Source organism: Platalea leucorodia (genome assembly GCF_965183815.1).
Source record: "Platalea leucorodia genome assembly, contig: HAP1_HAP1_SCAFFOLD_150, whole genome shotgun sequence".
Classification (NCBI taxonomy): domain Eukaryota; kingdom Metazoa; phylum Chordata; class Aves; order Pelecaniformes; family Threskiornithidae; genus Platalea; species Platalea leucorodia.
This window is the reverse complement of record NW_028121394.1, coordinates 8764-79376: the sequence shown is the minus strand read 5'-3', so window position 1 is coordinate 79376 and position 70613 is coordinate 8764. Positions and strand designations below refer to the sequence as shown.

Genomic DNA, 70613 nt, shown 5'->3' with positions numbered 1-70613 from the left:
GTTAAAGGTGAAGTCAAACCACGTAGACTAAAAAGTTAATTTTTTTTTTTTTTTTTTAATCGGAAAGGACTAAAGCTAAAAAACGTGTCTAAAACACAGCCCTGAAGGTAGCTGTCAGGACAGCGACGACAAAACAACAGCTCTGTCGGGCCCCCAGCACAAGTCACAGCTACCGACTGTGGCCGAATCCCGTTATCGCGTCCCACCCCGTGCCCACCACCCCCACCCACCTTCTTGGGTCTGGGCGTTGGAGATCTGCAGGTCACAGTTGGCCGCCTTCAGCTTCTCGCGGCCCATGATCTGGCGCTTCAGGTCGCACAGGGAGATGTGGAGCCCATTGAAGGTGACTGTATCGTAGTTCAGCTTGGAAAAGAACTTATAGTGGATGCACGACATGGTCGGTGCCTGCTCCGCGACGATGTCTACCGCAGCAGACGGCGTCGCAGCCTCCGCGCCAGGACAGGGCCTGCGGCAGCTCGGGGAAGGGCCCACGGAGGGGGCCAGGCAAGCAGCACGGGCTGGGCTCAAGGCCGCTCAGAGGCCACAGCGCTCCACCACGGCCAGGCCCCCTGGCCTCAGGCAGACTCGGCTGATGGAGGCCGAGTGGTGGACTCCATCCCGGCGGTGCTGCAAGGCCCCGGCCCTCGCCCCTGCAACGCCCCTGCCCACAGCCCTCAGCGATGGAGCTGGGCTGCGGCGGCGGCTCCCGCCCGCTCCTCCTCGCAGTCCAAGCGGGCGAGTGGACGACGGGGAGAGGCCCCCACGGCCCCGGCTCAGCCTCCGCTCCCTCTCTGCACGCAGCGCACCTCGGCCCAACCGCTCACTATGGCAACTCGGGTGCCCCTGCCCCAGCATTCCGCCGAGGGGTTTCCCGGCCAACAACCGCAGGGGCTGCCGTCAGCGTGTCACCGCGCACACATAATGGCGCACGCACAACGGCACACCGCACCCACGGCCCCGCGCCTCACGTGGCCGCTGGTGTCCCTGCTGTCCTCCCGGCCTGTCGCCGCCCGCTGTCCTGCCCCGCTTTGGGCCTGCGGTGTCCCCCTGTCACCCCCTGGGCCTTCACCACCCAGCGTCACCTCCCGCCAGCCCCTGGCCTGTGGTGCCTCTCCCAACAGCCCTGGGCCTGCGGTGTCCTGTCGCCCCCTGGGCCTGCGGTGTCCCTCCTGTCACCCCCAGGCTGTCACCACCCGCTGTCCCCTCCTGTCAGCAGCCAGCCAGGGCAAGACAGCTGGGGGGAGATGCAGCGGCCTTTGCCGGCTGGCGCTCGGCTGCCCGCGCCGCAGGGCCAGCGAAGGGAGGGGACATCTCAGGGTGTCGGAGGGTATTTGGGTGCATTTATGGGAAGTTCAGTCAAAGAAGCCCACGACCATTTCTATTTCTTGCCATCAACCAAGGTACTTCCCCACTGTGGCACGTCCACGGTTGCCTGACCTCTGGGGAGGAGGACTAAAAAGCAAAGAAGGAACCATGAGCGATAGGAGCTGCCCCAGGACAATATTTCTTGCTTTCTCAGTCCTCGCCGCTGCTGCTGCAACAGCCCTAGCGCATGACATCATGCCTTGCCTTACCAGGTCTCGTTCTGCTGACTAATATGCTACAGCTTGCAGACGGTTCTGGCCCAACTGGCTATTCCTTTCTCTTCACGTAAATATAATATAAAAGACCTGTTATAGTCTGGTGGGGCTAACGAGGGAGCTTCCACGACGGCTTGGTTTAGATCTCTAAATGCCTTTTGGGTTTCTGGAGTCAGGAAACCCTTTTGATTTCAGTGCTGTCCTCTATAGCCAAGGGATGCTTAGTTTTGCTACTTGTGTCTCTTTGTTTTTCCTGTCACCAGTGATTTGGAAGCCTAGGCTTTAATATGGTAGCCTTGCTTATAAGCCTGGGGTGGAATATAGATTATACGCATTCATTCCATAATTGGGCCATCGCCACACTCCAAACGACAGCAGCAGAGGCAAATAAGCCCGACTGTTGGATAGGCACTAAAAGCCTATCCTCTACCACAAATCTACTCTCCTGGGTACCCGTCCCATTGAATTCTCAGTGGTACAAGGACAGGCCCCTACGTTACGAATTTTCACTGAAGAAAGGAAGCACAGCACCCTTCCGCCAAGAAGGGTTTGTCACCGGTCTGAAAGGAGACCCCTGGGTATGCTTGGAGAGCAAACCTATGGACAAGCTTACTCACTCTGTAGGGGCTGGGAACTGGGAATGCCAATAAGCCGTAAAATTCATAGAATGGAGGGACATGGACAATTCAGATCTTATGACCATACGGACAAAAAGGGGAGGCTTATGCCTGGAATGTTCCATAGATCTGTTCCTAGGCCTAAAGGGAATTGGTATCACTCCACAAATCCTTCCAAAACCTTGTTGTATACCACATCCACCGAGCATGGGAGGCAGATTCTCCAGAAGCCCTTACATAAAACCTATTGCAATAAGCCATCACGCTGCAGATTTCTTCCTGCATGGAGCTTATCAGGCCCTGCAGACTCCAAGACAATGTGGATATTCGCAGATAGATTAACTCGCTATTCTGCAGGAAGCCATAACCAGATTGAAGATAATCAATCACCATCGAGCTCCTGGGGGATATCAAGAACACTTGTCAGGCAGCAGCTGCATCCTCTTGCGCAGGCTTTGAACTAGCCCTGGCGAAAAAGCTGACCAGCAGACTGGGGTACGTAAGAAAAAGCTCCTATGTAAAGATGGCTTCGAAGGATGCGCAAGAGAGCTTGACTGGCAGTGACCTCGCCTATACAAGTGGGTCTACTGTTAGAAGAAACCAGACAGAAACCAGCTGAAAGCAGCAAAGTTGCAACAAAATAGTGCAAACTCAGCTAATAAATGTGCATTAAGCGAGCTTGCACGGGGTTTGTGCGTACAAATCCTCAAAAGTGAATGGTAACAGGCGATCTCACGGCCAAAGCCAACAGGTTTTTTAGACTGTAAAAAAGCACATGTGAGTAGCCTTAAGATTGCGTATAAGGAATCAAGAATTGTACCACGGGGTCCTTCTCAGGCCCCCAGCCAAGAGGCACCTTTATGGCCGGCAATAAAAAGGGGTTTCAGCTAGAGTGCACCTCTGCTGCCTTCTTTCCTGTACCCACGCGAGAACTAGAAGAGAAGTGCAAGCAAATCCATTTCAGTAAAAGTTCAGGCCAACATTTAAACAGCCCAAACTCTCAGTACTTACACTGACCCTTACTTAGAGATTTATTTTATCTTCCTTTGGTATGGAACTAAGCACGCTCCCTCCTACCCACAGTCCTTCCTCCCAGCCTCACAGCTCTCCTACATAAGAAACGTAAAGCTACATAAGCGACAAAAGACAAAAAACCTGCTTTGGTGAACACCAAAACACCCATGACTTGCTCAAACTCTTCATCGCCCCACCTGAGAGTCAAGGGACAGGATCTCCTAAAGGCTCTTTCGCAGGCACTGCCCTGAAACCCCCTCGCTGCTTCTCTGCTAGTGCACAGCGATCAGGAAGAGTTTCATTTTTAAGTCTCTGTAGACAATTTCTGAAATTAGACAAGTAATTGTTAACGAGGATAAGCCCTTTGCCTTGCATCCGGCAACCAACGCGGATGCGGACCCAGCAGCACAGACCACTGCCACGCACAAGCCACCACCCCACGCCCAGGGAAAGCACGACCCGTCAGAGGTGGTACCCGATCCCGCTCCTCACATCAGGTCTCTGTATGAGCAGGTTAGTTCTTTTAGTCAGACACAGAAATCACAAGTGATTTCTTCTGCTGCTGCTGCTGAAGCAGACTTTTAAGTAGATATTGCCAAAGAATGCACAAACAGCCACAAAAAGTTAAAGCAGGTACTTTCATCCCAGGTCTGACAAGAAATTGCCCCCGCCCCCCCAATCCAAAATGGTCAAGAAATCTATCTGAAATACAGATTCACGTCCACTATCATGGATGATGAACCTCGTCCTAAGCACACGTTGTGCCTTCAGACAGGAGCTAAGGACTGCATGAAGTCACCGCCACGAGCAGATGTTCAAACCCGATGCCTCCAGAACACGCAGGCAAACACCCACCATTTTTTTCAGCAATGTTTCAAGTCACGCGATACTCAGTCCATGACTTCACAAAATGTCACTAAACTTAACGATAGCAGCCTCTCTGCAGGTTTCTTACTCAAAGGCAAAAACCAAAAACCCACATACCCTCGGGGAAACCCTTGTCCTTCCGTGTGGCTGGTGCCTTCCCATGGGTCATTTTTTCTTGCAGGTTGAATTTAGAGCTTCAGTAGTATTTTTTTAAAAGCAAAATCAACAAGCAAACAAACAAAAAAACCGCTGGGCGATATTTTCCCTTCCAGCTGGGCTCTTCTCCCCCAGCCCTGGCCACCCTGCAAGGTGATGATTGTCACCAATATGAGGGCGCAGGACTGGGCCCAGGTCAGGGCTGTTGCAGGCAGCACGTGTCTTGCGGCTCCCGGGAATGCAGGTCCTGGGGAGTGCGCAAGAAATGGGGCAGCTGCCCATCACTCCTATTTTTGCTCTCTCCCCATGGCTCTCTCTCTGGCTCCCGCTCCCCCTTTTTTAATTTCTCCCTGTCTGTCTTTAGCCCGTCACCATTTTTTCCTCTCTCTTACTCCCTGTCTGTCTCGTCTAATTCCTCCCTCTCTCTCCTATAGCCTGCTGCTATTTTTTCCTTTCTCTACATCTCTCTCTCCCACTCCCTCTCCCTCTCTTCTTTCTGTCACCGGCTCCTGCTTCCCGCCCTTAATTGTTCCTCCCTGTCCTGCAGCCTGTGCCCTCTTTCCTGACTGCATCCCCTGCTCCACTGCCTCTGCTTCTCTCTGGCCTCCGTCCCGCTCCCCATCCCCTTTTGTTCTTCCTCCCTCTCCACCCTGGAGGCCATCGCTGTTCTCTCCTCCTCCGCCTCCTTCTCCCCATCCGCCTCCCTCTGTGTCTCGTCCCTCTGGATTGTTTCCCGCCCTCCCCTCGCTCTGTGTCCCGCTCTCCGTCCCTGCCTCTCCCTTTCCCCCTCCCCTTCCTTTCCCCTCTCACCCTTTCCCCTCGCTCCCTCTCTCCCACTCCCTCTCCCATTTCTCTCTCACTCCGCTCTCCTGCTGCCTTTCCTGTCTCTCTGCCCCCCTCACCCTGCCTCTGTCTCTCTGTCCCTCTGTCCTCCTCACCCTGCCCTGCTGCTTCTCTCCCTGGCCCTCTGTCCTGCTGCTTAGCGCTACTTTTCCTCCTGCACCCCACTCTCCCCTTCCCCTCCACCTCTTTCCCGCTCTATCCCTGGGCCAGCTCCTCACCAGGATTCTTCCTTCCTCCACTCCCTGCCCAGCTCCCCCCGTTCTCGTCCCTCTGCCCGTCTCCCGTCCCTCTCCTGCCGCCCCACCGCCCTGTCCCACCCCTCTCTCCTGCTCTGTCCCTCTCTCCTCCTCCTCCTCCCTCCTCCACCGGGGCTCCGGGGCCTGGGCCTGGGCCAGCGCAGCCCCGGGGAGGCGGCCATGGGGCTGCGGGGGGGTGAGGCCCAGCCGGGGCGGGGGACGGTGGCCGCGCAGGGTCAGGCAGCAGGAGGGGGCGCCCCGCGGCATGCCGGGAGCTGTAGTGCTGGGCACGGGGCTGCCGGGCGGCCATGTTGGTTCCCGGGGCATGCCGGGAGCTGTAGTGCTGGGCACGGGGCTGCCGGGCGGCCATGTTGGTTCCCGGGGCATGCCGGGAGCTGTAGTGCTGGGCACGGGGCTGCCGGGCGGCCATGTCGCTCTTGCGAGGCGCCGACTCTGCTCCGGCTGCGGCCCAGCTGAGGTGAGGGCCGGGCCCTCTCGCACTGGCTCTGCCTCTGGCTCTCTGGCCTTGCTCTCCTGGCGACGTGGGCGACAAGGGGCAGGTGGACGCTTACTGGCCTTGGAGAGGAGCCGGTGCAGCTGGAGCTGAAGAGACCAGAAGAAGGTGAAGCAGCTGGAGGATGAAAGGAAGGGGATGCAGCCAGCTGCTGCCTCCAGCTGCAGCCAAGAGACAGCCAGCCTCTGCGGGTGACGAGGGACCCCTCTGAGCAGGCCTCAGCAGACCAGATTGCCCACGGGCACCGCAGGGCCTGTGGAAGTAAGGAAAATTGCAGCATGGCCCTGTAGTGTGTGCGTGTGCGTGTGCGTGTGCATGGCTGTGTACCTGGGAAGCCTCATGTTGTAAGAGCTGTAAGACACCCCGGTGTTCTCTTCCCTGGAGGACAGTCAAGTACCTGGAGCTAGAGAAGAGGAAGGGAGGCAAGGACAGACAGACAGAGAGAGAAGTGCCTGAACTCTCAAATTTGCCTGGCAGTGCAGAGAGCAGGAACTGCAGGGAGTCCTGGGCCCCTGGGGTCATGTCACCCCTCTTCTGCGTCCCAGGCCCTCCCTGCCCCCTCCCCTTCCCCTCGGTGTCATTTCTTTCGCTTCCCCCTGCCTCCCTTCATCTCTATTATTGTGCTCTGCTCCCTGTCCCCCCATCTCTTCAAGTCTCTCTTTCTCTGCCATCCTCCTTCTCCCTTTACTTTCCTTGTCGCCCCTCTTTCCTTCTCCCCGAGCCTCTTTCTTTCGGTCTCTCTCTGTCCTGCAGGCCATCGCGGTTTTTCCCTTCTCCATCTCTTTGTCTCGATCTGCATCCCTCTCTTTTGCCCCATCATCTCTCTGGCCTGTTCCCTGTCTTTCGTCTCTTTCTGCCTGTAGCTTCTGCTCCCTGTCCTTGTCTTCCCCTCTCCCTCATTCCTTCTGCTTCTCTTTCTTTCTCTCTCTCTCTTGCTCTCTCCTGTTCACTGTCACTGTGTTTTTGCAGTCTGGATCCCACTGTCCCTCTCCTTCTTCCTGTTCATCTCCTCTCTCTGTCCCTCTCTGCTGCTCCCTGACCATCTCTCCCCACCACCCCCACCTCTCTGCAGGGCTCCTGATAACCTCCCTCTCTTTCTCCACCCCTCTGTGCTGCTCACCAGCCCTGGTTTTCTCTTTCTCTTTGCCATTATTCTTGTCTGTCGCTCTGTCCTGCTCCCTGTCCCGTCATTTCTCACTACATCCCTCTGGCCTGCTCCCTGCCCCTGTCCCTGCCCCTGTTCTTTTCTACTTCCTCTCCGTCTTGCTGCCCACCCTAGGCTTTTTTTGCAATCTCTCTCCTGCCCCCAGCCCTTCTTTTTCTTTCTCTCTCCTGCTCCCTCTCCCTCTTTCTGCCTCCCTTCCTCTCTCCCTGCTGCTTCTTTCTCCATCTCTGTCCACATCCCCGTCCCTTTTTTCCTCTTGCTGTCCTTCTCTCCTTTTCCTCTTGCTGCCTTTCTCTCTCTGTCCCGTTCCCTGTCCCCTCCTTTCTCACTGTATCCCCCTGTCCAGCTGGCTGCCCCTTCTGTCCACTTTCTCTCGCTCTGTTTTTTTCTCTCTCCATCTCTCTGTCCTGCTGCCCATCACAGGTGGTTTTTGCCTCCAGTGCTGCCCTGCCCCCTCTTCCTTTTCTCTTTCTCCGTCACTCTCTCCTGCTCCCTGTGTCTTTTTTTAAATTCTTCTCAGTCCTGCAGCCCGTCACTATTTTGTTCTTCTTCCATCCCTTTGTCCTGATCCCTGCCCCCATCCTTGTCTCTCCTTCCCTTTGTTCTGCTGCCCATCTCTTTTCCCTCCGTGCTCCCTCTCTCTGTCCTGCTCCCTGCCCCTCTCATTCCCTCTCTGTTTCTCTGCCCTGCTCCCTGTCTCTCCCCCACCCTCTTTTTCTTTCCTGTTCCCTCTTCACTTTCTCCGCTCTGTCACTCTGTCCTGCTCCCTGTCGCTGTTATTTCTCACTCATCTTTCTCCTGCAGTCCAATGCTGGTTTTTTGGTCTTCATCTCTCTGTCCTGCTGCCCAACCCAGGCTTTTTTACCTCCATCTGTGCCCTGCTCTCTCTGTCTTATTTTTGCCTGTCTTTCCCTTTGTCCTGCCTCCCTCACCCTTTTTTCTCTCTCTGTATCGCCCTGTCCTTCTCCCTCTCCTTGTGTTTCTCTGACAATCCGTGTCCTGCTCCCTTTCCTTGTCTTTCTCTCTCTGTCCCACGTCCTTCTTCCCGTCTTTCTGTTCTCTCTATCCCTTTGTTCCTGCTGCTTCTTTCTCCACTTCTGTCACACTCCCTGACCTTTTTCTCCTCTCGCTGTCCCTCTGTCCTGCTTCCTATCCCCGTTTTTTCTGTCTTTAGTTCTCTGTCCCGCTGCCTGTCCCACTCTTTCTTGCTATCCACCCCTGTCCAGCTGGCTCTCCCTTTTATTTGTCCTCTCTTCCTCTTTCCTGCTTCTCAGCTCTCTTTTCCTCTTCTTCTAGCTCATTGCTGGTTTTTTTCCCGTTCTCGGTCTCTTCATCCAGATCTTACCCTCTCTTTATTTCTCAGTCTCTTTCTTCTGTTCCCTGTCCTCCTCCTTCTCCCTCCATCTCTGCATCCTGCTCCCTGTCTTTCTTCATCCCCCCTTCTTTCTTCTCCTCCCTCCCGCCCGTCCCTCTGCCCTGCTCCTCAAGGCTACTTTTTCTTCCTCCATGTCTCACCAGGGCTCCCCATCCCGATCTGTCTTCATTTCTCCACCTCTTTAGCATTTTCCCTGGGAGTTTCTTCCTCTCTCGGCTCCTCTGTCTTCTGTCTTGTTTGATTGGTCTCTTTCTAGTCCTCTGTCCTTCTCCCCATCAGCTTAAACTGAATGCTCAGGGGCGCCTGTGCTCTGCTGTTTCCTTTAGCATTGCCCTAGGGAAGATCGGTGGGTTTAGGGCTAGGGGTCATTTAGGAGCTGGTCTCCTTACGGAGACGGCAGAGCTGGGTTCTTCTCAGCGGCTGCTCTCTGCATCTTGTGGAAAGAGCAGGCTGTGGGCCTCATTTTGAAGGAAGGTTTCTTGTTCTGTGCTTATTGCTCCTCGGGAGGCTGCCCAAGAGCGGTGTTGGGGTCTGGAGGGACAGATGGGACCTGCTGTGGTTCCTCAGAAATGTGAACTGAACCTGTCCTAATGTACTCGGATGAGAGCAGACTGACTTCATAGGGTTTTCTTCCCAGCTCCAGTTCCAGCCCACGTGCTCAGCACTAGTGACCAAGAGACCATGTGCTCTCTTCCAGACGGCCGTGGCTGCGGATTAGCTGAGAACATCACTTACTTGGGTAACGGAGCGGTGGCCTGTGATAAGGGATATGCACTCGCATGATGGTGCTTTCATGAATGTCTTCTGATCTTGCCACTCCAAAGCCCTTCCTTTTCGTGGAGATTTTAGGAAGGCATTTCTTATTCTGGGGTTCAGACTGGAGTTGGACTTTATGTTGAACAGCCGATACAATGGACTGCATAAAAGGCGAATAAGAACCCCGCGCTTTTGTTGTTGTTTTCAAACACTGCCTGAACTTTGGTAAGCCAGAGTGGCTGAAAGTCTGTTTGTTGAGAGTAACGTATTCCCATAGCGTGCCCATCTCTGTGTGGTGAAGGTTTCCTACCTGCAGTGGGATTTTGCTGGGCTATGAGGCTGTATTGGAGCAGCAGAGGTAAGAAGTAGTGTCTTTAAAGGTAATGAAGCTGTAGCAAAACTCGTGGGAAAAGCTAGTTTCTTGCTAGAACGCTGCCTGACAAAAATAGGAGCAAGTTAAGGCACTTGAAATTGGCTTTTTTATGCAGTCTTCGTACGGAGCTTTTGATCTTGATTGGTTTCTGGGAAGCAAGTGCTGAGTGCCTGTGCACTCCCATAAGCCGTGTGGCCTCCCAAAATGGGTCCACCCTTCTCCACTCCTGCTCCTTCCACACTCGTGTAGAAGAGGGAAATGCAGCAGTGTGCAGGTTCAGTAATTCCCTGGCAACGGGTGCGCGCTGGGGAGGCCTGGCGGAGGGCATGGCCCGACGGGGCTGTGAGGTTACAGAGCAGCAGCGTGGTGCGAGCGTGGGGGGCCGTGGTTCTCCCCTGCATCCTCCTCCTCCTCCTGGTGGCCCTGCAAGCCCAGGACACCCAGGCTGCTCACAGACGAGCGCAGGGAGCAGGTAGGCGGGCGGGGGCAGCACCCAGCCCCGAGCAGCGTGTCATGGCATCCACCGCACCTCAGCGGGGCGGCAGCGGGGCCAGGGCTGGGGCTGGCTGCAGGAGAGCAGCTGGGCTGGGCTGGGCTGGGTGAGCCAGGCAGGCACCATGGTGCGGGCAGGGGGCAGACGCCCTGCGGGGAGGCGTAGAGGGGCTGCAGCTGCTTCGGGGGCATTTTCTGGGTGAGCAGGGGAGCTCAGAGCGGCGACATGGGGTAGGAAGCCCGGCGCTGAGTCCCCGTGGGGCTCTCCCTGCTGCCTGGCCCCATGCCACACTGCCCTGCCCCGGAGCAGCCTGCCCCCAGTGTGCACGTCGGGCCGGGGGTGGTGAGCGAGCAGCGCCGCAGGAGCCAGGCAGCAGCCCACGGCAGCATTTCTCCCCAGGCTGGTTGCAGCCGTGCCCAGGGCCATGACTCTGCTGCTGCCCAGCTGGATCCTGGCTTCCAGCCTCAGGGAGGTCCCGGAGCGGCACGCTCAGGAGGTGTCCGCTCGGGAAAACAGGAGCGTTCCTGCTCTCGCCCTGCTTCCCTTGAATGAACTGCAGGTCCCCAGCCCGCAGGAACACGCAGGGGTAGCGCTGGTGCAGCCTTTCCCGGGCTCTTGTCCACAAGCAGCACAGACAATCGCTTTTTCCTCCAGTTTCCTCCTTCCTCTGTGTGCGTGGAAACTCCTCTGCTCTGTGCTTGATTCCAGGGGATGGCATTGGCAGTGCTCATCGAGCTTCTCAGCTGGGTCCTGGTTATGAGCCTTGGGGGGGTGGCAGAGGTAAGTTGCCCATGTCTGTCTGCTTGAGGGAACACTTCTGTTTGGATAGGTTATTCATGGGCAGCTTTACCTAAGATCCTCTTGAGGCCTTCCAGGAGCTGTTTGTGCCTCGGGGGCGTTGCACAGATGAGTCCTGAATATTTATTTCCCTGAAGAGCTGCTAGGTCTCGGCAAACAAGTCACCCGTGTTCCTTTTCAGCTGTGGAACCTACACCTCTGTCTGTGTCCCGTGTCATTACCTCACCCCCTTCCAGTCCCTGCAGGTGACTAAGGAAGCAGTAGATCACAACATGCAATGGAAACTCTCCTCACCTGTGTTCGATTACCTGTTTGGTTCCTGCAGTCCATGTTGATCACGACCCTCGGTGGAATCCTGTTCCTGGGCCTGGGGGGAATCCCAGAGGTAAGGATTCAGTCTTCCTTTGTTATTGGCGTTTTGTGTTTGTTAATCGTTGGTTTGTTATTTGTTAATATCTTGTCGTGATAGTTCAGCCTCCCAGTGGCCAGCAGGCTCTTCTCTACAAGAATTGTGAATGATCGTTTTTTCCTGTGGTGCTACCTGCTCCCACTTTTGCGTGGGCTTCCTTTTGTGTGTGTGAGAGGTCTCCTGGTAAGAGGGCCCTGAGAGGCCCTATGTTTGTCCGTCTGGTCCTTGCGGGGTGTCGCACGTGGCCTGGAGACAGTAGTTTGAAAGCCGCCGGGCCCCAGCCAAGAGGTCACCAGGCCCCTCTGCAGCTTTGGGAATCGCAGCCTGCGCCTGTGTCCCATGTTGTTGCCTGGCTCCCTTCCGGCCACTGCACGTCACCAAGGAAGAGGCAGATCACAACGTGCAACGGAAACATTTTTCATCTCAGCTTGATTACAGCTGTCCCTGTAGGCAGCGGCTACTTGAATTCCCGACTTGAGCCTGTCCGTGAGCCTCAGGGCGATCCCACAGGTGAGGCCCTTGAACGAATGAGCGTTTACATTTTAATTTTCTGTTCATGTGAAAATTAGCTTACTGCTTTCTTGGCTGCTGCTTGGGCATGCAGAAGAGCAGAGAGGGAATGGGTGCGGCTCAGTGATGTACCCCGGGGCGCTCTGCCTTGCAAAGCTGTCTTTGCCAGCTGCTCCGCCCCTGCACTGGTTCCAGTGCCCGCTGCAAAGCCAGCAGGCGCCTTGGGGTTGAGTTGAGAGCTGGCGTGAGCTCCAGGGAGTCCTTTCTCCCGACAGCTCCATGCCTGGTTAGTGGCCACTGCAGGCACCCAGGAAATGTTTGCAAGATGCTCCCGAGTGGAAGGGAGAGAGGATTGCTCTCGAGTAGCCCTGTGTTTGAATTGCATTCACTGTCATTCCGATCTGAAGAAGTATATTGAAATATTTCAGGGGCGCTGCTCTGTCCTGTGCTCGTTTCCAGACGTGGCTGCAGGCAGTGGTTATCCAGCTTCCCGGCTGGGTGCCAGGGCTGACCCGCAGGCAGGTCGCGTGGGTACGTCGTGGCTTTTTACTGCCTTTGAGAGCTGCCAGCTGGAAGTCCAAAGTCAGCCAGGCGCCTCTGCAGGTGTGAGAATACAGAGCTGCGCGTGTGTGCCGTGTCATTCCGTGATCCCCTTGTATGTTCTGCTATTCAGTTATGACGGTACAGATCAGGGCATGTGATGGTAACTTCTCGTGGGTGTTTGGTTGTAGACATGGCCACAGGATGGGCTTTTCCAGCTCCTCGGATGGATCCAGGGCTGGATCCCAGCTGGCATCCCAAGGGTGAGTAGTCCGTCTTTATTGATTTTACCGAGTAAGCACTCCTTTTCAATAGTTTATTAATGTGAAATTGGCCTTCATACTTTCTGTTAACATCCTCAAAGAGGAAAGCCTAAAGCTCAAATAGGGAAGTATTCCCAAAAGATACCGGAAGGTGCAAAGGAAATCCTGAAAGACTTGGAGCAAGCAGCACCTGGTTGGTGTATTTCCCTCTGACCTTATGACTTGGGCAGCTGAGGTTTTAGATTCGTGTATGGACGTGCTGTAGCCTGCACAGCAGGAAGGGATCAATCAGAGCCTCACCGCAGTGACACTCGATTTCACGCCTTGCGTGGGGTGGTGAGCCACAGAGATGGTCCAGCACAGCATCTGCTACCAGCTGTGGTTCAAGCTGAGTCCCAGGGGCAGCTGCTGCCCCCGTTGTACCATTACTGGTCAGAGCTGCTTTGTGCAGACGCTGGTATGCAGATGTCAGGAACCGGCGTGTGCTGAATTTGTGTTCAAGGCAGGCATGATGTCCCAAGAGATCTTGGCTGCCCTTTCCTCATGTTGGAAGTCAGGTGCAGATGCTGATTCTGCTTGTGATTGACTTTCAGCCTGCAGACTGATAGTGGTGGTAGGACGAGCGTGAGTGGTGGTGGTGCTCCTGGAGCGCATGCGGGACTTGCGGAGGAGCGCATTGCTCATGAGCCGTGAGAGGGCCAGCACCCTGGCAGTCGCTGGAGGGGAGAGGGCCCTTGGGCAGCGGGGAGGATGGGTAGGCAGATTTGGGTGGCTGGGACCGTGTCGCGAATCCTGATTTAGGATCCTGCCAACTACGCCAGTTTGTCGCAAAAGAGTGATTTAGATCGCTTAAGGAATCACCATCAAAGGTAATAGCAAAAGTGGTTTTCATATGATGTTGTAAAACTTTGACTTAACAAAGTTCGATGGCGAGGTTCACTCTATTAATTACTGCATGGAAGAATCCTACAAAGGAAAACTGAGTTACACTCGAGTTAGACTGATTCACAGAGAGACCGGGGACACAAAAGGGTAAGGAGGACCCTCCTGTAGAGTCACGAGGTTCAGAGTGGACCCCCTTGCTTTCTAAACTCCTTCCTCAGAGAGGAGACTAGGTGCAGATGGGTCCAAACCTAGTCTCAGACTTGGTCAACAGTTTGTGTCTAAAGGATTGTACATGCCAAGTTTATGTAATGTTTGATTAGCATCAATTCAGCCTGCAATTAAAGTTACCAAGACAAAATCAAAGTTACCGTACTACAAGGTTATGCACGATATCAGTCACTTACCAAAGATCTGTCGTTGGTAAAAGTGGTTGAGTCCCCACCCCTGGAGGTATTTAAAAGACGGGTAGACGTGGTGCTCGAGGGCATGGTTTAGTGGTGGACTTGGCAGTGACAGGTTAATGGTTGGACTCGATGATCAGATTGAAACGAGAGGAGTTCACAGCCTGGCCATGGCTCAGGCCTTTCCCTCTTCCAGAGCCTGCCCCAAACCACGGGCAGTCTGGTCAAGGGGCTGAGCACACCCATCACGGACGGGCAGGATTTGCCTGGGCTGCAGGCCGCATCGATCCCCTTGCCAGGATCGGAGCAGCCCAGGCTTCACAGCCTGGTCCAGCCCCGTTGCTCTCCTTGAGGTCTGCAGACTCTTGGTGACACCTCGGGGTCAGGGGTGGGTTGGAGCTGGACACCCAGCTCGAAGCTGGACCCCTAACTTGAAGGCACCCTTGAGTGGTTCATTCGGTTAATTCAGTCTTGGCTGGTTTAGCTCTCCGTTTCTGGTTGCATTTCAGAAAACTTGGCTGGGGTTTTCCTCTTGGAAGGAAGGTGTTTTGCATACAAATATGTAAATACCTTCCAATTCTTTTCCCCTTTGCTGGCTTACCTCTCGGCAGCGCCTCCCCACATGGCATCCGTTCAGAAGACTGAAAGTCCTACCGCTCTTTGCAAAATTAAACCCGTGGACGTTATTTTTCATACATGTCAGCTACCAGCAAGCTTTTACTGGTGGCTTTTTTCTGTCACTAGGCTTTGCTCTGCTGATGTTCAGCTATCACTGAAAAGCTCATCACACCGGGTAGTTTACTGAAAACATTTTATTGTAATCAAGAAGTGACATAACAAGGCTGCAATGTATTCTGCAAATCATTCTGCTGCTATTTTATAACTGATACCAGCTGCTTCTGCCAGGCAATTAAAAGAAAATTCAACTGTGAAAATTTTCAGGACAGAAAACTCCAGCCAGACTAATTAACGGTGGTTAAAAATAAGAGGCCCCAGCAACGCCTTTCATGTTGCGTGGTCACAACTCACAATTCTGTACAAAATGTTCGCTTTTTAAAGCTCCGATGTAAAAATCAAACAATCCAGCGGCAATTTTTTAAGTGCAACGCAGGGTCTTTCATGGCATCATTTGCAATGCTTGAACTCGTTCACATTTTAACAAAGTTTAATACAGATGACTTGGGATTTAAGTCTTTTTTCATTATCTGTCATTCTATGTAGGGACAGATTTCACTTTTTGGTCATCTTGCTCCTTGTCTTTGCTCTTCTTCCATTTGTTCTTCTTGTGCTTGTGTTTGTGGCTCTTTTCCAATTCCGTTTCATTTCCAATGTGTTTCTTCTGCTTCTTCTGTTTCTTCTGCTTCTTGTCCTTCTTCTTCTTTTTTTTCTTGTTCTTTTTCTTGCTGTCTTGCCTCTCTCCTGAGCTGGCACTGCTCCTGTGGCCTCCAGTCTGACTCTCAGAAGGGCTTTGGCTACGGCTGCGCCTAACACTGGGACTGCTTTGCCTTTGACTTCGCCTTGCTTCAGGCCGGTCACCTGCAGCAGGTGCTGCTGTATCCTCTTTCACCTTATCAACAGCCTTTTCCTTTGGGTCGTCATGAGTTTTCCCTGCCGCTTCCTCACCTTTTGCAGATACCTTACTCTCACTTTCATTGCAGTCTGGTACAAATGCAGCCTCATCAGTGTCTCGCGTTCGATCAGAAGAGAGCGGCGAGGAGCTGCTTACCTGAGGCTTAGGCTGGGCAACACTTTTATTGTTTTGTCCAGTCACGTTCTCTTTCTCATGTTTTACATCTGGCGATTCCTCTCTCCAAGGTGCCTTATTACCACCTGGCTCTTTCTCTTCATTGCTCTTTACTTCTGGTACGTGCTTCTCTTTCTCTTCTCCTGCGTTTATATCTAGAGGTTTGGGTTCCTCCAATGTGCGCTTGGAATCGTGAGCAGCTTTGTGATCAGACTGCTGCTGCTCAGGCGGAGGGCTGCAGCTGCCCCTGTTGGCGTCTCCAGTGCACTTTTCGGACAGCTCTGCTCGTTCGTCTCTCGGCTTACTCTCCTGGACTGACGTAGATTCTCTGTTTTGAGAAGGGGACTCTCTTCCCCTTGCTAATTCACTCTTTTCATCTCTACGCTTGGAACTCGAATAATCTCTGTTGCCATCACGGTCAGAATTTTTGTCTTGCTTAGGAGTAAAGTCTTTAGCAGCCGATCCATGGCCAGTATCAGGCTTCTCTGAAAATCTGCGGTCTTTGGAAGATTGGGAAATACTTTGTCCATCTCCTTGCTCGGTTGCACGTTCTGAGGGGTCGTCTTCTTGCTGAACACTGCTCTTTCTCTTCTCAGAGGTGTCTTTGTCTGACAAAGAATGATCCCGGTCTTTGGTTTTTCCTTTTTCATTTGACATTGAACTTTTTGAACTTTTTGCGTCATGCTGGGAGCTTTCATAACTCACCTCTTTTGTAGTTTTCTGTCTTTCCTTCAAAGGCTCCATCTCTTTCTCACTCTGTTTTACAGGGTTTGGTGGCTTAGCACTCGCATTTTGTATAACATTAGCAGGTTTTCCTACGGTTGCGGGCACCTGGGTAGATTGAATGTCTTCCTCTTCAGACTCAAAGTCATCCTTCTCCCACTTTGACTGAGGGACCTGGATCATAATAAGGATGTCTTTCTCAGGGGCTGTGATATCATTATTATACTCCTCCATGGTCTTAATGACAGTTTGTTTTGTGTCTGGCTTTTCTTCAGTCTTTCTAATGGGGCTTCCTCCAGTAGAACTAGTGCTAAGAGGGAAAAAGCTGACATTAATCGTGGGTGAGATATACGCACCGCCATCTTTTGTAACAGTTTAGAAAACGGCTTGTGTTTCCATTCTAAATCTTGCGTATTTTTTCAAAAGATGTTCAATTAAGGGAACAGACGAGAGAAAGGATGAGTCCACTAGCTAAGACTACGAGCAATCAATTAATTTAGTACCTTCCTACTCTACATTTAATTAACAAAGACACGAGATTATCAGATTGGGGACTGTCTGACCTGGTAATTCCTTCATGTCCTGCTTCTACCAATGGTAGATAAATTAGCTATACATTCTTGTTTCGACATCTAAGCAAGCAATGAGGGAGAGGTATACACAACCACAGTTTTATTCCCATGTCCCAGTGTTCTTCTTCAGAAAAAATGTACGTTTTAAAAACTGTTTAGAATATCAAGACACTATCTTAAGTCTCCAGTGACGTCTTAAATGGTTTGAGTTTGCGCTGTCCTGCTTCTTTAGATGCTGAAATGTACGTAATAACAGCTTCACACTAGATTCACTCTTTCAAAGAAGTTGGCACTGAGCTGGAAGCAGTGTAGCTGTGTCAACACGGCACTGTGCTCAAAGCTCAAATCAGTACAAGATATTGGCAACCAAGCTGCTATTTCTGCAAGGTATCGTTTCATCTCACCCTGACAAAAGTAGATCATTACAGCACCTTGCAATTTTTCAAAGGCAACATATTGCATGGTAGAGACATGTCTGTTATCCTTGCCTTTAGCAGTAAGCTGGATCTGAAGGAAGACCTCGAGGGGACTCCTCAGAGAGTCAACATATAATGAATAAGAAGGGGGGAAAAAAGTCCCAGAAGTAAGGGTGAAAGACGTCATCAATGAATTAACCTTATGAGCTGTCTGGGCAGTACAGACTGCTTGTTTTCTTTCACAAAATTTGATTCTGACCCAAGTACAGCTTAGCAGGAAAGATCACAGATTATTCACTCATTTAGCACAGATTTAGCTGTTCCTTTCATTAGTCACCATACAGACTTTTACATTTGTTTGCAGGGGGGAGGGAGGAAAGAAAGAATAGGAAAAGAAAAGATGAGGTACCTGGTGCAATGTACCAGAGTTGCACTAGATCCATCAGCTGCCGTTCCTTTGCTTCTTACTTTTCCCTTTGCTTTTTCTTGCTTAACTTTGCTGCTGTTCGGCTCAGCTTTCTCACCAGGTTCTTCTGCAGGTAGCACATTTTCTCCACTCACAACCTTTTTGCCAGTTTCTTGGTTCAGTTTAATCTTTTTGGCGGGGTTGTTAAGAAAAGCAGGTTTATCCTCTTCTGGAGTTTGCTCTCCTTTTTCACCATCAGGCTCAGTCTTCCCCTTTGGTGGTCTTTTCAAGTCAGCAGCTTCTGGTTTAGAGGCCTTTAGGGAAGTCGCTTCATGTTCTTCAGCAACCTTTTCATCTACTTTTCGTTTTCTTTGTTCAGGTTTTACATCAGAGGAGTTGCTTTTTTCAGCAGGTGTTTTTGACTTGCCCTCTTTGTTGGAGGGCTTCTCCGACTTGGTTTCTTTTCGATGGTCTTTCTTTGCCGTTTCCTCGTTGGCTGCTCTGGTTTCTGGGTGATCTTTTGTAACTTTGGGGTGAGCTTTCCGTGGGGAACCAAGAGCCTTCTCAGCCTTTTGAGAGGAAGAGGTTTTAACACTGTCTGTCTTTGGCAACTCCTCCTTCACTTTTTTCACAGCAGGTTCCATTCGAGGAGATTCTTCACAATTGGTGTCCACCTCCTCTTGGGAAGCTTTAGCTGGTTTTATTATGCTGTCGTTCTTAGGCAGAACAGCCGCTTCTGCTTTCCGCTTTGTCTTGTCAATTTTTGCTTTTGGCTTCTCCTCTTTTTTCGCCTTTGCAGATACTGGTTTGAAAGCAAGAGAATCTGCTTCCATAGGCTCATCTCTCACAGGGGTGGCATCGTCTCTTCTTGGGAGCATGAACAGAAAGTCCTTTTTAACATCTGCTGCTGGAACTGGCTCTTTGGCTTTCCTCGCACCTTCTAACAACTCAGCTTTGGGAAAGCCTTCATTCTCATCCCCTTTTCTTCTCTTCTGGGGGTTTTTATCTTTATTTCCTTTGCCATCCCCCAGTGGATGTTCCCCCTCCTTCTCTTTGCATTTTGTAGCATCTCGGATGTCATGGCGCTCTCTTCCAGAAGGTTTTTCAGGGTAATTTCCAGCTGCATTACGATTTCTGTGGCTCTGCCCACCAGGATAATCCTCCCTACGTCCCCAAGCCTGTGGCAAATTCTCTCGTCTGGTCCCAGGCGGACCAAACCTATCTGGAGAAAAGTTGCCCCTGTTTACTGGAGGTGGAGGTTGAGGGCCAACAGCAAAGCTCTTGTGAAACTTTTCATACCATTCTCTAGAGTTCCTTTCCCATTCTCTGTATCTTTCCTTTTCAAATGGATCTCTCAAGTCAACAGATCTGCCATAGCAAGCTTTCATATCATGTGGAGGAACTTCTCTGTATCTGTTAAAATACTCCCTTCCTCCTTCCCCTCGAGGTACGGTCCGTGTAGTGGGAGAGTGGCCTCTAAACACTGGAGACCTTGATCGTGAACGGTATCTTCTTAGCCTTGAATGGTGATAACCCCGTGACCTTGACCTAGAACGATATTTATGACTCTTCCTTTTGCCTCTTCTTGAATACCGTGGGGATCGTGAGCAGGAACGAGAATGGGAACGACTAAAGGATCGAGAGTAGGAGCGAGAGCGGGAAGAACCTGATCTTGACTTGGAGTAGGTGCATGAACTTCTCGAGTAAGATGAAGCACTATAGGGAGACTTGGACCTTAAAAAAAACACAAAACACAAAAAAAGTGAAGTTAACTCAAAACAGTCGCTCTCCCCAGTTTTTTTTCCTCCCAAATTTGGTTTGGGTTTCTTTTCCTCTCCACAGGCTAATGCCAAAGCTTCTTTCAGCTGCTGACATACTGCTACTGCAAACTGAAGAACTTGATCGTATGTAAAAGTTTCTGCTTACGAGACAGAACAGCTGCTGCATTGTTAGTGTACCAACATACAGGAAGGGGAAGCCTATTTCCACCCACTTCTATGACATTAACTACCACAGCTATTGATTGATCTAAGGCGGGGTATACTGGCCTCTACTGGTACATGAACGCACACATTTTTCACTACTCAACAACTACCTGCAGTGCAAATCATTTTTGTTGCAGTAAGATGCAAAAAGTGCAAGTCTTAATGGCTAGAGTGCAGTATCAAACACCAAGAAAACACGATTTAGCCTGAAGACGGCAAAGCTCCATTTTAAAATGCCAGCTTAGTCTCTTCATCTTCACTACTGGTTTGGCAATTTGTACAGGATGCAAAAGACTTGTACTGCAATCTTACACCCAGGACTATTTACTCCTGTCGCTGCTGATCCCTTGACTCATCCAATCCATCTGACGATGGAGAGGTGGAGGCGAACTCCTCCTGATTCTTCTAGACAACCCGCTTCTCCATTACGGACGTGTAAAGCAGTTACCTGGAAAACAAACGCCTACGCTCCTTTTGAATCTTTTTATATTCCATCAGTTCTTTACCAAAATCCTTTGTAAGCTCATCACATTTGGACTTTTTCTTCTCCCTGTTAAAAGAAGTTTGACCTTTCTTACAAGGATAGTTTGACCTTTCTTACAAAAAGACATCAAGAAACCCTGGCCGATAGGAGAAAATGTCTACTGCATGCAAATGCAAAAGGTGAACATCCTAGTTAAGCAAAGCCAGTTTAGAATGCCTAGAAGTTTCAGGGAAAGCTTTAGAATGACATTTGTCTGGGTTTACTTTTGCATGGAGCCAAATACTTACTCCTCTTTAGGTCTCTGTTGTTCTCTGTAAAACTCCTCCCTAGGTAAAGGAGGTGCTTGTGTCGTTGGGATGGTATTTGAAGGAGCCGTTGGTCCTGCTGCTGGTACCCAAGCTGGCGACCTGTTGGCAGGAGCGGGGGGATATCCTGGAGGGGGGGCAGTGCACCCAGCAGCTGGAGGCTGACCAGGGGGAAACTGAGGAGGCAACTGGGGCGGTGGTACCCGCGGTGGGAGAGGAAGGGCATGGGGTGGTGGAGGATGCAAGGGAGGTGGAGGCACAGGCACAAAGATGGCGATTGATGGTGGCAGTGCTGGGGCCTGAGTCCTTTGGGTACGTTCGCTAGGCGGGCGTCCTCGATTTGAACTTCTAAAGAAACCCAAAAACATGTGTCACTGTTTGTTACACTCTGCCCCCATTTTAAAGAGGAAGGCGAAGGAAGCGGGAGCACGGTGGCGAGCACTTCTTGTTCTCAACTTAAGCATTTCTCTCCCTGCTGTCTGTTCATTTGAGACTGCCCTCATTTCTTGATCCTCAGACTCGCCTTCCACATCCCCAGCCCCAGCGGTTCCCTCAGTCTTCTCTCCTTATACTCAGCTTTGCGCCTGTGGATGGAGGCTGCCCGTGCTTAAAAGAGACTCCCATCTCCCCTGGGCCAAGTGCCCACCGCTCCTCTGCCACTCCTTGATATGGTCAATACTTCACACTTCTGATCTTCAAAGCACTGCACAAATATTAACTCATCTTCTCTCAAACTTCTTTTAACTTCTTCCACATAAGCCTCCTATGTTGTTGCCTCATGAGGATGTGTTTGGCCTGCTTTTGTCCCCAAATTGTTATTTTCTCGCTTACTGAATTTGAGATTTTAGACAATCTGTGGGATGGATCCTGGGGTTTGTTTTTATTTATCTTTAGCATAGTATGAACACAATGCCCCCTTACAATCTATCTATAACAAATATGTACCAAAAGGAAGGACTAACTTGACACTGCAATAATAGAGAAAACAGACTCCTCTCTCTCTCTCCAACTGAGAGAAAGCAGCTTGGCTATTTGAGAGGACTGAATTGAAGACATTCAAAATTTTTATAAAATAACACAACACAGCGTTGACTATCCAATGCTTTGCTCACTCAGTATCAACTAAGTTGGTAAAAAAGAACGTTGGAGGCTGATTTCTATGGGGAAATCAATTTCTCCAGCCCTATTCAGCCAGTGATCAGAAGGGTGGCTTTCCACCTCACCCTTTAATGATATTTCAATTTTATATGTAATTATGGTTTCCAGCCAATTCAAATGAAGCCATTTAAAAACGAATTACCACTTGTATTCTCCACAACTATCTGTGCACACTTATTTCATTCTAAATCAGCTTTAAGCTACTAAATTATTATTTGCTGTATAAGCTACGTGTTATGGTCTCGTTTAACGGGTTACAAGTAGGAATATATTGAATTTCTGTAGCATACTTACAGCTCCCAGCCTGGTCTGCCAGCTGCTGAGCAAACTGCGCTGGCTCTCCTGGGATGACCTTTTGGCGTGGAGAGAGGAAAAAGAAAAAAATCCCATTCAGTTGATCTGAAGATAAGTTTTGAAAAGAACTTCTCAAGTTATAGTTGCTTACCAGTTGTGTGTATTGAGTGTCCTTGGGGGCCCAGAAGACTTGGTAACGCTGGTTGTCTTACTACAGGAACCCGACAGCCCTTGTGAATAAACGCAAACAGTTGGAAAAGAAGCTCTGCTAAAATACAAGCAGCACTGCATATGTTGAAATAAAATTTACCTTCTCTTCCACCAAACTGCCGATTGACTGAAAGGAAGATTTAGAAAGCCCAGCAGCACTCACCAGCGCAGCAGGAGGTAGAACAGTACCGGCATCACTACAAAAGAACCCAAATTTTTATTATTCAAACAGTGTTTTGAAGTGCTACTTGAAATACAAAGTCCCAAGTGAGAAAAGGCTGACTATAGTAAATGGGGAAAAAAATGAAAAAATAATCTTCTCCAGATGTACAAATGGGAAGTTGGCCGATTCCAAATGAAGCACTGACGAGAAGTCTGTTTGGACTAGTGGCATTTAAGGAGAAATAGAACAGAATAGACTAGACTATTTCAGTTGGAAGGGACCCACAACGATCATCTGCTCTGACCGCCTGACCAATTCAGGGCTGACCAAGTTAAAGCATGGGATTAAGGGCATTGTCCAAATCCCTCTCCAACACTGACAGGCTTGGGGCATCGACCACCTCTCCAGGAAGCCCGTTCCAGGGTTTGAACAACCTCTCGGTAAAGAAATGCTTCCTCATGTCCAGTCTAAGCCTCCCCTGGCGCAGCTTGGAACCATTCCCACACGTCCTATCACTGCATCCCACCGAGAAGAGATCAGCACCTCCCTCTCCACGTCCCCTCCGCAGGAAGCTGCAGAGAGCAATGAGGTGGCCCCTCCGCCTCCTCTTCTCCAAACTGGACAAAGGCAGAGTCCTCAGCCGCTCCTCAGAGGACATTCCTCCCAGCCCTTTCACCAGCTCTGTTGCCCTCCTCTCGACGCACTCAAGGACCTTCACCTCCTTCTTCAGTTGTGGGGCCCAGAACTGCACACCGTGTTCAAGGGGAGGCCGCAGCAACGCTGAATACAGCAGGATAATGACCTCTTTTCACTGGCTGCTTCCCCTGCCTTTGATGCATCCCAGGATGCAGTTTGCCCTCTTGGCTGCCAGGGCTCACCGGAAAAATATTTTAGTAAGCTGGCTGCACATAAAAGGATTGGAGTACGTATAGCCCAGACACTGACTCTCAGTTGTGGAAGATGCAAGAACTGAAATTCTCTTGGGAAACGTTTATGTGCTGGCTCAGTGGCTGCCTTAGAGGTTCTTTTGACTTGTGACCTTTGTAGTCAATGGTGCAGCTGCGCCTGACAGTCTTCTGGACAGAGTGGCTCTTTGCATTCCAGGCATAAAAGTGAAAGGACAGAAGCCCTCAACAACAGTACAGATTTTCCATGTATTTTCCTACCGCTTCACTGGGTTGCCTACTAGGACTTTGTTGGTAAATGTTTGTAAAGACTTCAAATTTACAGTGTTTCAATGTTTATTATCCAAATCTGCGTGCGGTGCTGACTACACGGCATTACTGAGAATGACTCTGACTTATAATACTGATGATAGAAATACTGTAGAAAAAAGTGATGTGAAACACCTGGTCAGTTTTACCTCTCATTGGGCTTTTTCGCTTTTCAGGAAACGATTATTTCCTCAGTACTAAAGAGAAATGAATGCACTCCAGAAGCTCTGACATAACCAAATGCTTACTTTAGGAATTGCTAGCCGCTTAAACTCAAAGGGCTCCTGGGGGAAAAAAGTTCCTCTTTCAGGGTCAACGCGTACTGAATGATTTGTAAGAGAAGCAAACCAAAATACTTTGGAGAAAATTCTTGCATGAGGCACGCTTCCAAATTATTCAAGTGTCCTCATTCAAAGTAAAACCCAAACCCAGAACGGCCACAGTTCTCTGGAACTGTCACTAATGCTATAGAAATCGCTAGCTGAGAAGCTCAGGAGAAACAATCTAACTTCAGCACCTTGGTGCCTTTTATATTCGTGTTGATCTACAGATTTCCTTACCGAAAAGGTCCACCTGGCTTTTCAGCAGGGGCCAACGATGACAGAGCAGCAACAGAAGGAGAAGCCAGAGAAGCCAGTGGACTCATGAGCGGATCCCGCTGGCTGGAAATTGTTGGCCAGAGCAGAGGCTGCAGGTTGCGGGCTGTTGTTTGCCTCAGGAGTGGTGGTGGAGGCGGTGGTGGTGGCGGCTGCTGCTGCTGTTGCTGCTGAACCTGCTTATGGAGCCCTTTTGCGTAGCCAGTCCCATTTCTGAAGTTGTTCACAGCCTAGAGGCAGGAAAGCATTTACAAAAAGTTAATACGAAACTTCAGTAGACAGACGAAGAAAAGCCTGCACGGAGTAAAACTCCTTGTGTATTCCTGTAAATGCTATCAGTCCTAAAATGAATCAATATACAGATGTATGGATACATCACACTGAACACTGATATTCATGACTTGCAACTCAGAGCAGCCGTATTTAAAGTACTCCAGCGTTGGCACTGAATTTGAAAGTGAGACAAGCCTGTTAAACAAAAGGGTGACCTGAATTTGCCAGATTGTCTCTAAAGAGTTGTAAGCTTCTGTAACAACAGATAATGTATTTGAAAAGTAAATTGAGCCTTACTCCATTTAGCCTTGCTTAAGGAGAGGTAAATGAATATCTTCTTCCCTTTCAGCTTTTGGAAAATAGACTTTTCCTTGCCAACAGTTTACGTGAAAGTCATCGTGTTACCTGGCGTAGGGACTTGTTGGCGACTAAAGCGTCAGGAGAAACGTCTGTTTGATGGCATGTTGGGCATCTGTGTTCCTCAGAGTCCAGTAACGCTGTTCTAATACCTGTGAATCATCAGAATCATCAAAACAGCTTTTAGCCAAACTAAGGAGTATTTTTGGGGTCTAATCAATTCTAAACACAAGTGTGTGGTTAATGGGTGAATATGGTCTTGAATTGAGAGCATGGAGCGATCAATGTTCAACAGTGTAAAAAATTTCCAGTCTGCAGCAAATAACTATACGGTTTGATACTGCACTCATGCAACACCTGAAGATGTACAGGAGGCTGTGCCTTGATGTTCCGACTGATCTTCTTTCCGCTGGCTAGTACAGTGAGAAGTCACTAACCTCAAGGTTAATGAAGAAAACACATTTCAACACATTAGGAGGTTTGAGTTCTGAAGGTTTTAACCAACCCTCCGGTGGAGAAGGCGGCGGATTAAATGCCTGACTATCCGTTTGTTGCAGACCACACCAAATCACCAGAGCTGGCTATATAATTTTGTATGAGAGAAAGGGCTGTGGACAAATAAATGCAGTCACTATCTAATTCTGGAATCTCCTGCACAATTACGCACTCTTCTCATACTCGTCCTTCCGTATTGTGCTGGTCTGGGCGGGGACAGAGTTAATTTTCTTCATAGTAGCTAGTGGGGGGCTATGGTTTGGATTTGTGCTGGAAACAGGGTTGGTAACACGGGGATGGTTTCCTTATGGCTGAGCGGTGCTTCCACAGAGTCAAGGCCTTTTCTGCTTCTCACACCGCCCCACCAGCAAGGAGGCCGGGGGGGCAGAAGAAGTGTGAAGGAGACACAGCCGGGACAGCTGACCCCAGCTGAGCCAAGGGCTATCCCACACCGTATGGCGTCATGCGCAGCATATAGAGCTGGGGGAAGAAGAAGGAAGGGGGGGATGCTGGGAGTGATGGCGTTTGTCTTCCCAGGTAACGGTTACGCGTGATGGAGCCCTGCTGTCCTGGGGATGGCTGAACTCCTCCCTGCCCATGGGAAGGAGGGAATGAATTCCTTGTGTTGCTTTGCTTGTGCGCGCGGCTTTTGCTTCACCTGTTAAACTGTCTTTATCTCAACCCACCAGCTTTCTCGCTTTTACCCTTCCGATTCTCTCCCCATCCCACTGCGGGGGAGCGAGCGAGCGGCTGGGTGGTGCTTAGTTGCCGGCTGGAGTTAAACCACGACACGCGTGTAAAGAGATTTAATGAGATACATAAAAAGGGGAAAAAGCTTTCTGCCTTTTTTTTTCCTTTCTACAAGGAGAGTCCTTTCCTAGTCAGGCCATACTTCAGTCTTAAATCGAACTGGTGACAAAGTAATGCCGTTATCTCCTATGTCTGCTTTCAGAAGATCAGTTTGATGTTGGGGATTAACAAACCTGGGAGTAACACTTACATTCGTCACAGTAACTGTTTCTACAGCAGGGAATAACCACGGCATCAGTCATTGTATCTTTACAAAGGAGACACAGCAGCTCCTCTGGAACGGGATCATGGGAGGAGGAGGGGGAGGACGGCTCCTCGGGTAAAAAGGGTGGCTTTTCCTTCTTGCCTCTGGCATAAGCTTCCCTGGAGGCGGGGGGGGGAAGGAAAAAGAAAAAAGTGAAAGACGAGGAAAGGAAAACTTTTCCAAGCGTAGGATTTTATCAAAGGAAGACAAGAGATGGAATTCTCCTCGCTCCACACTAGCCTTTGAAGACGTAGGCATCTCGTTTAAACTGCTTTTCTATAGCCACAAGACCAGAAGAGGGAGGGGGGAACAATTTTCCTTCTGCAGAACTCTCCCATTCATTGGATCAACTAAGAAATTGGCTCCGACTACAACAATAATGTTTTGACAGCTAGAAATCGGGTGCAAGGAATCCCACCTCTCCTTTGCCAGGGGGTAAAGGTAAATTGCAGGCTCAGGATGAAGTGAGTCTCCGAGTAATTCCATTTTATAAATAAGGGCAGTCTATGTTCCAGCTTCTACAAAAGGAGATCCACGACAGAAAAGCAGAAGTGCTACCAAGTGCATTTCGTAACAGCCCCTCTTGTCAGCCCACGGCTGGATTTTCTGAGTTCAGAGCAACAGGGAAACTTCAGCCTGTTTCACACGTGAGCTTGGATAAAAGTCAGAGGGGGAGGAAATCTCAGTCCAACGGCGATGGGTTACATTTTGCAAGAAGCCTTTGAAACATAAACCAGCAGCAAAACGAGCTTTCAGAGAGAACAACTCCCACTGTCAACACTACTGAAATATTTTGCAGAAATACAGATTCTTAGCACAGCACTAGTTTAACCAGCTTCCAGGGCCATGAGCAGTAGGGCCACCCTATTTTAATCTTAGAAAGTATCACAGATTTTAAGGTTCAGATACAACAACAATGCTTCCTCCCCTGCAATTACAGAGGCTGGCCGATTTGGTCGCGTGGCCACTCAGACATTTCGCACAGTTTCTCTCATTCGCTTTTGGGTCGGTCCAATGAATTCCCTACTTACGCATTAATAGCTGGTATGGCATACTTCCCAGTGCTGGTTAGCATAGCACCCTTTGTATTGGGATCTTTCACCTCTATCAGGAAACTCCGTGGAATTCCCGTGCTCCTTTTAATTCTGGGAACAGACTCAACATTTTTGCCCTGTTAAGAGAAGAAAGGCAAACATAGCTCATCTTAAGACCCACACTTAAAATGACATGTCCATGATTATTCTAAGCAGAAAAAGCCTTTAATCCTCTCCTTTTCCTTAACAGAAGGGTTGCTTAACTAAAATACTTATTTTCCTAAATGAATATAGCCAGGGTGTTCCAAGGCTTGAGCAGTGTTTTGAACGCCGTCGACACTCTTGGGCTTAACTTCAGGTTCCTTAAGGGTGAAATATCCCTTAGCCTGCCCTCCGCTCAGAAGAGACACCAACCCGCTCCTCCTCCAAAGCGCAATTCCCAGGGTGAGCTCAGTTCAGTGCTCTGAACCAGGCACTGAGGAACTGTATATGAAGGTTCAGTTCATACCTCACGCATATACAATGTTAAATGGCATGCATACTCACCCAGAGGCTTGTGTCATTAAAACAGGCAAATATTCAGCGGGTGGGGTCAACAGAAAGGAGCTTAGGTTTATATGAAATACTAAAAACTGTGAACTGTTGTTAAAAAGAGTTAAAACCAGAAACATTTCCAATGATATTGGAATATCTAAAAATATGCATGAAAGTTCACAGAGAACGATCTATGGACATATTGAATGTCTATGACCTGGAAAAAATAAAAGTTTACATTTACAACTCCAGGTTTCCCTTGAATTTTGAAGGGCTTTGCAACATTGCCATACAACCTCTATATTTCACCCCCAGAGAAACAATTCCAAAGATGAGCAGTCATGTAGTTGTTAGGTAACTGCCAAGGTAAAAAAATGAACCCCCAAGTAACACCAGAAGTCCCCCTCAACCTTACCCCATTTGTTGGGCAGTTCTTTATATAGTGGCCAGGTTGTCCGCAACGGAAGCAGGTATATGATGGTGGAAGCAGACCCAAGGGTTTCTTCGTGTAACTAAAAGGTTTTGGGGAAAAAAAGAAAAAGCTATGCGTGCGTCTCTCTTGTTAAAACAAACATCTCTACGATTTTTCCATCATCTTCAAAGAACAGATTGGACGTTATCAACACTTACTTGATTGGATGATACTCATGGCAGGACTGTGTCATCATAGCCTTGATTTTATCTTCTTCAGAGGCATTGGCCTCAGCCAGATTGGCAGTCTGTTCAACAGGCAATTATTTGACACACACATTAGAAACACATTTCAGCCCACACGGCCAAAGACACCACCACTCCCCCGATCCTGCAAAGAGCAGCACAACGCGGGCTGAGGTTGCATGAAAACAGCCGCTGACAGAAAACAGAGCCGTGCTGAAGATGCTCTGGGGAGTCCTTAGGCCACGGCAGGGGGTTTATGGGCCTGGGAACCTACTTGAAAAGAGCCTTCTTGGGCACTCCAAACCTTGGGCTCTCTTTGTACCTCACACAAAGACTCCTGTAACCAATCCAATGTGCTTCCAAGTGGACTGAAGCTCTGTGTAGGAAAAATCATACTATCCAGCACTTTTAAACGGATTTTTAAGCCCCAGACTATTTGAAGCAGAAGATAGCCACTGGACGTTTAATTGAGAAAGATGCAGGCAAGTACCATTATTTACATTTCGCAGCAGTAAAAGGACACACAAGAGTCGGGGAAGTGGGTCTTGCTGGCTGAAATTCAGCTTCAGACACAGAAGCATTAAAAGGAATCAAGCTTTTGATAATCCCTCAGCAAGACAAAAGATTCTTGTCAGTGGAAATTTGACCACGATGTGCTGTAGGCAGTCCCAGCTGCACGTTCCCCCCCGCTACCCTCTTCATATTCAGCGATTTAACTGCAGCAAGCAAAACCTGCCGGTTTTTCCAGTTGACTGTGTCCTTTTAACATACAAATCGTAATAGAAACCTTATCCAGAATTACTGAAGGTAGCTGATTTTTTTTTAAGTCGTGTTTGTTCCAATGTTTTTATTACACACCAGCCCAGATACAAGCAGGGCCTGAGGGAGTGACTGTAAATGATCTGGACCTTCAGGCACTGATCATGCAGGTCAACCACTCCTGCTTTTGTTTTTAGATGCATTCACTCCCAAAAGCAACCAGCCAGGTTCAACATTCTCTTAAATGGTTGTTTCATATACACAGCTTTTTCTCCACAGTCACATAATGCAGATCGACATCTATGAAATCATTAATGTTTATAGACAACTTTACAGATACTTGACTCGTTTGTTTGAACCCAAACGGTTCACAAAACACACCCAAAACCCACAAAACCTTACTAGGAACAGACCAAAATTCAAACATAGCATTTCATACATGGGAATAATAAAACAGAAACCTGCTAACACATTGCCTCCATGCTAAGCCAGTCTGCACTGAAGAGGTCAGAGCAAGTAACAGTTTTGAGCTGCTTTATGCTATGTTCCTGTATTTTTCTGAAATACTTAAATTTTCTCAAAAGCTTCAATGTGTGCCCTACTTGGACAGGTTTTCACATTTCAGAGTAAAACTTCACAGGAGTTTACAGAACTAAGGACACGTTCAGAGACAGCACCAATGGAGACCAATTTCTTTTGGTGGCTGCCTTCCAAAGAAATTTATGTTTCCTTCCCCCCAGTGTACACAATTTAATTTCTGCAGGAAGAGAGGGAAGAAGTTACCCGTGGGGAGAGATTTCTCTTTCTCGGCAATGAACTCCAGCCTTTATTTTCAGAAGAAAGAACCAGCTCCTCTGCATTAAGCCCTGCCTTCTCTAATCTTTGTAACTTTGCAGACTAGGAATTCAATTGGCTAGCACTACGCCTGTCACAAAGGGCCATCACTAGTGCTTTCCCCGACAAAGTGACACCTGGCTGAGCAAAACCAGCAAGCAGCTCCATAGCAAAACAGGGCGTTACAACCGTTTCAGAAGGGCACATCTGCTAATATGCCACACATGCGCATCGGCATGTTCCTCTCGACAGTTAGGTACACTGACACAATTTACACAGTCTGCATTCAAACAAATTAGACCGTGGTGTCCACTTGAGATACGCTACAACTGATGAAATTGTGCAGCATCCACAGAATGCATCTAGAACTATAAGGACTAGAAATTCAAAAATAGCCATGCAATTGTCCGTGTTCCAGAAGCGCTTCTATTTTGGCTGTTGCAAACCCCCTTGAAATGGCCATAACTTACAGCCAATTAAATTCTTCTGTAAAAAGCGTGTTAGTTTCCAACGCAAAATTAACAAAACATAGGAAAAACGGTAAACGGCTTCCGAAGTGCTGCTGCTTTGTGTCTTGCAGATGAGTAATACTGCAACATTATGTTGAGGCTGAGAAGGTACTCCCCTTCGATCTTCCCAAACGGGCAGCTCCTCTTTACAGGATAGTACCAAAATATACACACGTTTTAAAGTTAAAATAAAAACTTTAAATTGCTAAGAATTAAATTAAAGTTGTGTTCACATTACAACAGTCATCCAGCTACAGATCACGGTATAGGACTGAAAAATATGAAGCTAACACTTTTTTTTTTAAGTATTTGACAAGAATATGTACATACCTTAGCAAGCTGGCCCAGAGAAATAGATGCGGAAGAGTCATCAATCTGTTCACAAAAAATGAAACACAGATTCAAGTTCTACAATCAAAACACAGCAATAGTTAACCTCTGCTGTAGCCTGAGAGCCTGCGCTATGTCCTCTGAGTGTCACTCAAAGAGGCATTTCTAACCTAGTGCAATCTGTATCTGCTCAAAACAAAGTCCAAGCCTATGACAGCTTAAGAGTGCCTATGTGGTTCATGAGAAGAAACTAAAAGAACCAAACGCGCTTGCGATCAACTCGCTGCTCCAGAATATCTCAGAGAAGGACCCCTGTCCAATGTTCACAACTGCTTAAAATCTGAAAGGGTAAGGAAGCTGTCAATTGTCAGCTCAAAAGGACTTAAAAAAATACTTGAGTTTGTTTGAGAAGGAAGCATCACGACAGGAGACTTCTTTTCAGTGTAGTTTGTAAATTAAGCAGTTAACGTCTCGTCGTTTAGAAATGCACATGGTTTGGGTTTATGGACACAGTACAGTTGCCCGTCAAAATAAAGCACGGGCGTATATGCCCTGAAACATGAACTCTGCCCCTCCTGTCCACCAGTTTAAGAATATTCACCGTCCCCCACCAAACCCAAATAAGAACACCAATCCAAAACATCAGCCATACAAGTAACCACCACTTTGTCTAGACAAAAATAAACTGCTCAAATTATTGAAATAAAGGTGACCGAGAGCTTGGCCAAACTAAAAATTCAGCCAGGAAGGATCACAGTTGTGCCTGACGGTGCTAAAACAACGGCCATGACTCTCTGCATTTCTGCAGCCTCGAAGGACAAACACCAACTAGAGATCCTTGCTGTTACTGAAACAGTAATCGAAGTCAAAAAGGATCCACTTTCCTGCTTTGGGCGTAGTAACATTAGGGCAAGAGCGCCAATGTGGAAGTGGAGAATGATAGCTAACATAAGACAAGACAATGAAGAAATATTCAAAGTGTAAGCTTTTGTGCATGCTTTTTAAAAAAACTCTTAACTCATTTCAATTTTGCTGCTTTACTCTTCAACAACAATTGGCAAGCTTTCCAGTGCTTTATTCCCGAAAGAAACAAAAAGCACACGACAAGCTGTACAAACATACATCTTGCCAGCTCTAGGCAGCCAGATGGAGAACACGGCACCACGTTCAGCTGTGCAAACCCTGAACCTACATGATCTAAAACCGATCACGCGTCCTCTGTACAACACAAAGTCATTCAGGAAATGTTCTAGCAGACTCAGTACGAAATACAACGCATTACTGGGCACAAATACCAACGTTCACATCAGAGCTGTGCAAATAATGGCATTACTCAGTTTTTACTATGCCCAATCAAAGACATTGTATTTACAACATATGCTATGTTGTACTGGAAAAGATATTAAGTTCATGTTTGGAAAACTACTACAAAACTGCATTGTTTAGAATTAAGGGCAGTGTGTAGAAAAAAGCGTGAGATTGTGTTTTACATACCGCTCTTGATGTGCCACTCGCTGGCTCAGTTCGACTTCTTCTAGAAGAAGAAATAAAGGTGATCAGAACTTCAAATAAAGCACTTGTACCCAACGTAAAGTAGTGAAAACCGGTTATAAAACCTGAATATCAAAACATTATGTCCCGATAGTCTCGTACATGTGGAAATTTATTCATATACACAAACTGTTCTCCCTTGGTACATGCAGTGCAACTAAAAAAAAATCCCCAAATCACGTTTCTACTTTGTCACAAATTACTCTAAGGCTTACAGCTATAGAACACAGCAGTGCAAGAGCAAGCCCTCAGGTATTTTGTCTCTGCTATGGAAGTATCAAAAATACAAAGTCTGTACTACAGGTCTGTGTTCTTCCATAATCAGCCATCAAAACACGAAGGTCACTTTAGCCAATCTGGGTGCCCCCAGCGTTACAAATAGGCACCAGATACAGCACTTCAGTTTCTAAGAAAGAACAGGGACAGTCTAGACACTTTGAAGTGCAAGTGCACTTACGTTAAAAAAATCAGCCGTCGGACAAAGAAATACCAAAACCGTCAGCAGCAGAGTCTTTAGAACAGGGTTTCTTTGTGGAAGCCCAAGCCCTGTGCTCAGATATCTGCCATATTTAGCTATGAAAGTGCCAAAATATTAAATGTGTTACGTATGCTATATTGACTCAAAATAGTAATAGAAAGGTCACCTGAAAGCAGTTCCTGGGGCTTTGTGCGACTTAGGAGTCCTGCGACAAAAGAAAAAGGTCTTGATTGCCAGAATTTGCATTAAGATAATCTTGAAAATGTTACAATAGTTTAGGAAATATTTATTACATTTGAAAACTCGCTGAGATTCCACACACTCATTGATCTGTCCCTGCATGCTACTCATCATGGATCAGACATGCAACCGCTGATAGCGTTAGCAAACAATTCATACGTCCTCCAAAGTGTGCCATGAGCAGAGGCAATTCAAAGGCTGCAGTGGAATTTAGGTACAAATAGAGAGGGCCATTCTTTCCTCATCCCCACATGCAGGCATTTATTTGGTCTTTGATGCTAGCAGCATCTCTCCTCTCCTTTCAGGGCAGCATTACAATACCAGGAGAGGGTGCCATCCAACCCGAAACGGAGGATGCATTGACAAGACGGCGCTAAGCATACGCGTTGAAATTAACCCCCAACACAAGGCCGTGTTTATAAGCACAACGCTGTGGCGTCCAGAATTACCAGGCAGCGCCTGAAAGCACTGTAACAACCACGGCAGTAATACGCCCAAAGTTTACATGCAGAGCCACATAAATTCAGGGGTTTTTGCTTGCAAAGGCTTCCTGGGTCCCAGGATGCTCCTGTACTGTTGGTTCAAGACACGCTGTAACTCATCAGTTTATTTACTGAGAACCAACATTAGAAAGACGTGGCAGAACCCCAAGCTAATAATAGCAACTAATTGTGGTGGAGAGGCGTATCTTTAAGTAGGCTGGCAAACAGGACCCTCCAAACAATGCCAGTGGAGCTAATATAGAACTGGACTGCATGAATACATAAATGACAGCAATAATCCTGTAGTCGGGATTGCATTCGAAGGGCTGTCATTTTAATCAATATGCCCGGTTCTCTGTCCTCCGTAAATCTTAGGAATACAGAACTAAAACCTGGGGCACCGGTATCACCTTAGGGTAAAAACAGACTTAGAAGGATAACTAGTAACATTTGGTACCGTGCTAAACGGCTTACTGAGTTTCAAGTTTGGAAAGGATTACCAATTCTTTCATCGTACTCGCACAAAAGGCAATATACTTTAGGATATTGTTGTTTTTCTCTTGCCTGAAACGGACATTGTCTTTAGGAAACTACTAAGAATCACTTCTGAATGGAACTTCTTGTTTGCATGGTTCGCCAGCTGGCAACCCTTGGTCTGTCCTCTAGAGCTAGCGTGCAAAAGCCCCAGATTTGGGGGGTAAGAAGAGCTGCCATATCCCTCCCCCCCCCTCCCCCAAATGCAAGGAAGAGTCAAACCCCGAGAAGCAGACTCTTCGGAGATGGGAACAAATTACAAGTTTACACTACAATGCCTATCTGTCTGTACTATAAAAGCCATCAAAGCAAACACATAGAATAAGGAATCTCTCCGTGTAGAGGAAACAGGATCCACAACTTGGGTCTCAGAAGAATCAACCCCAAGAACAAACCCAATGAAACCATCTTAAAAGTTACCACTGTTGGAGGTTGAACCCCATGGCCCAGCAGGTCTGAAAAGGTAAGTCTGCTTTGGGACAGATAGATTAAAATTTACCCCATTACAACAAAAACTAACAGCAGCTTTCACAAGAAAGATCCAATCGGAATGCCTCTGTAAACTAAGAGCAATAAAAAAGTTAACACACTGAAACCCCCAACAAAGAATGCAATGCTTTACGGATACTTACATCACGTATGGTTTGCTGGCAGCTTTAACTCCTGCAACAGGGATTCTTCGAACGATGACCGAGGAGTTCTTAGGAATGAGGGCGTTATCATCGGTGTATTCTGCCAACAACATAAATACAGACAAAAACATTAGTCACTTCCTAAGAATGTGTATTAATAGCTAATTACACAGCACTTCAGAGAACCCCCTCACAGATGTCAAAGCAAAATTTGATGTGTAACATCGCGCTTTTATCATCTCAACACACTAACAGTACAGTTCAAGAAATCTTCAGGTCTGACTGAGACAGCTTAAAATGCAAAGATCTCTCCATGAGAATGGTTTTGATATTGCACTTCCACAAGCTGGATATGACTAAATATGTTAAAGCACTCTCAGCAGCCATTCCCTGTAATCTGCCTACAGTTTTCAATATCAAAAGCCCTTACCTTCGCAGACCAGATCAGAACCACGGTCTGAAACCCAAAGATGCTGCATACCCAGCCAAGCTCTGTCAGGGTGGTTTTGCTCAGTGATCACATACAAAATAGGAATATTTCACAATTTACGCTCCATTTTTCAGTGTCTTAGTCCTAGAAAGGACTACCATTGACAAAACCAGAAGCTTTTCCAGAAGGCCCCTATCCTGAAACCAACCCCTAGAGCTCTTCGCAAAAGGAAAATCTAACCATTGCACAGCCCCCTGTCAAGAAAGGCCTGCCCTGGGATGTTTCGATGGAGCAGGACCTCCGACAGTACTGAGGCCCAGACAAAGAACGGGGAGCTCATGCCAGCTGCACTTCTCGAAGCCCCAAGCTTCAAGGTTTTGAGCTGCTGAACGAAGCCGTGCAGAATATTCTTCCTGCTCCAGATCACAAACCACCGGATTTTGATTTCAGAGATACGTGATAAGCAACAGTGGCTCCACAAAAAGGCAGGGGTTTGCTACGCCTGTGCCCAACTGAGGACTGTGGGGGTTCTGCAGAAGATTGCAAGCGGCAGCACCTCTCCTAGAAAGAGACTGTATATATGAGGACAGCAACCAATGCTTTGATTCACAAATCATGCAAGCCTGCAGCGGTCAATTTGAACACGCACAACGGGTGTATGACGCAGAAAGAGGAATAAGACCTCTTTTAGTATCTTGTGACAATTCATTGACCGTTAGAGGAGAAGCATTGACATCTGCCTTCTGAAGCGACTATCCTTGCATGTATCTGGAGAGAGACAGGTACGTGCTTGTTTTCAATCCACTTGTGAAGTGCACACTGAAGAGAGCTCCAGCCATCTAATGACAGACTGCTATAAAAATGAATTCACCTTCCAAGTCAATCAGTCCACATTTAAATGGATCACCTGAGGAGTGACAATAGCTTGGTGAAGTAAAGGCTTTATTTGTGTAGGACACTTATCATGGCCCATATTGGTATTTGGTGCTTGAAGGCTCCTACTGGCTCAGCCACCAGTCAGAGAATTTGTGGAAGAGTGTTTGCATACAGCAGAGGACATTGCTGAGCTCGTTGTGGGAAGGGACCTGGGGCCAGTTGGCTTTCATACATTTATTTTTCCTTTGCCTCAATTAATTGAATGCATTTTGGTGAGGAAATTTTGTTAAAGGTGAAGTCAAACCACGTAGACTAAAAAGTTAATTTTTTTTTTTTTTTTTTAATCGGAAAGGACTAAAGCTAAAAAACGTGTCTAAAACACAGCCCTGAAGGTAGCTGTCAGGACAGCGACGACAAAACAACAGCTCTGTCGGGCCCCCAGCACAAGTCACAGCTACCGACTGTGGCCGAATCCCGTTATCGCGTCCCACCCCGTGCCCACCACCCCCACCCACCTTCTTGGGTCTGGGCGTTGGAGATCTGCAGGTCACAGTTGGCCGCCTTCAGCTTCTCGTGGCCCATGATCTGGCGCTTCAGGTCGCACAGGGAGATGTGGAGCCCATTGAAGGTGACTGTATCGTAGTTCAGCTTGGAAAAGAACTTATAGTGGATGCACGACATGGTCGGTGCCTGCTCCGCGACGACGTCTACCGCAGCAGACGGCGTCGCAGCCTCCGCGCCAGGACAGGGCCTGCGGCAGCTCGGGGAAGGGCCCACGGAGGGGGCCAGGCAAGCAGCACGGGCTGGGCTCAAGGCCGCTCAGAGGCCACAGCGCTCCACCACGGCCAGGCCCCCTGGCCTCAGGCAGACTCGGCTGATGGAGGCCGAGTGGTGGACTCCATCCCGGCGGTGCTGCAAGGCCCCGGCCCTCGCCCCTGCAACGCCCCTGCCCACAGCCCTCAGCGATGGAGCTGGGCTGCGGCGGCAGCTCCTGCCCGCTCCTCCTCGCAGTCCAAGCGGGCGAGTGGACGACGGGGAGAGGCCCCCACGGCCCCGGCTCAGCCTCCGCTCCCTCTCTGCATGCAGCGCACCTCGGCCCAACCGCTCACTATGGCAACTCGGGTGCCCCTGCCCCAGCGTTCCGCCGAGGGGTTTCCCGGCCAACAACCGCAGGGGCTGCCGTCAGCGTGTCACCGCGCACACATAATGGCGCACGCACAACGGCACACCGCACCCACCTCCCCGCGCCTCACGTGGCCGCTGGTGTCCCTGCTGTGCCCCCGGCCTGTCACCGCCCGCTGTCCTGCCCCGCTTTGGGCCTGCGGTGTCCCCCTGTCACCCCCTGGGCCTTCACCACCCAGCGTCACCTCCCGCCAGCCCCTGGCCTGTGGTGCCTCTCCCAACAGCCCTGGGCCTGCGGTGTCCTGTCGCCCCCTGGGCCTGCGGTGTCCCTCCTGTCACCCCCAGGCTGCCACCACCCGCTGTCCCCTCCTGTCAGCAGCCAGCCAGGGCAAGACAGCCGGGGGGAGATGCAGCGGCCTTTGCCGGCTGGCGCTCGGCTGCCCGCGCCGCAGGGCCAGCGAAGGGAGGGGACATCTCAGGGTGTCGGAGGGTATTTGGGTGCATTTATGGGAAGTTCAGTCAAAGAAGCCCACGACCATTTCTATTTCTTGCCATCAACCAAGGTACTTCCCCACTGTGGCACGTCCACGGTTGCCTGAACTCTGGGGAGGAGGACTAAAAAGCAAAGAAGGAACCATGAGCGATAGGAGCTGCCCCAGGACAATATTTCTTGCTTTCTCAGTCCTCGCCGCTGCTGCTGCAACAGCCCTAGCGCATGACATCATGCCTTGCCTTACCAGGTCTCGTTCTGCTGACTAATATGCTACAGCTTGCAGACGGTTCTGGCCCAACTGGCTATTCCTTTCTCTTCACGTAAATATAATATAAAAGACCTGTTATAGTCTGGCGGGGCTAACGAGGGAGCTTCCACGACTGCTTGGTTTAGATCTCTAAATGCCTTTTGGGTTTCTGGAGTCAGGAAACCCTTTTGATTTCAGTGCTGTCCTCTATAGCCAAGGGATGCTTAGTTTTGCTACTTGTGTCTCTTTGTTTTTCCTGTCACCAGTGATTTGGAAGCCTAGGCTTTAATATGGTAGCCTTGCTTATAAGCCTGGGGTGGAATATAGATTATACGCATTCATTCCATAATTGGGCCATCGCCACACTCCAAACGACAGCAGCAGAGGCAAATAAGCCCGACTGTTGGATAGGCACTAAAAGCCTATCCTCTACCCCAAATCTACTCTCCTGGGTACCCGTCCCATTGAATTCTCAGTGGTACAAGGACAGGCCTCTACGTTACGAATTTTCACTGAAGAAAGGAAGCACAGCACCCTTCCGCCAAGAAGGGTTTGTCACCGGTCTGAAAGGAGACCCCTGGGTATGCTTGGAGAGCAAACCTATGGACAAGCTTACTCACTCTGTAGGGGCTGGGAACTGGGAATGCCAATAAGCCGTAAAATTCATAGAATGGAGGGACATGGACAATTCAGATCTTATGACCATACGGACAAAAAGGGGAGGCTTATGCCTGGAATGTTCCATAGATCTGTTCCTAGGCCTAAAGGGAATTGGTATCACTCCACAAATCCTTCCAAAACCTTGTTGTATACCACATCCACCGAGCATGGGAGGCAGATTCTCCAGAAGCCCTTACATAAAACCTATTGCAATAAGCCATCACGCTGCAGATTTCTTCCTGCATGGAGCTTATCAGGCCCTGCAGACTCCAAGACAATGTGGATATTCGCAGATAGATTAACTCGCTATTCTGCAGGAAGCCATAACCAGATTGAAGATAATCAATCACCATCGAGCTCCTGGGGGATATCAAGAACACTTGTCAGGCAGCAGCTGCATCCTCTTGCGCAGGCTTTGAACTAGCCCTGGCGAAAAAGCTGACCAGCAGACTGGGGTACGTAAGAAAAAGCTCCTATGTAAAGATGGCTTCGAAGGATGCGCAAGAGAGCTTGACTGGCAGTGACCTCGCCTATACAAGTGGGTCTACTGTTAGAAGAAACCAGACAGAAACCAGCTGAAAGCAGCAAAGTTGCAACAAAATAGTGCAAACTCAGCTAATAAATGTGCATTAAGCGAGCTTGCACGGGGTTTGTGCGTACAAATCCTCAAAAGTGAATGGTAACAGGCGATCTCACGGCCAAAGCCAACAGGTTTTTTAGACTGTAAAAAAGCACATGTGAGTAGCCTTAAGATTGCGTATAAGGAATCAAGAATTGTACCACGGGGTCCTTCTCAGGCCCCCAGCCAAGAGGCACCTTTATGGCCGGCAATAAAAAGGGGTTTCAGCTAGAGTGCACCTCTGCTGCCTTCTTTCCTGTACCCACGCGAGAACTAGAAGAGAAGTGCAAGCAAATCCATTTCAGTAAAAGTTCAGGCCAACATTTAAACAGCCCAAACTCTCAGTACTTACACTGACCCTTACTTAGAGATTTATTTTATCTTCCTTTGGTATGTAACTAAGCACGCTCCCTCCTACCCACAGTCTTTCCTCCCAGCCTCACAGCTCTCCTACATAAGAAACGTAAAGCTACATAAGCGACAAAAGACAAAAAACCTGCTTTGGTGAACACCAAAACACCCATGACTTGCTCAAACTCTTCATCGCCCCACCTGAGAGTCAAGGGACAGGATCTCCTAAAGGCTCTTTCGCAGGCACTGCCCTGAAACCCCCTCGCTGCTTCTCTGCTAGTGCACAGCGATCAGGAAGAGTTTCATTTTTAAGTCTCTGTAGACAATTTCTGAAATTAGACAAGTAATTGTTAACGAGGATAAGCCCTTTGCCTTGCATCTGGCAACCAACGCGGATGCGGACCCAGCAGCACAGACCACTGCCACGCACAAGCCACCACCCCACGCCCAGGGAAAGCACGACCCGTCAGAGGTGGTACCCGATCCCGCTCCTCACATCAGGTCTCTGTATGAGCAGGTTAGTTCTTTTAGTCAGACACAGAAATCACAAGTGATTTCTTCTGCTGCTGCTGCTGAAGCAGACTTTTAAGTAGATATTGCCAAAGAATGCACAAACAGCCACAAAAAGTTAAAGCAGGTACTTTCATCCCAGGTCTGACAAGAAATTGCCCCCGCCCCCCCAATCCAAAATGGTCAAGAAATCTATCTGAAATACAGATTCACGTCCACTATCATGGATGATGAACCTCGTCCTAAGCACACGTTGTGCCTTCAGACAGGAGCTAAGGACTGCATGAAGTCACCGCCATGAGCAGATGTTCAAACCCGATGCCTCCAGAACACGCAGGCAAACACCCACCATTTTTTTCAGCAATGTTTCAAGTCACGCGATACTCAGTCCATGACTTCACAAAATGTCACTAAACTTAACGATAGCAGCCTCTCTGCAGGTTTCTTACTCAAAGGCAAAAACCAAAAACCCACATACCCTCGGGGAAACCCTTGTCCTTCCGTGTGGCTGGTGCCTTCCCATGGGTCATTTTTTCTTGCAGGTTGAATTTAGAGCTTCAGTAGTATTTTTTTAAAAGCAAAATCAACAAGCAAACAAACAAAAAAACCGCTGGGCGATATTTTCCCTTCCAGCTGGGCTCTTCTCCCCCAGCCCTGGCCACCCTGCAAGGTGATGATTGTCACCAATATGAGGGCGCAGGACTGGGCCCAGGTCAGGGCTGTTGCAGGCAGCACGTGTCTTGCGGCTCCCGGGAATGCAGGTCCTGGGGAGTGCGCAAGAAATGGGGCAGCTGCCCATCACTCCTATTTTTGCTCTCTCCCCATGGCTCTCTCTCTGGCTCCCGCTCCCCCTTTTTTAATTTCTCCCTGTCTGTCTTTAGCCCGTCACCATTTTTTCCTCTCTCTTACTCCCTGTCTGTCTCGTCTAATTCCTCCCTCTCTCTCCTATAGCCTGCTGCTATTTTTTCCTTTCTCTACATCTCTCTCTCCCACTCCCTCTCCCTCTCTTCTTTCTGTCACTGGCTCCTGCTTCCCGCCCTTAATTGTTCCTCCCTGTCCTGCAGCCTGTGCCCTCTTTCCTGACTGCATCCCCTGCTCCACTGCCTCTGCTTCTCTCTGGCCTCCGTCCCGCTCCCCATCCCCTTTTGTTCTTCCTCCCTCTCCACCCTGGAGGCCATCGCTGTTCTCTCCTCCTCCGCCTCCTTCTCCCCATCCGCCTCCCTCTGTGTCTCGTCCCTCTGGATTGTTTCCCGCCCTCCCCTCGCTCTGTGTCCCGCTCTCCGTCCCTGCCTCTCCCTTTCCCCCTCCCCTTCCTTTCCCCTCTCACCCTTTCCCCTCGCTCCCTCTCTCCCACTCCCTCTCCCATTTCTCTCTCACTCCGCTCTCCTGCTGCCTTTCCTGTCTCTCTGCCCCCCTCACCCTGCCTCTGTCTCTCTGTCCCTCTGTCCTCCTCACCCTGCCCTGCTGCTTCTCTCCCTGGCCCTCTGTCCTGCTGCTTAGCGCTACTTTTCCTCCTGCACCCCACTCTCCCCTTCCCCTCCACCTCTTTCCCGCTCTATCCCTGGGCCAGCTCCTCACCAGGATTCTTCCTTCCTCCACTCCCTGCCCAGCTCCCCCCGTTCTCGTCCCTCTGCCCGTCTCCCGTCCCTCTCCTGCCGCCCCACCGCCCTGTCCCACCCCTCTCTCCTGCTCTGTCCCTCTCTCCTCCTCCTCCTCCCTCCTCCACCGGGGCTCCGGGGCCTGGGCCTGGGCCAGCGCAGCCCCGGGGAGGCGGCCATGGGGCTGCGGGGGGGTGAGGCCCAGCCGGGGCGGGGGACGGTGGCCGCGCAGGGTCAGGCAGCAGGAGGGGGCGCCCCGCGGCATGCCGGGAGCTGTAGTGCTGGGCACGGGGCTGCCGGGCGGCCATGTTGGTTCCCGGGGCATGCCGGGAGCTGTAGTGCTGGGCACGGGGCTGCCGGGCGGCCATGTTGGTTCCCGGGGCATGCCGGGAGCTGTAGTGCTGGGCACGGGGCTGCCGGGCGGCCATGTCGCTCTTGCGAGGCGCCGACTCTGCTCCGGCTGCGGCCCAGCTGAGGTGAGGGCCGGGCCCTCTCGCACTGGCTCTGCCTCTGGCTCTCTGGCCTTGCTCTCCTGGCGACGTGGGCGACAAGGGGCAGGTGGACGCTTACTGGCCTTGGAGAGGAGCCGGTGCAGCTGGAGCTGAAGAGACCAGAAGAAGGTGAAGCAGCTGGAGGATGAAAGGAAGGGGATGCAGCCAGCTGCTGCCTCCAGCTGCAGCCAAGAGACAGCCAGCCTCTCCGGGTGAGGAGGGACCCCTCTGAGCAGGCCTCAGCAGACCAGATTGCCCACGGGCACCGCAGGGCCTGTGGAAGTAAGGAAAATTGCAGCATGGCCCTGTAGTGTGTGCGTGTGCGTGTGCGTGTGCGTGTGCATGGCTGTGTACCTGGGAAGCCTCATGTTGTAAGAGCTGTAAGACACCCCGGTGTTCTCTTCCCTGGAGGACAGTCAAGTACCTGGAGCTAGAGAAGAGGAAGGGAGGCAAGGACAGACAGACAGAGAGAGAAGTGCCTGAACTCTCAAATTTGCCTGGCAGTGCAGAGAGCAGGAACTGCAGGGAGTCCTGGGCCCCTGGGGTCATGTCACCCCTCTTCTGCGTCCCAGGCCCTCCCTGCCCCCTCCCCTTCCCCTCGGTGTCATTTCTTTCGCTTCCCCCTGCCTCCCTTCATCTCTATTATTGTGCTCTGCTCCCTGTCCCCCCATCTCTTCAAGTCTCTCTTTCTCTGCCATCCTCCTTCTCCCTTTACTTTCCTTGTCGCCCCTCTTTCCTTCTCCCCGAGCCTCTTTCTTTCGGTCTCTCTCTGTCCTGCAGGCCATCGCGGTTTTTCCCTTCTCCATCTCTTTGTCTCGATCTGCATCCCTCTCTTTTGCCCCATCATCTCTCTGGCCTGTTCCCTGTCTTTCGTCTCTTTCTGCCTGTAGCTTCTGCTCCCTGTCCTTGTCTTCCCCTCTCCCTCATTCCTTCTGCTTCTCTTTCTTTCTCTCTCTCTCTTGCTCTCTCCTGTTCACTGTCACTGTGTTTTTGCAGTCTGGATCCCACTGTCCCTCTCCTTCTTCCTGTTCATCTCCTCTCTCTGTCCCTCTCTGCTGCTCCCTGACCATCTCTCCCCACCACCCCCACCTCTCTGCAGGGCTCCTGATAACCTCCCTCTCTTTCTCCACCCCTCTGTGCTGCTCACCAGCCCTGGTTTTCTCTTTCTCTTTGCCGTTATTCTTGTCTGTCGCTCTGTCCTGCTCCCTGTCCCGTCATTTCTCACTACATCCCTCTGGCCTGCTCCCTGCCCCTGCCCCTGTTCTTTTCTACTTCCTCTCCGTCTTGCTGCCCACCCTAGGCTTTTTTTGCAATCTCTCTCCTGCCCCCAGCCCTTCTTTTTCTTTCTCTCTCCTGCTCCCTCTCCCTCTTTCTGCCTCCCTTCCTCTCTCCCTGCTGCTTCTTTCTCCATCTCTGTCAAGATCCCTGTCCCTTTTTTCCTCTTGCTGTCCTTCTGTCCTTTTCCTCTTGCTGCCTTTCTCTCTCTGTCCCGTTCCCTGTCCCCTCCTTTCTCACTGTATCCCCCTGTCCAGCTGGCTGCCCCTTCTGTCCACTTTCTCTCGCTCTGTTTTTTTCTCTCTCCATCTCTCTGTCCTGCTGCCCTTCGCAGGTGGTTTTTGCCTCCAGTGCTGCCCTGCCCCCTCTTCCTTTTCTCTTTCTCCGTCACTCTCTCCTGCTCCCTGTGTCTTTTTTTAAATTCTTCTCAGTCCTGCAGCCCGTCACTATTTTGTTCTTCTTCCATCCCTTTGTCCTGATCCCTGCCCCCATCCTTGTCTCTCCTTCCCTTTGTTCTGCTGCCCATCTCTTTTCCCTCCGTGCTCCCTCTCTCTGTCCTGCTCCCTGCCCCTCTCATTCCCTCTCTGTTTCTCTGCCCTGCTCCCTGTCTCTCCCCCACCCTCTTTTTCTTTCCTGCTCCCTCTTCACTTTCTCCGCTCTGTCACTCTGTCCTGCTCCCTGTCGCTGTTATTTCTCACTCATCTTTCTCCTGCAGTCCAATGCTGGTTTTTTGGTCTTCATCTCTCTGTCCTGCTGCCCAACCCAGGCTTTTTTACCTCCATCTGTGCCCTGCTCTCTCTGTCTTATTTTTGCCTGTCTTTCCCTTTGTCCTGCCTCCCTCACCCTTTTTTCTCTCTCTGTATCGCCCTGTCCTTCTCCCTCTCCTTGTGTTTCTCTGACAATCCGTGTCCTGCTCCCTTTCCTTGTCTTTCTCTCTCTGTCCCACGTCCTTCTTCCCGTCTTTCTGTTCTCTCTATCCCTTTGTTCCTGCTGCTTCTTTCTCCACTTCTGTCACACTCCCTGACCTTTTTCTCCTCTTGCTGTCCCTCTGTCCTGCTTCCTATCCCCGTTTCTTCTGTCTTTAGTTCTCTGTCCCGCTGCCTGTCCCACTCTTTCTTGCTATCCACCCCTGTCCAGCTGGCTCTCCCTTTTATTTGTCCTCTCTTCCTCTTTCCTGCTTCTCAGCTCTCTTTTCCTCTTCTTCTAGCTCACTGCTGGTTTTTTTCCCATTCTCGGTCTCTTCATCCAGATCTTACCCTCTCTTTATTTCTCAGTCTCTTTCTTCTGTACCCTGTCCTCCTCCTTCTCCCTCCATCTCTGCATCCTGCTCCCTGTCTTTCTTCATCCCCCCTTCTTTCTTCTCCTCCCTCCCGCCCATCCCTCTGCCCTGCTCCTCAAGGCTCCTTTTTCTTCCTCCATGTCTCACCAGGGCTCCCCATCCCGATCTGTCTTCATTTCTCCACCTCTTTAGCGTTTTCCCTGGGAGTTTCTTCCTCTCTCGGCTCCTCTGTCTTCTCTCTTGTTTGGTTGGTCTCTTTCTAGTCCTCTGTCCTTCTCCCCATCAGCTTAAACTGAATGCGCAGGGGCGCCTGTGCTCTGCTGTTTCCTTTAGCATTGCCCTAGGGAAGATCGGTGGGTTTAGGGCTAGGGGTCATTTAGGAGCTGGTCTCCTTACGGAGACGGCAGAGCTGGGTTCTTCTCAGCGGCTGCTCTCTGCATCTTGTGGAAAGAGCAGGCTGTGGGCCTCATTTTGAAGGAAGGTTTCTTGTTCTGTGCTTATTGCTCCTCGGGAGGCTGCCCAAGAGCGGTGTTGGGGACTGGAGGGACAGATGGGACCTGCTGTGGTTCCTCGGAAATGTGAACTGAACCTGTCCTCATGTACTCGGATGAGAGCAGACTGACTTCATAGGGTTTTCTTCCCAGCTCCAGTTCCAGCCCACGTGCTCAGCACTAGTGACCAAGAGACCATGTGCTCTCTTCCAGACGGCCGTGGCTGCGGATTAGCTGAGAACATCACTTACTTGGGTAACGGGGCGGTGGCCTGTGATAAGGGATATGCACTCGCATGATGGTGCTTTCATGAATGTCTTCTGATCTTGCCACTCCAAAGCCCTTCCTTTTCGTGGAGATTTTAGGAAGGCATTTCTTATTCTGGGGTTCAGACTGGAGTTGGACTTTATGTTGAACAGCCGATACAATGGACTGCATAAAAGGCGAATAAGAACCCCGCGCTTTTGTTGTTGTTTTCAAACACTGCCTGAACTTTGGTAAGCCAGAGTGGCTGAAAGTCTGTTTGTTGAGAGTAACGTATTCCCATAGCGTGCCCATCTCTGTGTGGTGAAGGTTTCCTACCTGCAGTGGGATTTTGCTGGGCTATGAGGCTGTATTGGAGCAGCAGAGGTAAGAAGTGGTGTCTTTAGAGGTAATGAAGCTGTAGCAAAACTCGTGGGAAAAGCTAGTTTCTTGCTAGAACGCTGCCTGACAAAAATAGGAGCAAGTTAAGGCACTTGAAATTGGCTTTTTTATGCAGTCTTCGTACGGAGCTTTTGATCTTGATTGGTTTCTGGGAAGCAAGTGCTGAGTGCCTGTGCACTCCCATAAGCCATGTTGCCTCCCAAAATGGGTCCACCCTTCTCCACTCCTGCTCCTTCCACACTTGTGTAGAAGAGGGAAATGCAGCAGTGTGCAGGTTCAGTAATTCCCTGGCAACGGGTGCGCGCTGGGGAGGCCTGGCGGAGGGCATGGCCCGACGGGGCTGTGAGGTTATAGAGCAGCAGCGTGGTGCGAGCGTGGGGGGCCGTGGTTCTCCCCTGCCTCCTCCTCCTCCTGGTGGCCCTGCAAGCCCAGGACACCCAGGCTGCTCACAGACGAGCGCAGGGAGCAGGTAGGCGGGCGGGGGCAGCACCCAGCCCCGAGCAGCGTGTCATGGCATCCACCGCACCTCAGCGGGGCGGCAGCGGGGCCAGGGCTGGGGCTGGCTGCAGGAGAGCAGCTGGGCTGGGCCGGGCCGGGCGAGCCAGGCAGGCACCATGGTGTGGGCAGGGGGGCGGACGCCCTGCGGGGAGGCGTAGAGGGGCTGCAGCTGCTTCGGGGGCATTTTCTGGGTGACCAGGGGAGCTCAGAGCGGCGACACGGGGTAAGAAACTGTGGCAATTAAACACGGACTCCGCCTATGAGTTTAGGCAGTAAGACAAGCGAAGACGATGACGACAACGACAATGGCAATGGCAATGGCGATGATAATAACACTTTATTTTTATGATCTATCCCTTTTATAATATGATCTAGTGTTCACGAGCAAGCAAAACCCATTGCATTGGCTACTGTCTTTTGTCCACGCGTCTCTTCAGTGTTACTTATTGGTTCTTCAAGCTGGTGCACACGAATTCCTCTTTCAGGGATGTATCCAATCTCATCCTTATTTTTCTGCCTCTAAGTTTCACAAACTTGTTTGTAACAAGCCTCAAGGCCACAGCTGCATTCCTGCGAACCTGTAACAAGCCTCAAGGGCACAGCTGCATCTCGTCAAAGTAAACACAATCTCACTTATTCCTACAAATCCCCCTTTTTGTTCTTCTACCACAAAAGCTTGTTTAATCATATTCTGTAGCATTTTCTGTACCCAAGACACTAGACAAGAAACTATCATTATTATAGTGCAAAATATTAGTAACAAGAAAAAACCTATTTTGATTAGAGACATTATCCACCCGCCAATTCCCCAACTTGTAAGTCATTCAGCCAACCAAATCCATCACTGACTTGTAATTTGCTAACTTCAAATCTTTGATTGCTTTACGGATTAATTTGGAGTTATCTAATAAGTCATTCCCCATCAGTCTTCTCGGAGTTCAGTGTCTTCTGCTGTTGGTTTTTGTTATCCGATGCAAGAGCCGGTCTTATGCACTTTGCAGGTACCCACTTAGGTTCTACATCTGTTGAGATACAAGCATACCCTCGACCCCAAGTTAGGAGCTGATATGGCCCTTCCCACCACCCAGTATTTAAATTTTTCATCATTACCATCGCCTTCTCCTGTGATATATGTGCCATTCCCGACTCCATAGCTTTAAAATGTTTGACTATGGGTGTGACATCTTCATGTTGAAAAGGCGGCGATAAATGGTTTAGTACATATATAGCTTCTCCTAATCTGTTTTGTGGAGATTCCTGAGCTTCCCCCTCTTTTTGTTTTTGCAATAGAGTTTTTAAGGTTCTGTGTGCACGTTCTATAATAGCTTGCCCTGTGGGAGAATGGGGTATCCCTGTCTTATGAGTGATACCCCATGTGTGGAAAAATTTTTGTGTCGCGTGGCTGACATATGCAGGGCCATTATCTGTTTTTATTTCTTTTGGAATACCAAGCGCTGCAAAGGCAGCTCGGAAATGGCTTTGTACGTGCTGGCTAGTTTCACCTGTCATTGCAGTGGCCCAGATTGCATGGGAGTAGGTATCTATGGAAACGTGAACATATCTCTGCCGACCAAAGTCAGGTACATGAGTCACGTCAGTTTGCCAGAGCTGAAGGGAAGAGAGTCCCCTAGGGTTTGTCGCAAACAATGGGTGGGATGGTTGTTGTTGACAGTCTGGACATGTTTGCACAACAAGTTTTGCATCCCCCATAGAGATTGCAAATTGTTTCACAAGAGCTTTGGCAGATTGGTGGAAAAATTGATGCGATAATTGAGCTTGAGAAAGTGTGTTTGGTACTGGGGTATGTAATGCAATGTTCGTTAGGTAATCGGCTCGTGCATTTCCTTCTGTAAAGAACCCGGGTAAGTTTGTATGGCTTCTAATGTGGATTACACAATAGGGATATTTTCGTTGTTCTATTAAGAATAATAGCTCCTTAAACCTCAAAAACAAGGCTTCTTTCAGTATACGTTTTAGTTGTGCCCTTTCAATGCATTGCATAATTCCTACAGCATATAGTGAGTCTGATACAATATTTAATGGAGTTAGAGGCCATTCTCTAAAAGCCATGTTAATGGCGTGCAACTCGACTAATTGAGGCAAACCCTCAATTTGTTCTATTTCGTGTTGCCGTTGACCTTCTTTTTGCCATGTGATGACTGCTTTTCCTGTTTTCCCTGAGCCATCGGTGAACACTGTTTGACCCTTAACCGGTTGCCACTGGTATAGTGGCGCCTCTTCAATTTTCACATTATTGTAAAAGGTGAACATTTTAGGGGGGTGGTAGTGGTGATGAGTATCAATTTTTCCACTAAACCCTGCTAAGGCCATTTGAAGTTCTAGACTATTTTGTAAGCACCAATCTAAGTAGTGCTTTACGACAGGAAGGACAATGAGATGAGGCTCTTCTCCAGCCATTTCTACAATTTGCTCTCTGCCCTTTTTTATCAAGGCGGCGAACATTTCAATACGAGTAGCCAGGGTTTTCGCAGGCTGATGTGGCAAAACCACCCATTCCAACATTATGAGAGGGTCTACTCCTTTGTTCTCCCATTGTCCGATGATTGCTAGAGGCTGTTGGTTTTGGTTGCAGATATATAATTGTATGGGTAAATTTTCAAGTCATCGGTGACATTGTTGCAGTGAGAGTTTTTCATTTATGATTCTCAGTGTGTTTTTTGCTTAGGTCGTCCATTGGCGTGGTGCGTTAATATCGGTATCTCCTTTAAGTAGCTCAAATAAGGGTGTTAATGTGTAGTTATCAATACCACACTGCGCTCTATTCCAATTTATGTTTCCCAATACATTTTGTACATCATTCAAGGTTTTTATGTCTGCTGAAATGATCACATTTTGAGGTTGGATACTTTGTTGTAAGATTTTCCACCCAAGATATTTCCATGGTGCTTCCATTTGAATTTTTTCTGGTGCGATTTGCAGTCCTTTGCTTTGCAATGCATATTTTAAAACAGGTAGTGCTTCACGCACCATGGTGTTCGTGGGGCCTGCTAGTAAAATGTCGCCTATATAGTGATAGATATACATTTCCGGGAATTTTAGTCGCACAGGACGTATGGCTTTAGCCACATATGTTTGACAGATCGTTGGAGAATTCTTCATTCCTTGAGGCAGGACAGTCCAGAGGTATCTATCCATTGGCTCGCCTCAGTTAATTTTTGGTACTGAAAACGCAAAACGCGGTGCATCTGTAGGATGTAAGGGGATAGTAAAGAAGCAGCCTTTTAAGTCTACTATGATTATGTCCCAATTTCGGGGTATCATTGTTGGAGAGGGCAAGCCGGGTTGGAGCGCTCCCATTTCTTCCATAGCTTCGTTTATTTGTCTCAAGTCATGTAGCAGTCGCCATTTTCCACTCTTCTTTTTTATAACAAATACAGGAGAATTCCAGGGGCTGGTTGTAGGAGTGATATGTCCTTGTTGAAGTTCTCCTTTGACCAGTTCTTGAAGGGCAGCGACCTTTTCTTTGGGGAGCGGCCATTGATCTATCCAAATGGGTGTTTCTTTTTTCCAAATAAGTTTCATTGTCGGTCGCTCATCGATGGCCGCTACTGAAAATTTTCAGGACAATTTAAGGTGAAGCTGCAGTGGGACATTACGTCTCGCCCCAACAGGCTCATGGGCAAATTTGTCACATATGACCATACAGTAAATGTAGACCCTTCTTGGGTATTGATATTGAACAGGTGGGTACTTTGAAAGGTTTGAGAAAGGCCGCCGACTCCAATCAAGCCCTCTGTGGGGGTGGCTATTAAATCTTTTGATTGAAGAGACAGAAAATGAGAGATAATAACAGGAATATTATTTTCAGACATATTCAGGTAGTTTAACACATACACGGCTTTACTTAGTCTGCTGGAGTGGCTCCTGGCATTCCCCCTTTTTGTTTTTGCAGGTTCAATTGTTTGTTGCAAGATTTTCCAGCCCAGATATTTCCAAGGCTCAGTTTTTTGCACTTTTTCAGGGTCTATTTCAAGTCCATATCTGTTTAGAGCTCGTCGTATCTCTTTTTCTTAGTTGTGGGCAATCTCTTTCAAAATGTCCAGTTTTGGCACAGGAGAAACATGATTTCTGTACTTTCATTGCGGTGGCAAAAGCTGTAGCTAATGTTTCCATATTATGGAACATTGACTCCGCCTTTTGGGTAGCTTCTATCATATCCATTAAGGAGGGATTTTTTAGAGGCAAAAGCACTTTTTTTACAGTCCAGATTCGCATTTTCAAAGGCTAATTTTAAGAGTAGGACCTCTCTTGCTTCTGCATTTTTGACTTGTTTTTCCAAAGCCTCTTTAAGACGATCTAAGAATGAGATAGATCCCTCTCCTCTCCCTTGCTTTATTAATGTAAATGATTTTGTCACTCTTCCGGCATCCGGCACTTTTAGTAATGCCTGTAAAGCAAGGTCTCTGCCTTGTGCTAATATCTCTGGTCGTAATCGTGCCTGTAACGTTGGGTGATTTAACGGCGGATCCCCCGTAAGCTGTGGGAGTCCTGCCCCTTGTAAAGGGTCGCGTTGTTGTCGCTGCATATCGATAATTGTGGCGTTTTGGCAGGCGGTACGCCAGGTGCCTTCAAAGATCACCTTTTGCGTTGGGGTCAATATAAGATTAGTAAGCATGCATATATCAAATGGTACTATTTCATTTGTAAATATTCCCCGTAGCAGGGATTGTGTAAAAGGAGAACCCAGTCCATGCATGGCAACTGTTTGTCGTAGATCTTTTAAAACATTATAGCCAAAAGGTTCATGCTCATTGGGGACATTTGCGTTGCTGCGTATGACAGGACACGCTATCGCTGAACAAAAAGCTGTATCTCCCGCTTGCAATGCTTGGTGTCTAATCTTTTGCCACCTTGTAGCAGGGGCTGACACCCCCCCATTCCTCGGGTGGCAATTGATTATGGGTTTGTGGAGTATCGGTATCAGGAGCGGTAGAGAAAGACGGTAAGAATGCCGACGCAGCAGGGGCCGGGGGCGGGCGGGCGGGGAAGTGGAGGGGTACTGATCGCAGGGATCGGAAGGTCTAGCAGAGGTGTTGAAGCTATAGGAGCAGGTGAAGGAGAAAACGGCGCGGAGGGTAGCGGCGGCATGGGGCGGGGGTGGCTGCTGTTATCTTGTACCCGCACCGGAAACGCAAACCCCGCGGTTTCTCCATCTTTCAACGCTTCCCTACGGAGCTGTTCCCACCAATCCTGGGGGTCGAAGGCTCGCTCAGGCTGTGGTACAGCCTGCGGTGTGGGCGGCTGCATCGGACACGGGGGACAGGACGGAGTGGATTTCATTGGAATGGAACTTGGGGGAGGTGGTCTGAGTCCTGTTCCCTTGTTTGTTTCACCCAAGTTCCCATTCTTTTCATTTTCCCCCGGTCTATAAGAGCTTCCTTATCTTGGGGCTTACTTTCACTCAGTTCATCATTCCTTATCTGCGCCGCTTGAGCGACTGCGTTTTGTACCTTTTTTTTTTCTTTTTCTTTTTCTTTTTGCTTTCTTTTTCTTTTTTCTTTTTCTTTTTTTTCTTTTTATTTTCCTTTTTTTTTCTTTTTTTTTTTCTTTTTTTTTCTTTTTTTCCAGCTTGCCACTAGCGCAAGGTCTCAGTCACTAATTGCCAAGTGGTCATGACTTCGGTGGTGGTGGTGTCCCCTCTGGACGCCGCCTCCCAAATCATCTGCCCTCCTGTTCCCAAGCTTTCACATCAAATACTGCAGAGACTGTAGAAGGAGTCCCTTCCTTTTGTAAGAACTTCAGTAATAATTTTATTTTCTATGCGTCATACTTCACTCCTCGTTTCGCTAATAGCTGCATTAAAAGTTTAACTATAGCTGTTTCTTCAGCTGATATGTTAGCTCCTATGATTACTGACCAGCTGTTCACCTGTTTCTTAAGGTGATGTCCCGGGATTAAAGCCGCGGTCCTGCCGTCAGCTTGAGTTGTTCAGCTGGGGTTCCCTCCAGACGCTACTTGCAGCGCCGCCTCCTCCGGATCACGTTGGGGTCACCATTTGAAGGGAATGAGACACGGACTCCGCATATGAGTTCAGGCGAAGACAAGCGAAGACCCTTTATTTTTACAATCTATCCCTTTTATAATATGATCTAGTGTTCACAAGCAAGCAAAACCCATTGCATTGGCTACTGTCTTTTGTCCACGCGTCTCTTCAGCGTTACTTATTGGTTCTTCAAGCTGGTGCACACAAATTCCTCTTTCAGGGATGTATCCAATCTCATCCTTATTTTTCTGCCTCTAAGTTTCACAAACTTGTTTGTAACAAGCCTCAAGGCCACAGCTGCATTCCTGCGAACCTGTAACAAGCCTCAAGGGCACAGCTGCATCTCGTCAAAGTAAAACACAATCTCACTTATTCCTACAGAAGCCCCTGCCCAGGCCATGTCAGTGGTGCCAGGGTGGGAGCGCTCTCCCCTCCAGCCTGTCCCCAGGGCAGTGTGGGGGGTCCCTTCTATCCCCATGGGCTGCGCAAGGCTGGTTGTGTGCAGTTCTGGCCCTGATGGGTCATTTGCCATCCCACCACACAAGGCACCTTTTCCCACCCCAGCGGCCACCTGCCCCCTGCCCACACACACCTGCACACTGTGCCCAGCCCTGCACAGGGCACCCTCTCTCCCCGAGCACAGCACCCCCTCGACAGCCCCGTGTACCCAGGCCTGCAGCTTCCCATGCAAACCGCCTGCCCCGGCACGATCCATAACCACACCCACCCCCAGGGCTTTCTGTGTTCCCACCAAGATGATTCCGATGATCCCCCCACCCACATCCCCTCCTCACCCCTGGTGTCAGCCCAGCCTCTGCACTGGGCCGGGCCCCCCAGGAAGGCTGTCTCTCTACGCAGATGCCCCCGTCCCCTTCTCTCTGCGGGGCACAAACTGCCCTCATGGGGTCAGGGCTCCCCTGGAACAAGGGGGCAGTCAGCAGCACACAAACCCTCTGGGGTACCCCAGAGGCTGGCAGTGCCCTGGGCATCTCTGGGTGCTGCCGTCACCAGCTAGGCCACCACCGCCTCCAGAGGCACAGTGCTGGGCAACAGGGGGTCCCAAAAGGGTGCCCCAGGACAGGCTGTCTATGAATCCAGCCAGGCACAGGCTACCTTCAACACCGGAGCCCTGGAGAAGGAGGTACTCTCCCACCCAGACAGGCAGGCACAGGGTCCATGGACTCAAGCACCTTCTGACCCTCATCTCAGTAGCACCTGCAAAGTAACCTCATTCCCAGACAGATCCCGATGACCATGCGGGTACCCGCTGGCCCTGGGCTGTGGGACAATGGAACTGGCACTTACCTCTGCACAGCTGTACCCAGAGGAGCAGCCACAGCATCTGAGGGGACAGGAGTTCCCCTGTGCCCATCCAGAGCCTCCTGCCCTGCCAGCACATCCCTGCCGCGCCACACTCCCTGCCACAGCTCCTGGGGACTCATGGGGACGATGATGGGAGGGCAATATATCTCTGCAGATCCCAGCCCAGCTACAGGACGAGCCAATCAAAGCAGCAGGACCTTTTTAGACATTATCGGGAGCTATCTCCCCTCCGACACAGCCCAGCCCTCCAATGAACTTCTCCAGTGCCATTCATGACCATATATGAGAGACGGCTCTGCTGCGTCACGTCACTGTGGTGGGGTCCGTCACAGGACAGGGCTGGTGGTGGTGGTGGGAAATGGGATTTTCACCCCTTGAACCCTGCTGTGTTGACCAGGAGCACTGAGCATCTCCTATGCCAGGCACATCTAAGAGCCCAAGGTGAGAGTGTCCAGCCGCCCCCGTGCCATGGGAACCACAGGGCTGGGACTGCACTGGAGGCTGTGTCAGGAAGGGAAAGAAAGAGCCCCTGACCCTGCTACAGACCCCGCTGTGCTGGGAGCAGCAGCTGGGAAAGGGCCTTAGCCCAGGCCAGAGCCCCATCCCAGGAGTGCTGGCTCACCCATCCTTCCCTGGAGAGCCCCATGGAAGGTCCCTCATGTCCCTGCCCTGGCAGCAGACCCACAGCCCAGAGGCTCAGTCAGGTCCCTGACTCTCAGCCTGTCACCAAGGGGCCGTTATTCCCTGCAGGCGGATCAGGAGCTCCAGCCTGCAGGTGCGCAAACCACAGCCCCCGTGGCCTCGCAGCGCTCCCCGCGCTCCCCGCGCAGCGCCCGGGCAGGAAGTCTGTGGTTTCCTCCTGGCACCGTGCCCAGGCACATCCCTGCGGTGCCCCAGAGCCACCCCCACCCCGACTGCTCCAGCCAGGGCTGCAGGGGCTGCTCCTTCGGCCTTGCAGACATGGGGCCGGGCAGCTCCCGTCCCCCGTGATGCCCTTGGGATGGCACACGGCTGCTCTGCACCAAGCCCCACAGCCATGGGGCGCCATTGGTGACATGACCACTGCCACCCTCCTACTGCCACCTCTATGCGCTCATGGGTTATACTGATGGTGACCTCACACCCTCCTACTGCCAATGCTGCGTGCTCATGAGTTACACCGTCACACACGTGTGTGGTGTATGGACTTCTGCTGATGATGGTTCTTCCAAAAAGTCATATTTGGGCGTGGTCTAAATATTATTTTGGTGACATCAGAAGCACCTACACGAGCTATGTGCCAGCTCCTGGCCTATCAGCTACTCAGCCACAGATGATGTCACAGCATCTACCTCTGATATTGGCCTGCTCCTGGCCTATCGGCCACTCAGGCACCAATGACCTCAAAACCACCTACAGAAACTGTGGGCCTGCTCCTGCCCTATCAGCTATTCAGGCACCCATGACCTCACAAGAACATGTACACCTGTCTGCCATGTACTCGCTGTTGGGGTACTCAGCCTCCGGTGACCTCACAAGCACCTATAAGGGCCATGCACCTGGTCCTGGCCTATCAGCTATTCAGATAAGAGTGACATCACAAGTACATACCCAAGCCATGTGTCTCCCTCTTGCCTATCAGCTACTCAGGCACCAGTGTCCTGACCACCACATATCCACCTACTTGCTATCCACTTGCCTATGCGATACAAAGGCACAAGTGACCTCACAACCTCCAACATAAGCCACGTGCATGCTTTTGGCCTATCAGCTACACAGGCATCAGTAATCTCACAACCACTTACACAAGCCACGTGCCAGCTCTCAGCCTATCATCTACTCAAGCACATACCAACCTATTTGCTATGTGTTGACATGGCGGGGTGACCTCATGTGGCAGCCCCCACCCTGTCACTTGCTCACTCCCCATCAACGGGATGGAGGAGGGAATTGGAAGAGAAAAGCAAGAAAACAAATCTCATGGGTCGAGATAAAGACAGTTTAATAAGTGGAGGAGTAAGCACTCACAGCAGGAGATCGATGCCCAGCCAGTATCTGAGCAAAGGATACTTTGAAGAATACACCCTCCTCCCCAGTTTTATTGCTGACCATGACATCGTATGGCGTGCAAAATCGACTTGGTCAGTTGGGGTCAGCTATCCTGGTTTTGTGCCCTCCCAGCCTCTTGCCACAGCCAGCCTCCTCACTGTTGAGAGAAACAGAGAAGGCCTTGATGCTGTGCAAGCACTGCTCAGCAATAGCTACAATGTCCGTGTGCTATCAAAGCTGTTTTGGCTACCAAGGCAAAGCACAGCACCATAGGGACTGCTAAGAAGAAAATTAACTTCATCCCAGCCGGACCCAGTACAATCTCCACCCCTTATTCCATACCGTGTGCATCCCGCTCAGGTCCTACAGTATTCAATACATTTCCATCCACCACCACCACTCCCTTCCCCATCCTTTGACATGACACAGACACAGCGTACTGGGTTTGCCTGGTCTGGCTCAGGTGGACCTGGACAAGTCCCAGCACACTCCTGACTTCTCCCCTCACTCAGTCAGCCAGAGCTTTTTGAAACATTCAATCAGGTTATCAACCTCAGGACAAGGAAACACACGTATCACCAGCCCACACCCTATAGTGGTCTTACAGGTAGCTGTCAGATCCCCCACAACCCTGGGGAAAGGGAGTTCCCCACCAGCACCCTTCCCCTCTCTTTGGCACCTCAAAATCCAGTTTGCTGTTCATGGGCTCATTGGCTAGTTCCTCTTGTTCACATGGTCTTTTCTCAGATCCTCTGTGAGTCTTTTCCATATGGTCCCCATGCACATATTCTTTTGAAGTTGGCATTTTGTCCTGTTTTTTTCATGTTCGCAGACAGCTTTGCCTGTGTCTTGCAGCAGAGAGAAAATCTGAGAGTCTTCCCCAGTTCACCCTGTGTGGCCATCCTGCTGGGCCGGGCTGGGATGTGGGAGCCTCCTAGGCTGGTTCACAGCACTGGGCTCTTCTTTGTATGCTGACAGGATTTCGGCCAAGGGCCCCTTGGTGGCCTCCTGGGAGGGGGCCATAGCCCTCGGGCATGTTCCAGCTTGGCTGTGTCCTCCCTGCCCTCTTGAAGTTCCCCCCACCCCAGACATGTCTGGGCTGCTGATGTGCGGAAACCGACTCCACAACCCGTAAGACTGTAAAGTAGGTATGTTTATTCAGCGCTGGGCAGCACGGGGGGGTCATCCCGCCAAAGTCGTGCGCGCCCACGTGGTGGCTTGTCGTGGATTTATACAAGAAAGTGTTACATATACAAAAGGTTTCCCAATACGCCTATACATATGCATGACCTGTCCCCGCTTCATATTAAAATTAGCCCCCAGAGGTCATTTCCATAAATCCCTCCCAACTGCGCTTGCGCGATGCCTCCTGATGGTGGTCGCAGGGGGTCGTGGGGATGAAGGCTGATGACTCTTCTTCGTCACCGCTGGTAACCCCTTGGTCTTGCGCAGACTCAGTTGCTCCTTGACTCTTGTCCAAACTGCAGGGTCGGTTTCAGCTGGTTTTTAGGACAAGTTTCTGTTCTTATCAAGGAACTGTCCTTCGCTGAGAGATTGCAAGACTCCTTACTTCAATAGTTTTTTTGTATAATAGTTGCAACTTTTATTGTTACACTCTAAAGCCCCCTTTCACTGCTTCTGCAGCCTGGTAAAGTGGGGGACCTTGACCCACCCTTGTACTTTGCTTTCTATTCACATTTAAACTCTGATTATTCCTTCTAGTAGCTCTTATTAAAGCAGGTTTTATCCATTTGATACCTATGTTGTAATGGCTATATAAATTCTATTTCTCTGCCTTTATAAATGTTTACATATATATATAAAAAGGCATACACATGTATATGTTTATAGAAGTATATGTATTTAAAATAGTGTATCTAATCATAAATAAATGAAAATATAGTTATACTTATTTGTACACTCAGTTTTAGATATCTTTCTCAAAATGTATCTATTGTACATCAATCTGCATATTTTTCTATCCCAGCACTTCCTTGTCCAAAGGAGGCAGGCAGCCAATCAAAGGGCTGCATGGGAACACGTGGGTCTGACGGTGTCAAAGAAATGGCTGCCAGCCAACCACAGTGCAGTATGAGATCACGTGGGGAATGAGGCTGTCACAAGTGGTGGCCTCCCTGTACGTAATGACAGGGGCGGTGGTGCCTCTGCTCCTGGCGTGTTCCAGGGCTGTGACCCAAATGAGCACAAGGAAGGCTCGTGGTGAGGTAAAAATGCTCCTTTGAACCGCTGTCAGAGAACGGGTCACTGCGGTGTCAGAGCTTCAGTGTCTGTGCCTGACATGAGAACTTTCCCACCTCCCTGTGCTTCCAGGCTGCACAACCCTTCTCCAAAAAACCGCTGCGGGACCCTCCTGGGTCTCGTGGGAAAATGTGCACAACTGTGCTGAGGATCCCCTGGGAGCAGGGACAGCATAAAGCCTTTTCCGCGTGCCTCCTCCCCTGGCCGTGGTCTCCCTCTTTATCAGCACCTGAAGCCCCCCTCCATCTCCTCCCCATCCCTGGGTCTGGTGATGGCAGCTCTGTACTCAGTGGTGCCTCCAGCAGTGACCCCCTCATCTACAGCATGAGGAACCAGGAGCTCAAGGGTGGAATTAGGAAAGGGCTTGCATAAAAGTTTCTGCAATAGTGATCAACTCTCCATCTCTCTCCACAAACGACTCCCAGGATATCCCATCCAAAACTGGTGCTTTGGTGTATTATCATTATTTTTGTCATTATCATTTAACTTTACCATTATTGTTACTTGTGGTTATTGTGTTCCTAGAGAAATGTTTGGATTTGTCTCGCTTCTCCAGGGGCATGAACCTGCTCTGTCTCACCTGGAGCCTGGGTAAGAGTGTGTCTAACACCGGGGCGGAGCTGACTGCCCCATAGCCTCTCTGTAATAAAACGGGATCTCCCCCGTGCAGTGGGGAGATGAGCAGCAGCCATCCCCATCCAGCTGGAGCTGCTCCACACCCTGAGCAGCAAGGCCAGTGTGGAGTCGCTCTGTGACCCCAGGCACCACAGCCAAATCACTCTGCAGAGCAGCATTGCCAGCTCAGGGCCCTGCAGGGGTGGTGGGGAGGAGGCGAGGAACGGCCAGGCAGATGGGAGGAGGGTTAGGGAGAGATCAGAACAGAGATGACCTGGGCTGGAAATTGCCTCAGAGTCAAAACCACCAGCGTTCACCTAATCCAAGACAATGCCCAGGGTGTGGGTCCCCTAAAGCATGGTCATGGTGCAGAGCCAGAAGTCCTTGCTGTCCGGGAGCTCCACCAGGCATGGGAAGCAGATGAAGAAGGACTGGTGCTCACGACTGCGCATCCCTTCATGCCATCGCCCCTCCTCAAGGGTGGCATCGAAAGGGAGGCTGGGACCCTGCGTCAGGGCTTGCTCTGAAGGAAGCATGACTCAGCCCAGAGTTCCCCTCAGTCCCTAGCCAGGCAGGGCTGTCACCCCAGTCAGTGCAATTGCTCTGGGGACCCAAGAGACAGGCTGGGTTGGGAGATGCAGGGCAGCCAGGATTGACCGCAGCACTCCCGGTAGCCTCTCTGCAGCCAGAGCAGCTCTCCACAGCTGGGAGGAGATGTGCTGCTGCTTTCTCCATGGTCAGGGCTCTTTGGGGGCTGTAGCCACTGGCACTGCTGGCTGGGAAGCCCAGACCTAGTTCTGAGCCCCGGTGCCCTGCACCACAGCTCTTAGTACCTCCCCTCCCATGCCACCATCCTCTCTCAGAAGCACCACCAAGTGCATTACTCCCTGAGCAGGTATGCAGAGGAGCTGCTGGAGGTATTCTCTGCTCCCCCATGCTGCCCCCAGCTCTCCCTCAGTGTCAGCCCACAGGCACTGCCACATTCTCTCACTGTTAGGTGCTGGGTGTCTCCACATGCCCTCCTCCGAGCTCATGCAGCGATCCCAAGGGTGTCTCTCTCCTTGGAGCTGTCCACCAATGCCTGGCGGTGCAGCCGCAGGCGATCCCGGTGTTGCCGGAGAGAAGGTTGTGATTGTCCTTGGTCAGAGTAGGCATCAGGATCTGTCTAGCAGTCAGGAGGGAAAGAAGAGGACAAGACACAACGAGAACAAGAAGCAGGAGGGGGATTTTCAAATGAGGTTTAAGGAAAAAAGCCCACACCTTTATAGTTGCTTAGTGTTGGGTCTGGGGCCCAGAGATTTTCAAAACTCAAGTGGAGAAAACACTGACCAGCCTGATCTAAGGGACAAGCTCTCCCTGCTCAGAGCAGATTGTGGCACTAGAGACCTCCATTGGTTCCTTCTGACTCTTCTTCGCGGTATCTGTGGAGATTGCCTAGTCTAGTCTAGACTAGGGCACCTACTGAGGTTGCCCAATACAGGGTGCAGCTGGGTTTGGAATATCTCCATGGATGGAGACTCCACAACCTCTCTGGACAACCTGTTCCAGTGATCCACCCCCCTCACAGGAGAAAAGTGTTTTCTTGTGTTGAGACGGAAGTTCCTGTGCTTCCATTTCTACCCATTGTCTGTCACTGGGCACCACGGAGAAAAGTCTGGCTCCCTCTTCGTCATGCCCTCCCATCAGGTGTTGATACACATTGATAAGATCCCCATGAGCCTTCCCTTCTCCAGGCTAAAAAGTCCCAGCTCTCTCAGCCTCTCCTCCTGACGGATTCCTGTGTGCCTTCATCATCTTTGTGGCCCTTTGCTGGACTCGCTCCAGTAAGTCAATGTCTCTCTTGTACAGGGCAGCCCAGCACTGGATGTAGCGCTCCAGATGTGGCCTCACCAGTGCTGACTAGAGGGGCAGGATCACCTCTCTTGACCTGCTGGCCAGCCTCTCCTGAATGCGGACCAGGAGGCTGTCGGCCTGCTTTGCCACACAGCCACACTGCTGGCTCGTGGTCAGCTTGCTGTCCACCAGGACCCCCTGATCCTTCTGATCCCCTGATGCCTGTATTGGTAAAGAGATCTATAGCCCAACTGAAGTGCATTTACACCAATGCACGCAGCATGGGCAATAAACAGGAGAGCTGGAAGCCACTGTGTGGCAGGAAAACTATGATGTGGTCGCCATCACGGAAACGTGGTGGGATGACTCACATAACTGGAGTGCTGCAATGGATGGCTACAAGCTCTTTAGAAGGGACAGGCTAGGAAAGAGAGGGGGAGGGGTAGCCCTGTATGTTAGGGAGTGTTTTGACTGTCTGGAGCTTAACGACAGTAATGATAAGGTTGAGTGCTTATGGGTAAGGATCAGGGGGAACGCGAACAAGGCAGATATCGTGGTGGGAGTCTGTTACAGACCACCCAACCAGGACGAGGAAACAGATGAAGTATTCTACAAGCGGTTGGCTGAAGTCTCACAATCTCTGGCCCTTGTTCTCATGGGAGACTTCAACTTACCAGATATCTGCTGGAAATACAACACAGCAGAGGGGAAGCAGTCTCGGAGGTTCCTGGAGTGTGTGGGAGATAACTTCCTGACGCAGCTGGTAAGTGAGCCAACCAGGCGAGGTGCCCCGCTGGACCTGCTGTTCACAAACAGAGAAGGCCTGGTGGGTGATGTGGTGGTTGGAGGCTGTCTTGGGCTCAGCGACCATGAAATGGTAGAGTTTTCAGTTCTAGGAGAGGTAAGGAAGGGGGTCAGCAAGACCGCTACCCTGAACTTTAGAAGGGCGGACTTTGGCCTGCTCGGGAGTCTGGTTAACAGAGTCCCTTGGGAGGCAGTCCTGAAGGGCAAAGGAGTCCAGGAAGGCTGGACGTTATTCAAGGAGGAAATCTTAAAGGCGCAGGAGCAGGCCGTCGCCATGTGCCGCAAGTCGAGCAGGCGGGGGAGAAGACCGGCCTGGCTGGACAGAGAGCTTTGGCTAGAACTCAGGAAAAAAAGGAGAGCCTACCGCCTTTGGAAGAAGGGGCAGGTGACTCAGGGGCACTACAAGGATGTTGTGAGGATATGCAGGGAGAAGATTAGAAAGGCAAAGGCGCAGCTGGAACTTAAACTGGCCACCGCCGTTAAAGACAACAAAAAAAGTTTTTATAAATATGTTAGTGACAAAAGGAGGGACAGGGAGAATCTCCCTCCCTTGTTGGATCCAGAAGGTGACCTTGCCACAAAGGATGAGGAGAAGGCAGAAGTACTCAATGCCTTCTTTGCCTCAGTCTTTAATAGTCAAGCTAGTCATCCTCGGGTTTTTCAGGCCCCTGAGCTGGGAGACGGAGATAGGACGCAGAGTGAAGTCCCAGTTGTTGAAGAGGTGGCAGTCACTGACCTGCTCCTCCACCTGGATGTGCACAAGTCCATGGGCCCAGATGGGATCCACCCGAGGATAATGAGGGAGCGGGCAGAGGAGCTGGCCAAGCCTGTCTCCATTATTTATCAGCAGTCCTGGTCAACCGGGGAGGTCCCGGATCACTGGAAACTAGCAAACATGACGCCCCTCTACAAGAAGGTTTGGAAGGAGGATCCCGGGAACTACAGGCCTGTCAGCCTGACCTCGGTGCCGGGGAAGGTCATGGAGCAGGTCATCTTGAGTACCATTATGCAGCAAGTGCGGGACAACCGAGGGATCAGGCCCAGCCAGCATGGGTTTATGAAAGGGAGATCCTGCTTCACTAACCTGGTCTCCTTCTATGACAAGGTGACCCACTTAGTGGATGAGGGGAAGGCTGTGTTGTCTACTTGGACTTCAGTAAGGCCTTTGACACTGTCTCCCACAGCATTCTCCTGGAGAAGCTGGCTGCACACAGCTTGGATGGGTGCACTCTGCGCTGGGTTAAGAACTGGCTGGACGGCTGAGCCCAGAGAGTGGTGCTGAATGGAGTCAAATCCAGTTGGCGGCCGGTCACGAGTGGTGTTCCCCAGGGCTCAGTGTTGGGGCTGGTGCTGTTCAACATCTTCATTGATGATCTGGATGAGGGGATCGAGTGCACCCTCAGTAAGTCTGCAGATGACACCAAGTTGGGTGGAAGTGTCGATCTGCTGGAGGGTAGGAAGGCCCTGCAGAGGGACCTGGACAGGCTGGACCGATGGGCCGGGGCCAACTGTATGAGGTTCAACAAGGCTGAGTGCCGGGTCCTGCACTTCGGTCACAATAACCCCATGCAATGCTACAGGCTGGGGGAGGAGTGGCTGGAGAGCTGCTTGGCGGAAAAGGACCTGGGGGTGTTGGTTGACAGCCACCTGAACATGAGCCAGCAGTGTGCCCAGGTGGCCAAGAGGGCCAATGGCATCCTGGCCTGTATCAAGAATAGTGTGGCCAGCAGGACTAGGGAAGTGATGGTGCCCCTGTACTCGGCACTGGTGAGGCCGCACCTCGAGTACTGTGTTCCGTTTTGGGCCCCTCACTACAAGAAGGACATTGAGGTGCTGGAGCGTGGCCAGAGGAGGGCAATGAAGTTGGTGAAGGGTCTAGAGCACAAGTCTTATGAGGAGCAGCTGAGGGAACTGGGGTTGTTTAGCCTGGAGAAGAGGAGGCTGAGGGGAGACCTTATTGCTCTCTACAACTACCTGAAAGGAGGTTGTAGCGAGGTTGGGGTCTGTCTCTTTTCCCTAGTAACGAGTGATAGAACGAGAGGAAACGTCCTCAAGCTACACCAGGGGAGGTTTAGGTTGGATATTAGGAAAGCATTCTTCACTGAGAGGGTGGTCAAGCATTGGAACAGGCTGCCCAGGGAAGTGGTTGAGTCTCCATCCCTGGAGGTATTTAAAGAATGGATAGATACAGTGCTCGAAGACATGGTATAGATGGACTTGGCAGTGTTAGGTTAACAGTTGGATTCGATGATCTTAAGGGTCTTTTCCAACCTTGATGATTCTATGATTCTATGATTCTCTAGAAACCTGCTTTCCAGCCAGCCGTCCCCGAGCCTGTCCTGGTCCATGGGGTCCTTCCTGCCCAGGGGCAGGGCTCTGTGTTTCCCTTTGTTGAACTTCATGAGGCTCCTCTCTGCCCGGTTCTCCAGCCTGCCCAGGTCCTTCTGAGCAGCAGTGCAACCAGCTGGTGTATCAGCCACTCGTCCCAATTTTAGATCATCCACAAACTTTCTCAGGATGCCCTTGGTCCCATCATCCAGGACTGTAATGAAAGGCTGAATAAAATGGGACCCAGTATCAACCCTTGGGCTACCCCACTGGTGATTATCCTCCAGCTGGACTTTGTGCCACTGGACACAACCCCCTGGGACTCAGTCAGTTTTCAGTCCCTCTCATTTTCCACTTAGCCAGTCCATACTTGCTCAGCTTGTCTGTAGGGGTAGAATGGGAGACAGGCTGACAGCTCCCTGCATCCTCTTTCTTGCTCTGCTTCAAGATAAGGTTTCCATTTGCTTTCTTCCCGTCCTCAGGAACCTCACCAAATCCCCTTGACCTTTCAAACATGATTTCAAGTGGCCTTACAAGGACATCAGCCATCTTCCTCAGCTCTCATGAGTGCATCTCCTCAGGTCCCACGGACTTATGCATGTGCAGTTTGTTTCAATGTTCCCTAAGCTGAGACTCCTGCACCAAGGGTAAGTCTTCCTTGCTCCTTGCCTCTGGTCTTGGGGGCCTGGGATTCCTGAAGGTTGGTCTTACCAGTAAACTCAGAGAGGAAGAAGGCATGGAGTACCTTGGCTTCTTCTGTGTTCTGTCACCAGGGTCCCACCCCATCTAGCAGCAGGCCCACATTTTCCTGAGCCTTCCTTTTGCTGCTGGCATCATTGTTAAATCCTTTCTTGATGCCCTTCATGTCCAGATGGAATCACCAGATTGAGATTGAGATGGGCTTTGGCTTTCCTAACACCCTCTCTGAATGCTCGGGAGGTTCTTGGTGCCCTCCAGAAACCTCCTGAGTGTCTTGTGCCCTGCTGTGCTGCCCCTCCAGCAGATGTCCAGCTGGGTAATGTCTGCCATGAGGACCAGGGCCTGCAAATGAGAAGCTGCTTCTACTTGTCTGAAGAAGGCCTCATCTGTTGCTTCTTCCTAATCCAGTTGGTCCACAGCAGACACCAACTACAACATTACCCGTGGTAATGTTGGTCTGCCCACTAATCCTGATCCATCGGCTCTCACCTGGCTCCTCACCTGTCACTAGGCAGAGCTCCATGCTTCCCTTCTGCTCGCCCACAGACAGGGCACCTTCCCCTCCTCACTGACCTGCCCCATCCTTCCTAAAGAGGCAGCTTCCATCCATGGCCACGCTCCAGTGGTGTGAGCTATCTGACCACGTCCCTGATACCTAAGTGAGATTACAGCTCAAGAACTGCCCACAGACTCCTAATTCCTCCTGTTTGCTCCCCAAGCCATCTGCATTCCTGTGCAGGCCCATCAGAGGTGTGCCCAGCCATGCTGATTCCCTGCTGAGACTGAGGGCTAATTGACAGGTGCCCACAAACAGCCGTGGTTGTACCCTTTGCTTCACCTCCAACTTTCTGATTCCCTGTGTCCCCCCTCCCAGGTTCTTCCCTTTGGTCATCCTCAATCCCTCTCATTCAAGAAGGCCACCTCTGTTTCCCCTTTACCCGCTGGCCCTGGCTTTGCTTGCCTGTTGCCCTCCTTTGGTGTTTCTGGGCTGGCAGCATTGGGAATTCCTACCTTGGTCAGCAAGGCCGTTAAACTGCTACCTCCTTTTATTATCCGTCATGGCCTTCAATTCCTCATGCTGTCATCTTGTTAGAGGCACCACAGGACAGGGTGAGCCACCTACACGCACACATGAACAGCTGACACAAGGAAGATTCAGTTCATGGGGACCCTGGGAAACCCTGGGATTTGGCCAACAAAAAGCTCATCAAGTTTGACAAGGAGAAGTGGCCAGTCCTGCATCAGGGGAAGAATAACCGCATGTATCAAGGCAAGCTTGGAGCTGACCAGCTGAGGAGTGAGCCTGAGGAGAAGACCGTGGTCGCTACAAGGGATGCAATAGGAGCCAGTGGAGCATGCTGACCATGAGTAAGGCCAGCTGCACACGGGGCTGAATTAGGATGAGCGAGACCACCCAGACAAGGGGAGTTACCTTGACTCAGCGCTGTTGTGGCCACATCTGAGATAATCTCTCCTGGTGTGGGGCTCCATGTTCTGCAGGAGTGGGGAGGAACTGGAGAAGGTCCAGAGGTGGCCTGCCAAGCTGGCGTGAAGGGGCTGAATCACATGGCTTGTGTGGAGAGACTGAGGGACCTGGGCTGCTTTGGCCTCATGGCATAGAAGCCAAGGGCAAGGTTGTAGTAGCCTGCAATCGCTTGAGAGGTGGTTTCAGGGAGGATGAAGATTTCCTTTGTAGAGGAAACAGCATGAGGAAGGAAAAGCTTTGGAGTCTGAGCCTGGGCATGAGGAAGATGAAATGTCACTTGAAGGGTAGTGGCGTGGTGCAACGGGTCACTGGTGGTGGTGGTGTTTGTCTGTGATCAGCCCGTGGCTTTCTCTTTCAGAGATATTGGTACAGGCAGGGACATGGGAGGATGAGAGCAAGGTGGGGAAGTGGATCATGTGTCTACAGCCTGCAGGGAAACAGGCACAGGCGTGGGAGCGTAGGACATCCTGGGGTGGAGATGGCCAATGACGATAGCCATACAAGAACTGTTTTTGACAGAGAGATAGGAAGGGATAGATATAAATGCAATGAAGGAGCTGATTAAAGAGTTCATTTGACTTCTGAAAGACAGGGCGAGCTTCTAAGTCCCTGAAGCTCAAAGCATCGACAAGATAATTGGGAGGTATCTGAATGAACAAAAAGCAGGGGGAGGGGGGAGCCTGGAGAGCAATGGGAAGGGCAAATGTCCCACTACCTCTGCTGAGAAGATGCCTTTAGACATGGTCATTTAATCAAGAGAGGTGGGAAGACCTGAAAGATAAGGGAGATGGAATACGCAGCGTAATATAATAGATAGAGCAGCCATAATGCAAGTACAGGAGATCAATATTTTTTCTCCTATGATTAATGCACTCCCTGCAAATTCCCATTCTGGCATGATGGGAAAACCCTGCCATTATATTAAAAGTACTCAATTGTTTCAGCTGGTGAAAATGGGCTCCTATTTTTTTCTCAGTATTGCAGATTTGTTCACCTTTCCAGGCAGACCTTGTTTGTCTGACCATAAAACATCCAGGGCGGCTTGTAGAGGCCTCAGTGTACCCGAGGTGTTTGCCTGGGGCTGGCAGCTATCAGGCAGGACGTGTGGGAGAGCAGAGCCCCTCAGGATGTGCAGGCAGAGGCTGGGCAGGGGGTTCCCAGGGCATCTGTACTGGCAGGAGGTGTCTGTGTCCCTGTAGCTGAAGGCATTTGGGTCCTACATCCAACCACAATAAAATTTAAAAGCTCAGTAGTGTTTTCAAACATATTCTTTGCTTTGCAGCTTTCTGTTTAATTCTTTGTTTTATGTTTATTGACATTTTCTAAACATTTTTCTTTTCAGGCTAGCAGCATTTAAAAAAAAGGTCATTTTGTGTCTTGCCCAGAGCCCTGTGCCCCCAAGACAGTTCCTGCCCAGGACTGTCAGCGATACCCCTCAGTCTTTGCCGAGAGAGAGTCACACTGGGGTATCGACCTCTTTTCGCTGGCTGAGATGTTAGCTTAGGTGGTCACATACAGCACAGGAAGATTCTTGCCCCATAAACATTTGCTCTGTGGTCATCAGAGAAGGGGCCTGACACCATAGGATCAGTTCAAGTTGGAAGGGACCTCGGGAGTTCTGCAGTCCAACCTGCCAGAAAAAAAAGGGTCAGACCAGGTTGTTCATGGCTTGATCCAGTCTGAGTTTGGAAACCTCCAAGGACGGAGTCTGCACAGCATCTCTGGGTGACCTGCTCCAATGCTTGGCTCAGCTCACACTGAAACAGACTTTCCTTATCTGCAGGCTTAATCTCTCCTCTTTCACCTCCCACCCCCTGTCTTTTGTCCTCCCACCATGCCCCATGGTGAAAAGCCTGTCTCTCTATTCTCCATCAAGTCCTTGTAGGTACTGGCAGGCCACAGTGAGGTCCTCTCAGCATTCATTTCTCCAGGCTGGACTAGCTCATCTCCCTCAGCCTCTCCTCATGGCAAAGGTGCTCCAGTCCCTGACCATCTTGGAGCAGAGGGATTCAAGCACTGAGCCCAGCAGGAGGCTGGAAATGGCCAAGCAGGACAATTCACCCATAAACTTGGGGTGTGCTGCCAGTGCTGGAAATGGCCAGGGAGAAAGGCTGGGGGGTTACAAATGTCCTGGGGCACCTGCCCCAACTCTCCATGGCACCAAAGGCACAGAGCAGCCTCCTCTCTCCTGCATCTGCAAGTCTCAGCTCCCTTCCATGAGCCCTGGCTCTGCAGCACCAACCCCTGGTGTGAGTCCTCACCCTGCAAGGTCAGACAGCTCAGCTAACTTCAGTGCGTTCCTCTCCTGAGCACTTTCCAGCCCAGCCCAGTCCCTCTCTGGCTCTCCCCATCACTTCCCACCCCCTGCCCATCTCCCCCCCTGTCCAGCCCAGAAAAGCAGCCCATTCTGGGCTCACCCCATGGCAGTGCCCATTGATGGGTACTGCAGAGCTCTGCACACTCAACCCCACAGCCCCAGCCCCTCTGAAGGTCACAGTAGCTCCTGGGAGGCAGAGAGGTGTCTCAGCCTCCCCATCAGGTGCAGGGCTGAGGGCCAGCCATGGCATGAGGAGACGGAAGCCAGTGGCTGCTCCTGTCTCCAAGACATCCTTATTGTCCACTGCCAGCAAGTCCCTCTGTGCCAGCCCCTCTCCCAGGTGTCCTAATTTTGGCTCGGATAGAGTAAATTTTCTTCCTAGTAGCTGGTACAGTGCTGTGTTTTGGATTTAGGATGAGAATAATGTTGATAGACACTTGAGGTTTCAGTTGTTGCTAAGCAGTGGTTCCACTAGTCAAGGACTTTTCAGCTTCCCATGCTCTGCCAGGTGCATAAGAAACTGGGAGGGGGCACAGCCAGGACGGCTGACCCAGACTGGCCAAAGGGCTATTCCATACCATGTGACATCATGGTCAGTATAGAAACTGGGGGAGTTGGCCGGGGGGCAGTAAATGCTGCTCGGGGACGTGCTGGGACCCTCGGGGACCCTCATCAGTGGGTGATGGGCAATTGCATTATTATTTACTCTTCTGCTGTCCTATTAAACTGTCTTTAGCTCAACCCCCAGGTTTTACTATATTTTTCCGACTGTCTCCCCCATCTGACCAGGGAGGGACGAGGGTGAGCTAGCAGCTCTGTGGTGCTTAATTGCTGACTGGGGTTAAACCATGACACCAGGAAAAGACTCCTGGCCCAGGGAACCCTCAGGCTGCTCCGGCTGCCAAAGCAATAGAAAAGTCTGCCCAAGCTGGTGCATTCAGTAATAGATTTCTCTTTGTCCTTTATGCCCCCCTGGAAGCAGAGAGTATCTTCTTTGTTCTTCTCCAGGCATGTCCCTGCCCCCAGAGAGCCTTCACCAGGGAAGTTTGTCCATGCTGGCCTCACCTGCTGCTCCTACCCGCTCCCTGTGCTCTCCACAGGGCCCCAAGCTGTTGGTACTGCTCTGCAGAGCGACCGGGCCGTGGTGCCTGAAAGCCATGGGGTGATGTCCCAGGCAGATCCCTGTCGATCATTCACCATCTCCGGGGGAATTGGGCACCCACAGGTGAAGGCTCAGCCCAGGCCCATTCTCTAATACATTGCCCCATGCCCTCATCCCCTCATCCCATGGAGAAGCCAAGCAAAGCAGCATGGCATTGTGGGGGCAGTTTCTTCAGCCTGACCTCAGCTTTGGCAGAAGAGCCCAACCTCCAGACACCAGCATTGAGGAAATCCCCTCTTATTCCAGAGATGCGACATGGGAGGCGAGCTGTACCATTGTGCCAGCCACATGTGAACAGGCCTCTGGGTCAGACAGGCTGCGTTCAGGCCTCTGGTGAAGCGGAGTGGTTGCAGGCATGGACAGACACGGTTATCACAGGCAAAATGCCCAAAGCGCAGGAGGTTCCGGACATGAATTTGAAATCACTTCTGAAGAGACACGAGCAGGTTAATGCTGCTGAAAAGAGCTGATTGAATCAGCTTCTTCAATGTGTCTTTAAGCTCCTGGTTCCTCATGCTGTAGATGAGGGGGTTCACTGCTGGAGGCACCACTGAGTAGAGAGCTGCCACCACCAGACCCAGGGATGGGGAGGAGATGGAGGGGGGCTTCAGGTAGGCAAACACTACAGTGCTGATAAACAGGGAGGCCACGGCCAGGTGAGGGAGGCATGTGGAAAAGGCTTTGTGCTGTCCCTGCTCAGAAGGGATCTTCAGCACGGCCCTGAAGATCTGCACATAGGACACCACAATGAAAACAAAACACCCCAAATCCACAAACATAGCAACCACAATAGCCCAAACTTCCCATACAAAGAGGTACGCATCTGAACAGGAGAGCTTGAGGATCAGGGGGATTTCACAGAAGAAATGGTTTATGGCATTGCCTTGGCAGAGAGGTATTGAAAACGTATTGGCAGTGTGCAGCAGAGAAGTGAGCAAACCACCACCCCAGGCAGCTGCTGCCATGTGGACACAAGCTCTGCTGCCCAGGAGGGTCCCGTCGTGCAGGGGTTTGCAGATGGCAACGTAGCGATCGTAGGACATGATGGTAAGAAGACAAAACTCTGCTGCCATCAAAAAGACAAACAGAAAGACCTGGGCAGCACATCCCACGTAGGAGATGGCCCTGGTGTTCCAGAGGGAACTGGCCATGGCTTTGGGAACAGTGGTGGAAATGGAACCCAGGTCAAGGAGGGCGAGGTTGAGGAGGAAGAAATACATCAGGGTGTGGAGGCGTTGTTCACAGGCAGTGATGATGAGGCCGTTGCCCAGGAGGGCAGCCAGGTAGATGCCCAGGAAGAGCCAGAAGTGCAAGAGCTGCAGCTCCCGTGTGTCTGTGAATGCCAGGGGGAG

General features: G+C 50.4%; 2 protein-coding genes across 2 annotated transcripts in view; both read right to left on the bottom strand.

Annotated features, from left to right (window-relative positions):
* LOC309603621 (E3 ubiquitin-protein ligase RBBP6-like) overlaps positions 1 to 396 on the bottom strand; it is a gene marked incomplete at both ends in the record, with an annotated part of 22561 nt that extends 22165 nt beyond the window's left edge. Inside the window, one exon of the mRNA XM_082338418.1 lies at positions 231 to 396. Coding sequence (XP_082194544.1) covers positions 231 to 396 — 166 coding nt within the window. The remainder of the gene's footprint in view (positions 1 to 230) is intronic.
* A 14612-nt stretch (positions 397 to 15008) lies between these two features.
* Positions 15009 to 36805, bottom strand: LOC309603620 (E3 ubiquitin-protein ligase RBBP6-like; the record flags this gene model as incomplete). Its single annotated transcript, XM_082338417.1, has 18 exons — positions 15009 to 16572; positions 17660 to 19390; positions 20090 to 20191; positions 20413 to 20778; positions 21883 to 21940; positions 22034 to 22112; positions 22193 to 22289; positions 24030 to 24295; positions 24744 to 24847; positions 26191 to 26363; positions 27276 to 27415; positions 28228 to 28324; positions 28443 to 28531; positions 30902 to 30946; positions 32396 to 32432; positions 33097 to 33135; positions 34819 to 34918; positions 36640 to 36805. 18 exons carry the CDS (start codon positions 36803 to 36805, stop codon positions 15009 to 15011), a joined length of 5253 nt encoding a protein of 1750 aa, XP_082194543.1.
* Positions 36806 to 70613: the final 33808 nt, after the last annotated feature.